The sequence below is a fragment of the Mauremys reevesii genome, linkage group 12 (genome assembly GCF_016161935.1).
Source record: "Mauremys reevesii isolate NIE-2019 linkage group 12, ASM1616193v1, whole genome shotgun sequence".
NCBI lineage: Eukaryota > Metazoa > Chordata > Testudines > Geoemydidae > Mauremys > Mauremys reevesii.
In genome coordinates this window covers 51,083,184-51,154,404 of record NC_052634.1, presented here as the reverse complement: position 1 = coordinate 51,154,404, position 71,221 = coordinate 51,083,184, and the positions used below count along the sequence as shown (strand labels likewise).

The following is a 71,221-nucleotide window of genomic DNA, read 5'->3' as shown; positions in this document are numbered from 1 at the left end:
GCACACTTGCTATCCGTAAGTGGCCAGGCCAGGCCTCGCCTCACCTGGGGCAGCTAGAGGATCTGGGTGGCTCATGGCCAGCAGCTGGGCACAGAGGGTCATAGCAATTCCAGGTGTGTCCGTCCCAGGGCCAGGCTGCTCCTGCAACCTGGGGGCTGGGGTCCCTGTGAGGTTGGGGAAGCTGGGACACCCACTGCCCAGCCTGCTAGGCCAGACTTACAGGGTGGCCGCTGGAGGATTTGGGGTGGTTCTGCGAGCCAGTAGCTGGGTACAGGGGGAGTCAGAGCAAATGGATACTGACTGTGATCACAGTTCTGCAGTGCTCCAAGTAAGATGCAGCTTTCATGCATGGAACCCCAATGGTGAGCTGGGAAGATGGGATGTGAATACTCCATGCTGAGCAAACAGGAAGGGGATTTCAAAAGTTCCTGGGCCTTAAAGGGGGAGGGGTGGAAGGTGTGCTACCTGAAGGCAGGGCAGCAGAGCTGAAACTGCTGACCAGAGGGGTCAGGACAGGCATTGAGAGATGCCTTCCAGAGGCCAACCAGAGCACTAAAATAAAGCACAGTGTCTACACTAGCACTTTGGTGACAAAACTTTTGCATAAAAACCCTTATGACTCCCATCAAAGTGGTTTTATCATGTCACTGAAACTGAGGAGTTCCATCGCCAAAAGTGGCTTTGCCCCGCTGTAGACAAGGCCTTAGGTGCAGCATGGGAGAATGACATTTGTTATCTGGCCAATAGAAGTCAGAGTTTTACTGCCTTAAAATTTCAGAAAAAAAAAGTCAGACCGAAGCCATGTGTGGGGAGACTGGTGGGGGTTTCTTTGGTTTTGTTTTTCACATTTTAAATGTCCTTGATCATTTTGATGAGGAAATTGTTTGTACAAAGCCAAGAAAAATTAAAAATGTGCACAGGACTGAGTGGGTTTCTGAGCACCAGGGTAGGGGTGGAGAGTTATATGCAGGGGGTTTCGGGGATAAACGAGAGGCTTTTTGCTGCAGCACAGAGAGATTTTGCTGTTTCATTTTTCCCAAGTGACAAGTCCCCCACATTGCCCCCTTGCTGCTGCTGCCCCGGCTCAGACCCCATGGTCACCCCAGCTGTAGTTCAGTAGGCGCTCAAACCGTATTAGACATCAGAGAATCAACATAGGGAGCGACCCGATAAATGCTGTGAATGCGGAAAAACCTTTGCTCGGCTCTGAACCCTTAGTAATCATCAGAGGATCCACACAGGGGAGAAACCCTATGGATGCTGCCAGTGTGGGAAAACCTTCACTGAGCGCTCAAACCTTATTCAACATCAGAGGACCCACACAAGGGAGAAACCCTATGGATGCCCTAGGAAACAGTTCTGTCACAGAGCTTCAGCCCTTATTTGTCATCCGAGAAGCTGCAAGGAGTTAAAGACCATAAAAATCTTGTTCAGATTTTGTTTTCCTTTGCTAATTCCCACACACTGAACTTTAAGGCACCATTTGTCACTGTGGTCTCTCAAGTCCTCATCTGCATTGTTTGCTTTTCAATTTTGCAGCTCACCTTTCCTTGGGATGAGTCCACACTCTCATTCACTCCTTTTGTGCCATGTCATGGAGGTGTGTGTCCCTCCAATAGGAATGTCCATCAGCTCCAGGGAGGGGGAACCAAGAGTAACTTCAACTAGGTACATGGAGGTTAAATTTACATGGATCTTGACTGCACTAGGATTTGCCATGGAGTTGGCTAGCTTGAGTTCACTATCCTGATATAAAAGCAGAGATAAATGGTGGCGGGGGAGATTAGCGGTGTTAGTCTGGATCTGTAAAAGCAGCAAAGAGTCCTGTGGCACCTTATAGACTAACAGACGTTTTGCAGCATGAGCTGTCAGTGAATACCCACTCTGTCGGATGCATGTAGTGGAAATTTCCAGGGCAGGTATATATTTGCAAGCAAGAAGCTAGAGATAACGAGGTTAGCTCAATCAGGGAGGATGAGGCCCTCTTTTAGCAGTTGAGGTGTGAAAACCAAGGGAGGAGAAACTGCTTTTGTAGTTGTCTAGCCAGTCACAGTCTTTCTTTAATTCTGAGCTGATGGTGTCAGATTTGCAGATGAACTGAAGCTCAGCGGTTTCTCTTTGAAGTCTGGTCCTGACGTTTTTTTGCTGTAGGATGGCCACCTTAAGATCTGCTATTGTGGCCAGGAGGTTGAAGTGTTCTCCTACAGGTTTTTGTATATTGCCATTCCTAATATCTGATTTGTGTCCATTTATCCTTTTCTGTAGAGACTGTCCAGTTTGGCCGATGTACATAGCAGAGGGGCATTGCTGGCATATAATGGCGTATATTACATTGGTGGACGTGCAGGTGAATAAACCGGTGATGGTGTGGCTGATCTGGTTAGGTCCTGTGATGGTGTCGCTGGTGTAGATACGTGGGCAGAGTTGGCATCGAGGTTTGTTGCATGGATTGGTTCCTGAGTTAGAGTTACTATGGTGCAGTGTGCGTTACTGGTGAGAATATGCTTCAGGTTGGCAGGTTGTCTGTGGGCAAGGACTGGCCTGCCACCCAAGGCCTGTGAAAGTGAGGGATCATTCTCCAGGGATGGGTTGTAGATCCCTGATGATGGGTTGGAGGGGTTTTCACTGGCCATCACATACAGCCCCAGCTGAGTCCTGTTGGTTTCTTTTTTGAGTTTGTCTTGCAGTAGGAGGCTTCTGGGTAAATGTCTGGCTCTGTTGATCTGTTTCCTTATTTCCTCATGCAGGTATCGTAGTTTTGAGAATGCTTGGTGGAGATCTTGTAGGTGTTGGTCTCTGTCTGAGGGGTTGGAGCAGATGCGTTTGTACCTCAGTGCTTGACTGTAGACAATGGATTGTGTGGTGTGCCCAGTATGGAAGCTGGAAGGCATGAAGGTAGGCAGGACTGAATCTCCATTAGACAAAGCTTAAAGAACGGAATGACCGGGAGTCATTCCCAGTTTTGCCAGGCGCCCGGCCAACCTCAGCGAGGCCAGCCAGGAGCACTCATGGCATGACGACGACGGATACCAGTCATATTGCACCGTCTGCCATTGGGAAGGGAAGGCGATGCTGCTGTGTAGCGCTGCAGCATCACATGTGCCAGCAGCATCCAGTAGACATAAGGTGACATTGAAAAAAGGCGAGAAACTATTTTTTTTCCCTTTGCTTTCACCGGGGGGTGGGGGTGGCTGACGACATATACCCTGAAACACCCATGACAATGTTTTTGACCCGTCAGTCTTTGGGAGCTCAGCCAAGAAAGCAAATGGTTTTCGGAGAGTGCAGGAACTGTGGGATAGCTAGAGTCCTCAGTCCCCCCTCCGTGAGTGTCCATTTGATTCTTTGGCTTTCCGTTACACTCGTCTCAGCTCCTTAAGTTTCACGCAGCACTGTGTTGAGTCCCTGTTGTGGCCTCTGTCTATCATAGCCTTGGAGATTTTTCCAAAATTTTGTCTTTTGGAACGGAGTTCTGATAAAACTGATTCATCTCCCCATACAGAGATCAGCTTCAGTGTCTCCCGTACGGTCCATGCTGGAGCTTTTTTTTCCATTCTGGGACTGCATGGTCACCTGTGCTGATCAGCGCTCCACGCTGGGCAAACAGGAAATGAAATTCAAAAGTTCGCGGGCCTTTTCCTGTCTACCTGGCCAGTGCATCCGAGATCAGATTGCTGTCCAGAGCAGTCACAATGGTGCACTGTGGGATAGCGCCCGGAGGCCAATACCGTTGAATTGCAGCCACACTAACCCTAATCCAAAATGGCAATATCGATTTCAGCGCTACTCCCCTCATTGGGGAGGAGTACAGATATCGAAATTAAGAGTCCTTTATATCGATACAAAGGGCTTCGTTGTGTGGACAGGTGCAAGGTTAATGCGATTTAACGCTGCTAAATTTGATAAAAACTCATAGGGTAGACCAGGCCCCCCACTCAACACACGTGTTATTTCTCTCTCCCGTGGGGATTCTCTGCTGGGCCGTGGTTTCCTTGAGAAGTCGAAGTTCTCCGATAATAAACAGAATAACCAACCTTCTGCATTGCCTGGTTTCCCTGCCACCTCTCTGGAATGTGCTGACTCTCACAGGCTTTTCCCTGATCACAACTCCTGGACACACTCCCTTTGCATATTTGCAATAATGTGCCATGTGGTTCCACTTCCTCATCATCTTCCTGTTGAGAATTCTGCTCCATGGTCTCACTCCCCAGTCCAGCACCTGCTGGGATGCAGAAAGAAAAACCATCACAAACAGGAATGGAAAGGGGAGAACAAAGTGGAATAACAGCTAGAGATGAAAAAAAAAATCATGGACTGAAGTTCCCCAAAGGAGAGAGAGGAAGAGATGAATTCTTCAGCCAGTTCCCACCCAAATACTCAGGCAGAAGGAAGTGCAGGAGGAGCTACTGCCAGGAGTTAGTCAGAATGGATAGGAAGTAGGGCTGTCAATTCATTGCAGTTAAACCAGCCTGAGAAGGGGCCAGAATTTACCAATGTACATTGCCAAAGAGCCACAGCAATACATCAGCAGCACCCCCATAAGCTTCCTCCCCCAAGCTCCCAGCACCTCCCACCAACGGATCAGTGCCCCCCCTCCCTCCCCACACCTCCCAATCAGCTTTTTTTGTGGCATGCAGGAGGCTCGGGGGGGGGGGGGGGAGGGGGAGGAGAAAGGGCATGGCAGGCTCAGGGGAGGGGGCAGGAAGGAGTGGAGTGGGTGCAGGGCCTGTAGCAGAGCCAGGGGTTGAGCAGTGAGCACCCCCAGCACATTGGAAAGTTGGCACCTGTAGCTCCAGCCCCAGAGTCGGTGCCTAGACAAGGAGCCGCATGTTAACTTCTGAAGAGCCGCATGTGGCTCCGGAGCCACAGGTTGGCCACCCCTGGTCTAGATAATACTTAGTCCTGCCATGAGTGCAGGGGACTGGACTAGGTGACCTCTCTAGGTCCCTTCCAGTCCTATGATTCTATAAACTACATTAAAGCACAGTTAAGGTTGCCTAGTGCTGCCTCTGCCCTTCCAGTATGTGGAGAGTGGTGAAAGTTAAACATCTGAGAACCAGTAAATGAAGAACTACCCACCACACCTGCAAAAGGAAGCTTAGCTCTGCCCCTATTCCTAACCTTGGGGCTAGCAAATGTCACTGGGAATAGGTCAGTAAGGGTGGAGCAACGGTTTACCAACTAACCGGGGAAAATTTGGCACTTCCATCTCTTGAAGTCTGCAACTCAACACTGGATGCCTTTCTGGAAGATATTTTCATCAAAACACAAGCTATTCAGCTCACTACAATGGTAACTGGATGAAAGTGTATGGCTCAGACTATATGGAAGGTCAGACTAGATGACCTAATAGTATCTCCTGGCCTTAAAATGTACTGATCAATGATCAATAGAAGGAAGACTAAGAACATGCCATTATTTGTGTTGCGTCAGCTGTAGTTTTACATGAACAGTGGAGGGAACAGTTGGAGCAACTTGGCAGAGCTGGGACTGTGATAAGAAGAGAGGTGCGTGTGAATCTCGAAGGAACAGGTATTCCTCATGTCAGTGCTTAGTGTTGTAGGTTGTGTCAATGAAGGTGCACAAGGGTGTGTTCGTGTCACGAGGGTTGTCAGCATTCTGGTGGCATATGTGCTAATGGCCTCCAATACTCAATAGGGGTAAGTGAAGGAATCCTGAGTGCGAGGGTAGAGGGGTGGTGACATTAGGAAAGTCTGAGATGGATAATGAGCAGCAGACTCAGTGTTTGAGTGCAGGCCAAGCGTAGGTAGCTTCTGTTTCCTGCACTGGACTTAACCAAGTTTTGCCTTAGCAAAGAGAAGGTGTTGGGCTTTGTGTTATCCTGTTCCTGAGTGTTGTGTGGCGGGGGGGGGCAAAGTGCTAGTATGTCTCATTGGCCTGTTGGAGTGTTACTGAAACAGGGCAGAGTAGAGGTCGCATTGTGGGGTCTTGTGAACCTCAACTCTTCCTTCTCCTTCTAATAACCGAGGGGACAGGAATCCTTACCCAGCGAGGTCACGTTCTCATAGTTCTCCTTCATGACAGCTCTGTGGACGGCTCTCTGAGCGGGGTCCAGCAGAGCCCACTCTTCTTCGGTGAAATACACAGCCACCTCCTCGAAGGCCATTGGCCCCTGAAAGAGCAAGAGCCCCTCACTCAGTACCTGCTGCCTACTGACAACCCCACTGCTCACAGGGAAGGGGCCAATCACTTGGAAGCTGTGGGAGGCAGGGAGGCAGCATAGTTCCACCCACACCCCATCACAGGACAGCAGCCAGGAAGCATCAAGGGAGGGACGACAAAGAGCACCCCCACTCCTCCCAGCAGAGAGAGGGGGCAGGAGTCTTCCCATTCCTCACTCACCTACTAGCCAGAGGCTGGGACAGGAGATGGAGCCCGCAGCAGGGTCCAGGGACAGCTCCCTGGTGTGAATGGCAACACCCTCCTCATTGCCAGCAGCCGGATGGGAGGGGATGGGGTGTCTCCCCTGGCCTCACTGGTGGGTGCCCCTTTAGATCTCACAGCTGCCTCTGGCTAGTAGGTTCAGGCTCCAGTACTGAAGTCTGGTAAGTTTCCCTAGCCCCATGGGGGGGGGGGTGTTTCCTGCTTGACTAATTAGGGAATTCCCACCCACAAACCATAGGGGGCTGGTGCTGGGATCTAGGCACCACAGTAAACAAATCTCGGCAGATTTATCACACCCTGTCCCCCTCCCTTCCTCCACCTTGTGGCTTTCCTACCCCCTCCCGCTTCCAGACCAGCCCCCTTCGACGTGCCCACTGTGATGTTACTGACATGAACTGTGACCAGATAGATCACCGCTGCAACCAGGGGCCTATGGCTGCACCAGGTCTTGTACAGGGGAGGCCCAGTGGGGTGTCTACGGAAAGGTTGTAGTTTGCTGGTTATGATTATGCTGCCTGTATGTGTGTATCATTTTTGTATTTGAAGTTATGAATATTGGCCATGCACTTGTATCTCAATGTGTTTCATCCTAAGTAGCCTCAGTGAAGCGTTTGGTCAGTTTCTTGAGAACGGGCACTCAGGCCTTGGCTACACTTGCGAGTCATAGTGCAATAAAGCCGCCCACAGCGCTGTAACTCACTCTCCGTCCACACTGGCAAGGCACATGCAGCGCTGCATCTCCGTGGCTACAGCGCTGCAGGTACTCCGCCTCCCCGAGAGGAATAACAGCTGCTGTGGAGTGGCTGAGATGCTGCCGCTCCAGTGTAAACAGGGAGTAACCTTATTATGCAGTGATTGACCTCCAGAAACTCCCCATAATCCTTTTAAGTGAAGGTTCCTCTCCTTGTTTTGTTGTGATGCCTCTCTTTGTTTTGTTGTGAACTCCGGGCTCCGGGAGCTGCTTGTCAAAAAACCAAACACAGCTCCTGTTTGCTGTGAATGAGTAGAGGGAGGCAGGGGGGCTCCCTTTGGAACGCCCACAGCTAATGTTTGCTTGAAGAGAGAGGCAGCACGGGGGAGGAGGGAAGGGGGTTGGAGGGAAGCTGCTTATCTGGTCTGTGAGGAAAAAAACAAACAGCTGCTGTTTGCTTTCAGTGAGAGAGGGGCGGAGGAGGGAGGGGGTCGGAACTTGCAAGGCAGGGTGCTGACACTCTCAGCAGTCCAAAACCCCACTCTCTCTCCCACCACGCTCCCTCTCACACTCCACCCACCCCCCTTTTGAAAAGCACATTGCAGCCACTTGAATGCTGGGATAGCTGCCCATAATGCACCGCTCCCAATGCCGCTGCAAATGTGGCCACACCAGTGTGCTGTCAGCTGTCCGTGTGGACAGACTGCAGCGCTTTCCCTACTCAGCTGTACGAAGGCAGGTTTAACTCCCAGCGCTGTACAGCTGCAAGTGTAGCCGTACCCCGAGTGTCTGTGTGATAAGTAACCCTGGACCAGCAGCCCTGACTCCAGCAGCCTGCCTCTCACACCCCAAGCACATTCTGGTTTGGGGGGAGTAGGCTCAGTGTTTGTAGAGAAGGGCAGGGGTAGGAACCTTCTGTTCATTATGCTGGACCTAACCCCCAGTTTCACTTGAGCAAACACGAGCTATTTGACACTGTGCAATACTGCTCCTGTGCTCTGTTCCCAAAGTGTTCTGCAGTGCGGGGGAGGGGAGGGTCCTCTGTGGCATATTGGGGTGATGCTGAAACAGGCCGGAGCAGAGGTAGCATTGTGGGGCTGGCATTAACTTTATCTCTTAATTTCCCTACCAAGAAGGGAAGAGATTGGAATCCTTACCCAGAGAGGTCACGTTCTCATAGTTCTCCTGCATGACGTCTCTGCAGAGGGCTCTCTGAGCAGGGTCCAGCAGAGCCCACTCTTCCCTGGTGAAATACACAGCCACCTCCTCATAAGTCACTGGCCTCTGAAAGAGCAAGAGTCCAATACTCAGTACCTGCTGCCCCACTCACAGCCCCACTATTTGTGGGGCAGAGGAGCAAAGGGAAGCTCTGGGTGGATCACAGTCACAGTCCAACCCCCACCCTGCTCAGAGCATCCAGGAAACAGCAGGGTGAGGGGATGAAGAGAGAGCCCCTTGTCTCTCCCAGCAGATCCATCACACACCTACTAGCCACAGACCGATACAGGAGATGGAGCCCCTAGCCGGGTCCAAGGAGAGTTCCCTGGTAGGAAGCCCAACACCCTCCCCATTGTGAGGAGCTGGATATGATGGGAGGGGAATCTCCCCTAAGCCTGACTGGTGGGTGCCCCCTTCATATCTCACAGCAGCTGCTGGTTAGTCGGGTCAGGCTCCAGCACTGGGAGTCTGGTCAGTTTTCCTAGCTCCGTGTAGGTGGGTTATTTTCTGTTTAACCAATTAGGGCATTTCCACCTCCGAACCTTATGGGTCTGTTCCTAGAATCTAGGCTCCTTATTAAACAACTCCCAGCAGGTTTGCCACACTCTGTCCTCCTCCCTTTCCCACCCTGTGCATTTCCTTGGCCCGCTCCAACCTCCAAACCAGACTGTGCAAATCTTCCCATCTCCGGTGTATTTGCTGTCCCTCTCCCCCCTGCAGGAACCCACCAGCAACCTCCCGATAATCCCTACCTGAACAGGCTCCTCTGCAGCCATTTCTCTCCCCTGTCCCATGGCAGGATGGGATGAGCTGGAATGAAACATGGACGTCATTCTGCAGCCTGGGAGGGTGAGAAGGGCATTTGTGGGTGTTTCAGAACAGGCTTTAGTTAATTTCACATCACGATTCCCCCAGGCCCTTTCCCTGCAGACAGACATCCTAGATTCTGACATGCTGGGAAATGCTCAATCTCTTTATTACAGTGTAGACCTGGCCCCTCCTGTCAGGCTAAGCCCAGAGAGAGATTTTTAACCTCCCTTCTCCCTCCCCCCATCCCATAACAAAGTCTCTGAACACAAGGCTAGAAAAGAGCAGAACCCAAGGAGTCACTGTGGGGGATTCCCTCGGACACTGACCCCATGGCAGCCACACCCCAGCAGGAGGGAGATGGAGTCAGGAACTGGATTTTCCTCTGTCTGATCCTCATCTTTTCCACAGGAAAGTGACTGTATCCAGGGTGCAGTAATACACCTGCCTGGGCAGATAACAGATCTGGAAATCTCTCTCAAAACTCCTTCGCTCCCATGGCCCCTTTCTCTCTCGTTCCCCTTCTCTCTCCTTTTCCCTGTCCCCTCTCCCTGCCCGTCTGGTAGGAAAGTCCCATTCCTGGGTAGTTTGCTCCCCCATGGCTGGATTTGCTCCTGCAATTGCTAATGGGAGGAGAAATGACCGGGGGGAGGGGCGCTATTTGTGTAGAATCATTTTAAGACCAGACCCCAGCATTTTCCCTTCGTTTCCTTCAGTTACTTGGAATGTCTGGCTCAGAACTCAGTACTAACAGGGCTACTCTAGGGAGCTAGGACCAGCTGGAGAAAGTCATCCCTGAGCCAGGCAGAGAAGAAGTTTAATTAAGGTCACTTCCCAGCACAGAACCCCCACTGGGGGAGCAGCAGCTGCTAAGCCTGGTCTCCCAGATCACAATGGAGGCTGCAGCGTCTGACCCAGGAAGCGGAACCCCAATATCCTGAGCAGAGAGGGACAGAGCGTTTGAGCAGCTTCCCTCCTTTAGCTCTCTGGGGAGGGCAGCTAATGAGAGCCCTCCTCAAAGGGAGAACTGCTGATCTAATTTGCCCCACTGTCCATCCGAGTCACTCCTTGTCTTTCCATGCAGTGATGCTGGATTAACAATGGTCTCAATGAAACCAGATTTCAGAAAGAAGGAGTCCAGAACGCTGTGGAAGAGACCATTGTGTGGCATTTCTAGCCCCCTTCCCACCTGCCTCACCCCCCATATCTAGGACAAGGACTGGGGGCACCAATTTTCCAAACGGAACTGAAGTTCCTGCAGTTTTCAAAAGAGGAAAAAAGCAAAATCTGTGATTTCACACTAACAGTGTCTGATAAGTGGACAGAAAGTTATCACAGTGATGGGGCATGTGGCTGGAGAATGCCGGGCAGTGCCTGGAGCCAGGACTCTGGCACAAGTTGATCAGAGAGAAGGATCATGGTTAGTAGCAGTTCCCAGAGCCCCCAACCAGGGGCTCCAGCCAGACCCCAAACAGGGTCCGATCTGGGATGCATCTCCACCCCCCCCCCCCCCGAGTCCCTTGCCAGGGGCCCCAGATACCCCTCAAAGCCCCACCGGGCAGGGAATCCCCACCAGACCATGGCTGCCAGGTTGGGAATCCCAAAGGGTTCCCCCCACTAACAGCCCCCAGCAGCCAGGGACACCCCCTGCCCCCCAGGGAACCCTCCACTGGGAACTCAGTCCTCACTGTCTGCCTAGGAGCAACCCCTGCCCCAAGCAGGATCTGCCATGCCATGCCATTTGTCTGGGACCCCCTGATGCTTTACAGTGGGACCCCCTGATGCTTGCCTGGCATCCCCTGACCTAGTGCCAGGGATCCCCCCCACCCCCAGCTCTGTGCCCTGAGCATGGCAACTATCCCAGGAGCCAGCGGGGGAAGCCCAGACAGAGCCCCTGGCACAGCATCAGGCTCCCTCTAACCCCCTGTCCCGCCTCCCCAAGAGACACCCACCTCTGCTGTTCTGCAGCCCAAAGACCCCCAGCCCGACCCCCCTCCCGGACCCCAAGCCTCAGGGCTGGGCCCTTCAGAACCACCCCCCGAACCCCCAAACCTCCAGAACGCACCAGCCCGACTAGGGTACCCCCGGCCCAGACACCCAGAGACCTCCCCCCACCACAATGTCCCTTCAGCTCCAGCTGCAATCGCCCCACACAGACACCCCATCCCCTACCCCAGCAACAGTTACCTCACTGTGTGTGATAAGTGGATAGAAAGTTATCACTGCCCCCTGCTGGCCAGTCACAGGGCAGAGGGATCCCTGGGCGGTGCTGCTTTAACAGGAGAACGGAAGGCCTGGAGAGCAAGAAAGGTCCATGGCCTGTCACTAGCAAATAATGGCCACCATGGATCCACCCCAGAGGTGGCTACAGCTTCGCACTGCGGGACTCGACCCCTCCCTGGGCCCCCTCCCCCAACATCTCTGAACAGGAACTCCAGATACCCTCAGCACCCCACTGGCCAGAGAACCCCCACCAGACTATCACTGGCAGGCTGGGAATCCTAAAGGGTTCCCCCCACCAAGAGCCCCCAACAGCCAGGGACACCCCCCCAGGGGACCCCTCACTGGGAATTCAGTCCCTCACTGCCTGCCCAGGATTCCCCTACTGCCTGCCTAGGACCCCACCTGTCCTCCAGCAGGACCTGCCAGGCCGTTTGCCTGGGACCCCCTGATGCTTTACAACGGGACCCCTCCCTCTGCTTGCCTGGCATCCCGACCTAGCGCCTGGCACTCCCCCACCCAGTTCTGTGCATTGGGCACGACTGAGCCCCTGGCACAGCACCAAGCTCCCTCCAGCCCCCTGCCCCGCCTCCCCAAGAGACGCCCACCCTCACTGTTCTGCACCAACGTGTCCCCAGTGATACCCACCTCCAGGACCCACAGCCTCAGGGCTGGGCACGTCAGAAACCTCCCCCTAAACCTCCAGAACCCCCTGCCCAGTCACCCAGAGGCCTCCCCCCACCACAACGCCCCTTCAGCTCCAGCTGCAATCTCCCCACACAGACACCCCATCCCCTACCCCAGCAACAGTTACCTCACTGTGTCTGCTAAGTGGATAGAAAGTTATCACTGCCCCCTGCTGGCCAGTCACACGGGCAGAGGGATCCTGGGCGGTGCTGCTTTAACAGGAGAACGGAAGGCCTGGAGGGCAAGAAAGGTCCATGCCCTGTCACTAGCTAATAGTGGCCACCATGGATCCACCCCAGAGGTGGCCACAGCTTCGCACTGCGGGAATCGACCCCTCCCAGAGACCCTTTGCCATGGGGAGCCGAGAGAGCGGATGGGGGGGGGGGGGCGAATCTCCCCGGATGTTACAGCCCGAGCGAGACCCCGAGCGAGAAACGGGCAGAACCGGAGAGACTCTGTGCCGGGGGCGAGAGGCGCCAACAGGGACAGGAGCCAATTCACTCCCCGCCCCCGCCACTTCCCCACGGGAATTTCCGGGCTGCCCAGAGACAGTTCAACCCCCCCCCCCCGCGTCCCACCGACCTTCCCCCCCCGCAACTCCGGCTTCTCCCCCATCCCAGCGGGTCCGGGCGGATCCTGCTGCGGCTCCCGGGGCCGAGGCGGCTCTGAGGCTTCTCCCAGGTTCCCGGGACAGAGTCACGTGCCTGCCCCCCCCCCGGGTCTCTCACTCACCGGCTCACACGGAGGCGGCAGCAGCAGCTTTGTTCTCCCGCCCGCAGCGGGGCTCGCACGGAGCATGCGCAGTTCCAGCTGCTGACCCCTCCCTCACCTGGGCTGGGGAGGGCGGACGCGGCCCCGGGGTAGGCTGGGAGATGTAGTTCCGGACTCTCCCTGGAGCGGAAGTGACGTCGGCCAGGGAGGGGGAGGCGGACCCGGAGCGTGGACGCGCGCTGAGGTTCTGCCTGGCTCGTGCGGGGCCTTTGGAGCCTCTCCCGGGCCGGAGAAGGGTTTGTGCCGTTGTGCTCTGGGCATGCGCAGATCGCGGCGGGGGAGACCTTCATTAACCCCCCCGCGCCCGGCCCGGGCCCCGCCCCCGCTGCAGCCTCCAGGTCCCGGCGCGAGCCCGGGGGCGGGGGGGGGAAGTGTCGGGGCAGCCCGGACATGGCCGGGGGGGCCGGTGACCCCCGAGGAGCGGGGAGAGAAAGGGGGGGGGCTGAGACCCCCTCGGATTTACCGCTGCCCCGTGGGGGCCCCGCCCCCTTTCTCCCTAGAGCCACGAGCAGCCCCAGGGTGACCCCTCCCCAACCCCTGAGAAGTTCCCTGCCCCCGATTGTGCCCCATTTTCTCTCCCTTCGCCAGTGTCCAGCTCTCCTGGGGCTGGTGGGGCTCTGGGGTGTCTGGGCCCCTGGCCAGGGGCTCTGGGGACTGGGGCCAGGAAGATCTGGCAGGACCCTGGCTGGGGCTGTGGGGTGTCTGGGGCCCCGGCTGTGGGGTCTGGGCACTGGGGGGTGTCTGGGGGCTGCTGCTAACCCTGATCCTGCTCCCGGATCAGTTTGTGCCACAATCCTGGCTCCAAGCGCGGCCAGGCAGCCCCCAGCCAGGCCCCCTCACCCTGATAACTTTCTATCCACTTACCAAACACTGTCAGGTGAAATCACAGATTTCTCTTTTCTCCCCTCTTGAAAACTGCAGGAACTTCTGGTCCCGCAGGGAATATTCATGCCCCCCACCCCCAGTCCTTGTCCTAGATCTTGGAGGTGGGAAGAGGGCTAGAAATGCCACACAATGGTCTCTTCCACCATTGTTAATCCAGAGTCACTGCATGGAAACACAAGGAGTGACTCCAGATGGACAGTGGGGCAAATGAGATCAGCAATTCTCCCTGTGAGGAGGGGCTCTCATTAGCTGCTCTCCCCAGAGAGCTAAAGGAGGGAAGCTGCTCAAACGCTCTGTCCCTCTCTGCTCAGGAAATTGGGGTTCAGCTTCCTGGGTCAGATGCTGCAGCCTCCATTGTGATCTGGGAGACCAGGCTTAGCAGCTGCTGCTCCCCCAGCAGGGGCTCTCTGCTGGGATGTGACCTTAATTAAAGCTGCTTCTCTGCCCTGCCCAGGGGATGACTTTCTCCAGCTGCTACTAACCCCTTGGGGCAGCCCTGGGCTCTGTTAATACAAATTCTACCAGACTCCAGGTAACAGACAGACCTCAGGGAAAGTGCTGGGGACTGGCAAGAAAGTAACTCTGCACAAACAGCCCCTCGTCATTTCTCTTCCCATTAGCAATTGACAGAAGCAAATCCAGCCATGGGAGAGCAAAGCCCCCAGGAATGGGACTGTCCCAGCCAGAGGAGCAGGGAGAGAGGACAGGGGAAGGAGAGACTGAAAGGGGCAGTGGGAGAAATGAGTGGGGGGAGAGATTTCCAGCTCTCTAGTCCACCCGGACACATGTATTGCAGCATCCCTGGGCAGAACCACTTTCCACTGATCAAGAAAAGGATCAGACAGAGGAAAAGCTGGTTCTTGACTCCATATTCCCCCTGCTGGGGTGTGACTGCCGGGGGGTCAGTGTCCGAGGGAATCCCCCACAGTGACTCCTTTGGTTCTGCTCTTTTCTAGCCTTGTGTTCAGAGACTTTGTTATGCGATCGGGGGAGGCAGAAGGGAGGTTAAAAACCTCTCTGTGGGCTTAGCCTGGCAGGAGGGGCCAGCTCCACACTGTAATAAAGAGATTGAGCATTTCCCAGCATGGCAGAGTCTAGGATGTCTGTCTGCAGGGAAAGGGCCTTGGAGAATCGTCCTGTGAAATTAACTAAAGCTTGTTCTGAAACCTCCACAACTGCCCTTCTCACCTTCCCAGGCTGCAGAATGACGTCCATGTTTCGCTCCAGCTCATCCCATCCTCCCATGGGACAGGGGAGAGAAATGGCTGCAGAGGAGCCTGTTCAGGTAGGGATTATCGGGGGTTGCTGGTTGGCTCCTGCAGGAGGGAGAGGGACAGCAAATACACCGGAGATGGGAAGATTTGCACAGTCTGGTTTGGAGCCGGGCAGGAAATGCACAAGGTGGGGAAGGGAGGAGGACAGCTTGTGACATTCCTGCTGGGGGGAGTTTAATAAATGGCCCAGATTCTAGGAACAGACCCATGAGATTAGGAGGTGGAAATACCCTAATTTGTGAAACAGAAAATAACCCTCCTACCTGGGGCTAGGAAAACTGACCAGAATCCCAGTGCTGGAGCCTGACCTGACTAACCAGCGGCTGCTGTGAGATATGAAGGGGGCACCCACCAGTGAGGTTTAGGGGAGATTCCCCTCCCTTCATATCCAGCTCCTCACAATGGGGAGGGTGTTGGGCTTCCTACCAGGGAGCTCTCCCTGGTTCCTGCTAGGGGCTCCATCTCCTGTATCGCTCTGTGGCTAGTAGGCGGGTGATGGATCTGCTGAGAGAGACAAGGGGCTCTTGCTTTGTCCCCTTAACTTGGTGTTTCCCGGATGCTCTGAGTGGGGTGGAGGTGGGACTCTGACTGTGATCCACCCAGAGCTTGCGTTTGATTGGCTCCTCTCCCCCACAAATAGTGGGGTTGTGAGTGGGGCAGCAGGTACTGAGTGTTGGACTCTTGCTCTTTCAGAGGCCAGTGACCTTCGAGGAGGTGGCTGTGTATTTCACCAGGGAAGAGTGGGCTCTGCTGGACCCTGCTCAGAGAGCCCTCTACAGAGACGTCATGCAGGAGAACTATGAGACTGTGACCTCGCTGGGTAAGGATTCCTGTCCCCTCAGTTCTTGGAAGGGGAAATGAAGAGATACGGTTCATGCCAGCCCCACAATGCCACCTTGCACTGTCCTGTCTCTGCATCACCCCAATATGCCAGTGACCCACACACACTGCCACAGACCCTCCCCTGCTGCAGAACAGTTTGGGAACAGAGCACAGGAGAAGTGTCACACAGTGTCAAATATCTCCTGTTTGTACAAGTAAACTTCTTTGAGATGGGGCGACCACATCTGCACGCAGTGTTATGCTCCTACAAAGCACATGGGATCTTTGTAGAGGAAGGTAAATACACAGCATTTATTGAGAATACAACAGTTAGCATATGCTTTTTAGTCACCCACCCGTGATGTTCATAGTTACCAGTCTCTTGTAGCTCGAGTCAATCTAATGGCCAGTTAGATTGAGCACGAGTGTGGGGCTGGGCTCTTGTCGGTCACGATCCAGTGCTCCGGGAGTGTGGCAAGACAAACCCAAAGTCCCATGGCCAAGCACCCTGGTTCTTATAGGCTTTTTTCCTTTGTTGAACTCTATGGTTTTTGCTGTGTCAGTTTGTGATCGGTTACTTCTTAACTGGTGTAAACATTCCAGTGCACCTCTGAGAGGGTCAGCCTGACCTTTGTTCTGATTTAATCAATTGTCCTCAGGGGTGCCAGCCTTGACCTCAGGGTCATCAATCTGCCCTTCATTATGGATGCACGTTGATGATTCTTTGATGTCCTTTAAGTCTCTTGACTCCTTCCTTGACTCTGGCTATAACAATGGCTTTTACACCTTCTCTTTTCCTGATGCATACATCCTCATTCACACAAACCCACTGAGGATACAAACAGTAGTGTTTTATATCGAGCAAAAAGGCATTGCAAATGAAACCTTGCCTTCAATGTTTCTCTAATCTACTTAACATAGACACAATAGTGAATCCTGTCTCTTACTTACTAAACCTTAAAACAAAGACATGTAGATTTAACTAGAGTGCCTAATCTGTAATACATAGAGGAAACCATAGTAGACAGTGTAACTTATCCTAAAATAAAAGGTGACCATAATCAGAAGGATTGTTCTGGTCTGTCATTCCTTTCTGCTATTCAAACAGGGTGGCTGACAGGATGAAATCAAATCATACATTAAATTCTCCCAGTACATTATAAAATCCAGCTCCTACAGCCGTATTCGAGATGTGGGCGTACCATAGATTTGTATACAGGCAATATGATATTTTCTGTCTTTTCTATCCCTTGCTTAATGATTCCCAACATTCCGTTGGCTTTTTGACTGCCGCTGCACATTGCGTGGATGTTTTCAGAGAACTATCCGTGACTCCAAGTTCTCTCTATTGAGTGGAAACAGCTAATTTAGACCTCATCATTTTGTATGTCTAGTTGGGATTATGTTTTCCAATGGGCTGCACTATGTGCTATCCTGACATCTAGTACTGCTGAGATCCTGCATTCAGTACTGTCCCTGCCCTTCCTGTTCCCTTTCTCCACTGAACCCCACCAGCCCATGGTTACTGTCCCCAGCCTCCCCAGGACTCTCTCATTGTCTCTGGACCTCTCCGTCAGCAAGAAGCAGTGGCAGGGAGACTTGCCCTCTCTCTGGAGTCTTGGATTTCTGGGACATGGATTTACTTTCTCTGTGTTTTGGGAGCCTCTTTGAAATTGAGTGTCTGTGACGTTAACCACAGTGCAATCTGGAGTGTTGAACAGCTGTGTCCCCTCAGTTCCCCAGGCTGGGGTGACTTTTACACTGTTTTACTGTGAGAGCAGCCGCTCCTGGGCAGTTATCACACAGTCTCCAGCATGTAACTCACTCCCAGCTACACAGTATTGAGTGCTGCTAGTCAGCGACTCCGGAGTTACAGTGCAGCACAGGAAAACCCCAGAAAAGTCTCTGTTCCCAGACTTCCCCCAGAAATGTGCATCTTTCCCTGTCCAGCACACTACTGAGCAAGGCAAGCTCATATGACGTCTGTCATTTCATCAGTGGAAACTGACATGCACCAGCCTTGTTATCCCATGTAGATGAGTGGACTCACCCCTGCGGCACCCCCTGCTGGTGACTTCTGGGAATTAGCTCATTCCAGCTCCCGCGCACCCTCTGCAGGCCGGTGATCCGCCTGTCCTCTGGCCCCCCGTGTCCCTCCCTGGACCTGGTGCCCCTCTTACCTGGGGTGCTGCCCTCTGGCAGTAACCCCTCAGTCTTAGGGTCTCCCCTCCCCAGGGAACTCCCACCCACTATTCCCACCTCGGCTCAGTATAAGGCCAGTCATCGTCTAGCCCCACACCCTGGGGCAGGCTGCAGTATCAGCCACTCATCACTGGTAAGGAGGGTTTGGACCTGCTGCCTTTGCCTACCGCTGGGGTGCCCTTTGCAACCCCCAGTACCTATTGCCTTCTGCTAGGCCTCAGCCTGGGGCTTTCCAGGCTGGAGCTCCCAGCTCCTCTGCCTTCCCCAGCCCTGCTTCACTCAGGTACCCTGTGTCCAGCTCCCTGCAGCCAGGCCCATCTCCCTCTACGAACAGAGAGAGACTCTATCTGCCCCTGGCTTCTCTGCCTTTATAGGGCAGCTGAGTCTGTTTGGGGCGTGGCCCCAGCTGCAGCCACTTCCCCCAATCAGCCCAGCCTAAAAGCTGCTTTCTCCAGCCACAGCCCCCTCCCAGGGCTGTTTTTAACCCTTCAGAGCAGGAGCGGGGATCCACCCCGCTACATCCCAAATGCAGTTTCCAACACACTTTAATCCAAACACGCTAGTTGGATAAAACAATAAAACAAGATTGTTAATTACCAAAAAAAAAGATTTTAAGTGACTACAGGTAACGAGGCATAAAAGTCAGAATTATTTACAAAAGAAATGCAGATAAACCACAAATAAATTTGTTAGTCTCTAAGGTGCCACAAGTACTCCTGTTCTTTTTACAAACTAACATGTAAGTCAGGGGTAGGTAAACTACAGCCCGCAGGCCACATCCGGCCCGCAGGCCCAGCTTGCTTGGCCCCTGAGCTCCCGGATGGGGAGGCTCCCCTCTCCCTCCCCTCCCCTGCTGTTCCCTCGCCCCTGCTGTCCCACTGTAGACTCAACATGCCGCGCCATCAGCGCTCTGGCCCACCACTCCTGGGCAGTGCTGCAGCGGTGGGGCTGCGAGCTCCTACTGCTCTGGGTGGCATGGTAAGGGGGCCGGTCAGCGCTCTCCTGAGGGACCTCGTATCTAGCTCCGGCGAGCCGCGTGGCTGTGGTAAGGGGGCCAGGGGGTTGGATAAGGGGCAGAGAGTCCTGGGGGGCAGTCAGGGGACAGGGAGCAGGGGACAGTTGGGCGGGCGGTCAGGGGATGGGGAACAGGGGGGTTGGATAGGCGTAGGAGTCCCGGGGTTTGTCAGGGGGCGGGGGTTTGGATATGGGTTCATATCCAGGACCCCACCCCCTACCCAACCCCGCTGCTACCTGTCCCTTGATTGCTCTGACCTCTATCCACCCCCCTGCCCACTGACAGACCCTTGGGACTCCCACACCTATCCAGCCCCCGTCCCCCCAGAACCTCCGCCCCATCCAACTGTCCCCTGACTGCCCCCTGGGACTCCCTGCCCCTTATCTAACCCCCCGGCCCCCTTACCATGCCGCTCAGAGCAGCGCGTCTGGCAGCCACGTGGGCCACGCAGAGCCAGACACACTGCCCCGCAGGAGCGCACTGCCCGCGCGGTGGCGTGGCTGTGGGGGAGGGGCTAGCCTCCCCAGCCGGGAGCTCAGGGACCGGGCAGGACGGTCCTGTCGGCTGGATGTGGCCCGTGGGCCGTAATTTGCCCATCCCTGATCAAGGGCATAAACCTATTGAGTCAGCAAGACATGCAGGGGTATGTCTGTGTGCTGAGACTTCCGAGGCTTTTCCATGCCCTGTGCTGTGAAGCTTGTGTTTGCGACACAGGAAGTACAAGCCACATGGCAAAGGGAATATAAAGGGCAGCTGCATCATCTCCATTTTGTCTTCAATCCCTCTTCCTACCTCTGGAGCAACTTCTCTACAAATTGAAGCCTGGAACAAAGGACTGAAAGACCCATCGAACTTGTGGATGTGTTCCAGACGGACTTTCAAGCCAGCAGCTCAACAATACTGCTAATAACCTGATATATAGATTTCTGAATGCATCTCACTGCTTTTCCATTTAACAACTTTTTTTGTGTCATGTCCTGTCTTGTCTTTCCATGCTAAAGGATTGGCTGGCAGTGTGGTCTTTTGGGTAAGATCCAAACCTATAGTGATCTTAATGTGGCTGACCCTTTGGGGTCAGAAAACATTTTATATATGAGCAGAGTTTTTAAATAACCTCTCACTGTACTGGACCTAGGTCCTGATTGGGAGTCGGAGAACTGGAATGCAATAAAGGGGGCCATGTGATTTCTTTTTTCAGCTTCTCGATAACCCGTGTGTGGGATCAGAAGCACAGTTTGTGACTGGTCGTTGAGTTTAACTTCAGTGTTAACCACCAGTTTTGGGAGCATCTGCTCTCCCTTTTCATCCTGCCCTGACCCTGGCATTTTCAGTGTGGACTGCCCCAGGCACACCCGTCACACTAAGCACTGAAGTTAAATTAATAGAATGTTTTTTATGACAAAGTTATGAAATCAAGTGACCTCCTTTGTTTTCTTTCATCTGAGCAGGGTTTCCAATTTCCCAACCTGATGTGATCTCCCAGCTGGAACAAGGGAAGAGCCATGGGTCCCAGACCTCCAGGGTTCAGAGGAAAGAGAGATCCTGAGAGCTCCCTGCACAGGTGAGGAAATATTAAACCAACTCAGAATCTGTAAGTGCCTGAAGGAAACATCTGGGATGCCCTACAATGCCCTGGGAAGGTCTCTCAGTTCAATATTGTCCCTAGCAGGGGTCGTATCCTTAGGGTAAATATAGCTCATGGCTTCCTGTAGACCCTAGCAGACACCAGACAGTAGCTTCCTCCTTTCCCCCTGTGATATTGAATGGGATGTGATGAATTGATCCTCCTCTCTCCTGTTTGGGGAAGAACTTGGGGAGTTCAGTTCCTGATTTTTATTTGACCTCTCTCCAGTACTTGTATTGGTTTGGCCTTCCCTTTCCATCCCTGTTTGAGGTTTCTGTCTCTATCACAGCAGGTGACGCAAGGGTATGTGAGAAAGAGGAGCAGAATTCTCAGCAGGAAAATGTTGAGCAAGTGGATAAACACAGAGCATTATCACAAAGATCGAAAAGGAATGTGTCCTGGAGTCATAAGCAGGAAAAATCCCATGACATTCAACACAGACCAGAAGGAGAGCAGGGAAACCAGCCAGGGGAGAAATTGGGTAAATGTATTTCCTGTCAGGAAACTCAGAAGGACCTCAAGGAAACCACAACACAACAGGAAATCCTCAGCAGAAGGAGAAAAAATACATGCCGTGAGTTTGGGGAAAACGTATGTGATTACTCCATCCTTATAAAGCATCACAGAATCCACACAGGGAAGAGGCCCTATGAATGCACTGAGTGTGGAAAATGCTTCCCTAGCAGCTCAGGCCTTTCTCAACATCAGAGAATTCACACAGGGGAGAGGCCCTATGAATGCAGTGAGTGCGGGAAAACCTTCAGTCGCAGTTCACACCTTATTACGCATCAGAGAATCCACACAGAGGAGAGGCCCTATGAATGCAGTGAGTGTGGGAAATGCTTCACTAGCAGCTCAGGCCTTTATCAACATCAGAGAATCCACACAGGGGAGAGGCCCTATGAATGCAGTGAGTGTGGGAAAAGCTTCACTAGCAGCTCAAACCTTCTTGCCCATCAGAGAATCCACACAGGGGAGAGGCCCTATGAATGCAGCGAGTGTGGGAAAACCTTCAATCGCAGCTCAAACCTTCTTATCCATCAGAGAATCCACACAGGGGAGAGGCCCTATGAATGCAGTGAGTGTGGAAAATGCTTCACTAGCAGCTCAGGCCTTTATCAACATCAGAGAATCCACACAGGGAAGAGGCCCTATGAATGCAGTGAGTGTGAGAAAAACTTCACTAGCAGCTCAAGCCTTTCTAAACATCAGAGAATCCACACAGGGGAGAGGCCCTATGAATGCAGTGAGTGTGAAAAATGCTTCACTGACAGCTCAGCCCTTTCTCAACATCAGAGAATCCACACAGGGGAGAGGCCCTATGAATGCAGTGAATGTGGGGGAAAATTCAATCGCAGCTCAGACCTTATTAGACATCAGAGAAACCACACAGGGAGGAGGCCCTATGAATGCAGCGAGTGTGGGAAAACCTTCAATCGCAGCTCAAACCTTCTTACCCATCAGAGAATCCACACAGGGGAGAGGCCCTATGAATGCAGTGAGTGTGGGAAAACCTTCAGTCGCAGTTCACACCTTATTAGGCATCAGAGAATCCACACAGGAAGAGGCCCTATGAATGCAGTGAGTGTGAGAAAACTTCACTAGCAGCTCAAGCCTTTCTAAACATCAGAGAATCCACACCGTGGGAGACCTTATAAATGCAGTGAGTGCAGGAAAACCTTCTGTGGGCACTTAGCCCATGTTAGTCATCAGAGAATCTGCAAGGGAGATCAACAACATAAACACCTCTAGGGCTATCAATACTTTTTTTTCTCTAATAATTTTCCTGATTCCCACATAGTAACTTTTACAGCTGTTTGAACTGTTTGCAGCGTGGTTATCCCTCAGTTTGACCAGATGAGTGGCCATTTTTGCCGTTTGCCCTGTTTTGAAGTGGACCCATTTGTCCTTTCTATCAACTCCATTATCCCATGAGTAATTCAAGTGTGCCCTTCCTATCAGGAACCAGGGAGCATCACATTTATACTATTCCTCCTATTTCAAAATTATTGTTGGTCATCAGTGATACAGATTGTATCATTGCCTGTTGTTCTCACATTGCTCTGGGTTGTGCTGAAGAGCAGATATAATGGGAATTTTTCAAATTATAGTTAAATGAAGAGGAGCAGGGGCAGGAAAAAAAGTGTAATTTCAGCCTCTGTGACACTGGAAAGAGATGGGGAGACGCAGAGATTCCCTCCTTCCCCATCACTGCAGAACTGTTACCTTTTGTCTGAGCCATGCAGAGGTTATCATCATCACATTCTATCCATCCACTTCTCAAAGTGTCCTGTGAGGAACACTTCTCAGCTGTCTGTGCTTGGAGATGATGCTTTGACTTCTTTAATCTTATATCAGAGTTGCTCTGAGATGAAAGTGTCAAAGACCTGGAAGGGGAATTCAAATGGATCCCAAACACAGTGTGATCATTGGGAGTTTAAATCCCAGGTTCCATCTATTGGTAAAGCCACTTCTGGCAAGGTGAGTGGTTTTGTCCCTAATTATAGCAATGCTCGGATACTAAAATTTTGTAAATAACATAACTGGCTATTGAGACAGTGCTGAGTGAAGTATGTTTGAATGGATCAGAGGAGAATGTGATGGGAGAATCTCTTGTCCTGATTCTGAATAATCAGATGTAACCTGCTCTGGAATTTCACTTCACACTTTCATTGCCATGTATTCTAGCTCTCTGTGATGTCCCCATCCCTGCACGATGTCATGGAGAAGGTTGAAGTGCAGTTCTGTCAGCATTAGAGAACTCTCCAATTTATTGGACAGGCTAACAAAGAAACAGCAGTGATTTAAAGTCTGTACTCAGAAATGGTCAACAACAGCAGAACCCGAACTAACTGAAGGAAGTGCATATGATCACGGTGTAGTTCAATTGTTTAAGTCAATATTGTCCCAGATGTTCTGGGGAGAAAATTCCATGCTAAGTGATTTTTGAACTAGGCACAATGCCCATGTATTTGGTTCCAAAGCCTTTGTAACCCAGGCCCTACAGAAGATCTTTCCTAGCTAATCTTATTGTATCGGAGATGCTGCCCTTCATGATGCAGATGTTGAGGAAATAGAAGCAGAGTTTTGTTGAATTTGTCCTTTGTAGGTGCTAAAAATGTATATCGATCAAATCAGTTCTGGAAATCTAATAGCTGCAGAAAAATAGCGATTTTTTAATAGAAACTCCAACTCTGGTCACTAATGAAGATTGTGATCCAGCCCTGTATCCAGTCCCTTGCCTGGAACTGTGCCACCAAATTAAAGAAAAGCTGGGCATGTTTTGGTAAGCCTCACTAACACTACTGAGATTTGGAGAGGTTTTGTAAAGGATTCTACTTTGGAGAAGTGTAAATTTATCCTGGCCAAGGATTTGGAAAGAGCTGGGGCTGAAAGAGTCCACATCCAGTTCTTGGTTTCCACCCCAGTAAAGGAAGCTATGGTGACCAGTGACCCAAGGAAAATTGTTTGTACAACTCCATTTCCTAGTTCAGTGTCACTGATTACAGTTCCAAAGGATGCCAGGTTACATTGAGAACAATCATCCTTCACCATTTGGATCCAAAGAGAGAGAGCTTCAAAGGACATTCCTTCCCCGTGGATCCCAAACTGGCTGCCTGATTGGGTAACAAGGACTTCAAGGCTGTAGAAATGATGGTAACCAATGAGGCAATGAATGTATCAGGCTCCAATTTCAGACTTCTGGATACTCGCATGTTGAGTTCTGATTCTATGGTTTTGTGTCTGATGCTATGGCTACACAATAAAGCTGATGTTGGTGCAGCTGCACCAATGTAGCTGCGCTGCTGTAGCGCTGCTATTACAGACGCTTTCAGCCAATGGGAGAGATTTCTCCCATTGGACTTGATTAGTCCAACCCTCGCAAGCGGCAGTGGCTCTTTTGGCAGGAGAAGTTCTGCTGCTGATGTATCGCTATCTACACAGGGGGTTAGGGCTGTGTAACTACATTGCTCGGTGGTGTGGATTTTTCACACATCTGAGTAATATAGTTATACTGATAAATGTCTTTAGTGTAGACCAGACAGTTCTCTCTTGTTTTATGCATTTAAATCACTTCTCTATCTTCTCCCACTTTGAAAGATTAAAAGTGTGACACGAGAGGCATTTTTCCTCATGATGTAAAGATTCCCACATAGGAGATCCCTTACACCAACACATACTGCAGAAGATCCTGAGATATCTGAACTCACAGAAGTGGTTGGGACAAACCACAGCTTGAGCCAAGGTTCAGTTGTTGGCAATGGGCATTAGAAGAAAACTAACATATATGATAAGAATTTGTGATCTTTGAATATGTTTTTGTTACCTATTAAAATGAGATTATTGGTGAAGTTATTAGTTAAAGAAGAAGAGACTAAATGTGTGATAATCTGAAGTATTTTGGAAAACTGAAAGTTGTCTTTTTTTGTTTTGTTTTGTTAGTCATACAGGAAATGATGGCTAATCTTGAAAAGTTAATTTGATTTAATTTACCCCCTGTAGTGTAAGGAGTTCTGGTCAAAAAGGTTGGGGTGGGAGAATGTGTGTAAGAGAGTGTGTATAAGAGAATATTGGCCAAGTATCGATTTTAATATTTTGTGTTTTCAAATAGAATTTTTTTGCTTAGTTTCAAAGTCAATTTCTATTCAAAGGAAAGCTACTTGAGGAGATAAGTTGTATAAGTTTTTACCCACTTAGACTGTAAGGGTCACTGTCTTCCCCACTTCTCTAATTTGCAAAGGAAAGGCCTGACATCTGTCACAGGATGTGTCCAGCAGGTAGGACAGCTGCACTCATCAACCATCAATATAAAGAACAAGACCGAAATCCATTGCCTTTCAGGTCAATAAGCCATCTAAAGCCTGGTCGATGTAGAAAAGCTGTGTTGGCATAGCCACATCTCTCAGGGGTGTGAAAAGTCCTCTCCACTGAGAGAAGTAGTTAATGTGACCTGAGCCCCAGTGTAGACAATGTTAGGTTGTCAGAAGAATATTTCCAGTGTTTGAAGTGTAGACACAGCCTTAACTTCAATTCCAATTTTGACCCATCTCCCTATGTGTGAGAAAGTTACTCGTATGGAGGGCTGAGCCAGCTGTCCGCTCACCTGGTTCCTCAACTGTAGCTACAGCTCTTAGTGCCCATGAATGCAAAGACTGAGAGAAATGGAGAGTTCCAGCCATTGTCATTTTAGTATCTTATTGTTCCTCTCTCTGTTTTTTGTGCTGGCCTTTCTGTTCTATCAGGGGGTGACTGTATAGCTCAGTGCATCTGTGACAAAAGCTCATTGGTGCCAATTGGCAAAGGGGTCACTATTCTTCACAAGCAACTCCTGTGTCAGACCTGACAAACTCCCCACAGCTAATACACTGCTTTTATGATAGTTATCCAGGAAGCATAGCAGTGGGATCTCTACTGAAAGCTTGTAAATTATTGATACTCCGAATCACTGCGAGAGGTGTGTCCGAGGCATGGTTAAGGGGTAATGTAAGTACATGGAAAATTATGCCCATGTGGTATTGTTGTGAAAGTGAGTCACCCCAATCATAGGTCTTGTTGGGAACGGCCCATTCCAGTGGGAGGGAATTGGCACCTGTCCCTTGCTAGCCAGTTATGTGATGTATTGCTCCATTGTCAGCCTTTGCACCAACCCAGAAAAGCCAATGGAAAACCATCAAAGACAAATTATAGACATCGAACCCCTGTGGAAGTGACAAGGACAATATGAGAATGAGGAGATCGTCCTTTCTGTGAATAAAGACAAAAGACTGATTCAGTTCATAACAGGGTGGAGAAAAACACTCTGTGTCCATTCACCAAGGAGATTCCTAATGACCAGTGGCGCTTCATGAAAGGCAGGGCCGTGGCGCCTAGGGACTAGCAATCAGTGAAATTGACTGAAGTGTGAGGTGAGAATCTACTTAGATTGGAAAGGTAACTATTAAAAAGTGTAGGTTGCATTTTCTGATTTTGTTTAGTTGGTAACAGTTGGTTTCCATCACTCACATTTGTTTGTTTACATCTCTATCGGTTGTTAAATAAATTTCTGCTTGTTTGATAACTATACTCAAGTGCTGTGTGAGATACAGTAGCAGTGGTCCACAGTAAAACTAGTAACCTGGGATATACCATTGCTTTGGGCAGAGAGAATCTGGGATTTCTCTGAGTATCTGGTGATCCGGGCTGGACCCCAGAGGGGGACACATTGAAGGAACTCAGGGGTTAGGGAGGCTGCTGTAGCTCAGAGGAGGGTCCTTGAGTGCCTGACGGGCTGGGTGAGTTTGGTCACTAACATTCAGCTGCCAAATGCAAAACTCCCTCTTCCTAGTGGAAGGTGGCAACAAGGAAACTCGCAGCCCTCAGCTCCCTGAGAAGGGTCACAATATGTCTCTGTTGATTCACCTGTCAAATTCACACAGGGAAAGCTCCCTATAGCATAAAACTCTGCCACATGAAATCATGGAACATGTGCTCTTCACTCTGTGAAAGCATGTAAAGAATCCAAGCGCTGGAGGACAGGGTTTGGGTCCAGAGTGACCTAGACAAATTGGAGGATTGGGCCAAAAGAAATCTGAGGAGGTTCAACAAGGAGAAGTGCAGAGTCCTGCACTTAGGAAGGAAGAATCCCCTGCACTGCTACAGCCTGGGGACCGACTGGCTAAGCAGCAGTTCTTCAGAAAAGGACCTGGGGATTACAGTGGATGAGAAGCTGGATATGAGTCAACGGTCCCCTTGTTGCCAAGAAGGCTAACAGCAGATTGGGCTGCGTTACTAGAAGCATTGCCAGCAGCTTGAGGGAAGTGTGTTCATTTCAAACCTGCAGCTTATTCATTTCATGTGGTGACCCCTCCTAGTTCTTGTGTTATGAGAAGGAGTAAATAATACTCCCTTCCTTGGTCCTTTAGAAGATATTATGTGACCCCCTCCCCCTTGTTGTATCCATGTTGGTCCCAGGACATGAGAGACAACACCGCAAACAGCAAGGTTCCAAGTCAATGCACATGGGAGAAGCATCTTGTGTTTCATTCCTTATGTCCTAGTCCCAGCGTGTGGCCATTTCCTTTTCTTCCTTTCTGTCAACAGCTTTGGTGTTTTGCACAGAAACATTATTTCCCCAGGAGAGCCCCAGGAGTGAGGGCTGCATTCCTGTACCAACCAGTCACTAGAAGGGGGCAGACAAAGGCCTTTAGGACGAGGCGTCCGTCACTGTCAAAAAATCATCTCCCTCCTGTGGTTCCGCGGGCGGCAGGAGCAGCCACAGCTCGGTGGCCCCTGGCAGCAGCACTCCTGGGGTGGCCGGAGCAGCAGCAGGCCCCCTGGGGCTCCCCCCGCCCCCCGCCGGGGCAGCAGCTGGAGTGGCCGCAGGTTGGCAGGGCTTCTCCCCTGGTAGCTGGTGCTCATTATCCATCAAGTAAATCAAAACACTTCCACCTGCAAGTGGATTTAGCCCAGGACCCTCAGAGTCAGCAGCTCTTACACCCCCCACTGCGCTCTCTGGTCAGGTGTCCTTGCGCCGGAAGCCTCCTGTTTAGATCCTAAAATAGCATTTTTGCACCAGGGTGGGGCTGAAATTTTGGACTGGACATTGTAGCTCCACCGTTATTTTATTGAATTGCTTCAAAACAGCAAGTGTAGAAAGTCTCCTAAGGGCCAGGCTCTCTGCCATGGAAACAGCTGCCCCTGCTCTCCAGGAGTCTGTGCATTCCACCCAACAAAGTACAAACCTCTGAACTGAAGGGGGGTCAGACAGTGACGGTAACACAAATCTTCCGACTGTTAACCCAAGTCCCTTCCTTTCTTTAACCCAGGACGTGCCAGTCACCTGTTAGCCATGGTGTTATCTTCATCTTAAAATACCTCTCAGGACATTGAACAGAGGAAGTGAAACCCCCTCCCTGAATGGCTCCCTGTTGAGGCGTTGTACCGTACCTGCCCCTGGAGCCTGGTTTTATATCCTTAGAGCTTTTTCTCTTCAAACCCCTTATCCCAATCTATGGGCCACCGCCCCATTTCAGAGTTTAGAATTTACTCTCATCACCCTTATATGGCACTTTCCATGTGAATTAGACCAAGTGAGTGGGGGAAGCTCCATAGCTAATGAAAACCGATGCTTTGGGTGAGGCCTGAACTCATAACCCCAGCAGTGCGCCTCCCTCACTAGCCAGGTGTGCCCCTGTAGGTGCTTCATAGACAAACTTGGGAAGTAGGGTAGTTACCTGTGTCTGTGATTAACCACTTTGGTGACCTAATTGAGAGGCTGATGGTCCAAACCCAGGTGAAGATAGAGGTAGGTTTTTTTTTTTAGTGATGAGACTCCAGTACATTTTAACAGGCAGTAAAATGCCTCAATTCTGGTCTAGCCTCATTGGGCAAGCATAAGTGGTGTTTTTGCCAGATGCATTGGTGGTACAGTGGTGAGCGTAGCTGCTTTTCAAGCAGTTGACCTGGCTTCAATTCCCAGCGAATGCAGGAATGTGATGTTTTCTCTGCTGGGAAGTGATTTAATTTCAGTCACATTGTATCAGTTTAGCAATGGAAGGAGAGAATCAATGTCCTGCAGATCATTAAACACCCAGTGGAGGAAGAAAGGGGCGGGACTATACAATGAGCAGATGGAGTCATCCTGGTATTACAATGTTTGGTTTATTTTTTATTTTTTTCCCTTTACTTCCCTCTCCCTTTTAGACTCAGAGCCCTTAAGGTCAGAAGGGACCAATGTGATCATCTAGTCCGACCTGCTGCACCTTGCAGGCCAAAAGACCCCACCCACCAACTCCTGTAATAGACCCAGGAGGGGAGGCAGCTCTGTGCACTGCCCCTACCCCAGGCAGCACATGGGGCCCTCTGCTCCCCTCCCCCCATGGGTGTGCAGAGATGTGCCAGCAGCACTAAGGTGGCTCCCTGTCCACTCTGCCTCCGTCCCTCCGTGCCACTCCCAGAAATGTCCGGCATGTCCCAGCATCCCCTGGGGCGGGGGGAGTGTCTCCATGCACTGCCCCTGCCCCGAGTACCAACTCCGCAGCACCCATTGGCCAGGAACTTCAGCCAATGGGAGCTCTGGGGGCAGCACCTGCAGCAGTGGCACACGGAGACCCCCTGGCCCCGCCCACCTAGGAGCTGCTGCCAGAGGGTTGTGTGTACCGGTCACTTTGGGAGCTGCACTGCCCGGGGGAAGCGCCACCCCTCCTGCACCCCAACCCCCTCCCCCAGCGCAGAGCCAGCACCCCGCACCCAAACTTCCTCCCAGAGCTTTGCTTGTCTTCCTTTCACCCAGAACCATCCTTCTCCTGGGTTGCAAGTAGCCATCCCTGGGAAGCCAAGAGGCAGGCACAGGATTCTGCCTCCCAGCAGCCAACCGCACCTCCCCAGGCTTTGCAGAACGACTGGTGACGCTCTACTAACCCCACTTAGCCGCACTGAGGCACTTAGCTTCTGCCCTGCCTTCCTCAGCTCGACTTTCCTCTTTTGCCCCATTCCTGCCTCACTTCCTCCTTTGGCAAGTCACACAGAAGAGCCGGCCGCCATAGGCCAATCTCCAAGGGCAGAGGAGACCAAGCCACAAGGCTTCAAAAGGTGACTGGCCCAGATCCTCTAGCTTTCCCCTGCTGATGCTAAGGCTTTTTCCTCAGCTCATTTCACTACCCTCTGTCATGCAGGGGTTGGGGTTATCGCAGGTGTTACCTGAAATTGGGCCAGCTAGTCAGCATAGGGAGCACTAATGACCCACCAGAGTTTGGCAGAAAGCAGCACATTTATTATATTGATAGCTAAGCTCAAACGAAGGGGGGCAGGGTGACACACTCACGCTCCCAGGACAGGCACGGCACTGGAGATGTCAGGATTCTGCAAGGTAAGTTTCCCAGCGCAGCTATGGATGGTGTGACAAAGGTAAGTCTCCCTGAGGCACAATGAAATGCAACGCAGAGAACCACTGGCCAGGCAGTCCGGGCAACGGGCATTCACTGGAGGTACAAGCTTGTGAGTGCTCTCCTGAGCACAGGGCCCCTCCCCTTTTAAGGGCCTGCACCTCATGGCCTGCGACTAGAGATGACTTGGCTGCATCTGGTTGGTCACACTCCACCTTGGGCAGTGTCCATGCTCTGGGTGTGTGAGCGCTGCCTAATTAGCGTCCCAGACACCTTGTCTACCTGGGAGCTCTTCTGCTCTTCAACCAGCCCATTCATCCCACCAGCATTCCAGGAGGGAGCGGGAGGGGGAAAGCCACTTCACAGGCATTCAGAGAGGGAGAGGAGACAAAAGTGGGAGCAGGGGGAAGTATAATAGACCTTTTGAGCATAGAAATCACTGCTGCTCCTACAACCGCAGGGAATAGGCCAGTAGGAGCTGGGAAAATTAAGCCAGCATGTTTCTGCCTGGTTTTGAACCAGGGACCTTTTGCATGTTAGGTAAACGTGATAACCACTACACTACAGAAACTCTGTCCCAGTACCTTGCTCCTCCCTTCATAAGACCATAAGAATGGCCATATTGGGTCAGACCAAAGGTCCATCCAACCCCGCATCCTATCTGCCAACAGTGGCCAATGCCAGCTGCCCCAGAGGGACTGAACCTAACAGGTAATGAGCAAGTGATTTCTCTCCTGACATCCATCTCCACCCTCTAACAAACAGAGGTTAGGGACACCATTCCTTACCCATCCTGGCTAATAGCCATTCATGGACTTAACCTCCATTCATTTATCTGCAAAAAGAACAAGGAGTACTTGTGGCACCTTAGAAACTAACAAATTTATTTGAGCATAAGCTTTCCTGGGCTAAAACCAACTTCATTGGATGCATGCAGCGGAAAATACAGCCAGAAGATATAGATTATCTATCTATCTATATACATACACACACACACACACAGAAGATGCAAAATTGGGTGTTGCCATACACACTATAACGAGAGTGATCAGTTAAGGTGAGCTATTATCAGCAGGAGAAAAAAAACCTTTTGTAGTGGCTTTCATGGCCTTTGAGAAAGCAAGACAGAGCCTTGGAAGGCCCCGCAGGATTTGTGGCACAGGAATTGTTCTCAGATTCCACTGAGACTTCAACTCAGAGTGCAGGATTCAAAGTCCTGAGTGCTGGCCCTTACACCATGGGACCAGCAGAGCACCTGTTGATTACTGTAGACTTCCAGAAGGGAGGACTCTGGGGGAAGGGGCGGCTCTAGGCATTTTGCCGCCCCAAGCACGGCAGGCAGGTTGCCTTCGGCGGCTTGCCTGCAGGAGGTCCGCCGAAGTCGCAGGACCAGCGGACCCTTTGCAGGCATGCCGCCGAAGGCAGCCTGCCTGCCGCCCTCGCGGCGACCGGTAGAGCGCCCCCTGTGGCTTGCTGTCCCAAGCACGCGCTTGGTGTGCTGGGGCCTGGAGCCACCCCTGTCTGTGGGGACAATTTTTTCTGGCAGGGAGGACTCAGTGGGAAGATGCCTCTCTGGCCAGCCCTGCATTTGCTCAGAAAGTCAGCACCCAGCACTTTGCTGCAGGCCCAGAGGCCTTTCTTCCTCCAGACTGTGAGGCCAGTGGACAGGTGAGGCAGTAGCACCTTCAGTCCCAGGCAGTAAAGGGCCCTTACTAGGAAAGGCCATGTCCTGAAAAGGAAAAACTAAAGTGAAGGAGAGTCCTTCTAAAAATCCTTGGGGATGTCACAGGGGGGAAAGTGTTTCTTTGCCTGACTAGGGACTTGAACCCTGGACCCTCAGATTAAAAGTCTGATGCTCTGCCAACTGAGCTAGCCAGGCTCACATTTTAAAGAGGCAAATTTCATGCAGAAGAGAAACTAGTCAAGAAAAATGAGGGCAGGAAACAATACAGAAAACCTGCTACTCTTGTTCTCTTAGCAGTCCTAGCCCCAGCCTGCTCCTCCATCTCGTGCCTTGAGGCCTTATTCTTTTTTCCGTTAAATATCAAATCCAGGAGAAAACACAGTTCTACAAAGCAAAACGAAATCACAAACAGAAATGTCATTGGAAATACAGAAATAAAAAAGGAAAATGCAGTTCCCATCACTTTATCATATCTGGGCCATTCCTGTATCGAGAGCACCCCGAAGGTCCCTGTGTGCTTACGAGAAACCTGGAGGAACTCATACCACAGCCTGAACATGAAACTCAACTGCTCCCAGGTGCTGCAGTAAAACCCTTTCCCTGCTGTGACGTTGCACTCCATAGGATTTTATGAAAATATGCTAATGAGTGTGAATATAAAGTGACTGGACAATGCTTCATGCAAAAGGTCTCTTGAGGTATCATTACACAGCTTATAATCTACTGTGTGTGTTCATCCTATTTGTATGACTCGATCATTCTTGGATCTGAAACTAGAAATATGAACTATAACTCTGAGGTCCTGTTGTAATGATGCAAAGTGTGGGCCATTAACAGTGGTTTGGACTCTTGATGGCTCCCATTAACCAGGACAATTGACTGGAGATGGCTCTGTCCTGCACCATCTGTGAGTCAGGCCAGGAAGAATGAAGGCTTGGGGGTCTCACAGGATATGTGACCATGTCACCTGGTACAGGAATCCATCTTAAACCTGGGGCTTTTCCCCAGGTGAGAAACAAAAGATTCCTGCCTTGTACCAAAGCTGTATAAGGGGGTGGAACTGAACAAACATGGCTGCAGTCATGAGACATCCCCTAGCTACCACCTGAGCTGGAACAAGGGCTATACCAGGTGAAAAGATTGGGCCCAGACAAGAAATAAGTTTAGTCTTTGCCTCTCAGTCTGAGCAGATGGGACCTTTCCCTCCAGTGCTGGAGGATTCGCCCTTCTCATCTACCCTTGTCCCAAGCAGCACAGCTGGTGGGAATCTTAAATGTACCGAGGTGACTTGGGAGCAGAAACCCCCTGACCTTCCATGCAATTGGCACTTGCTCTCACTGAGCAGGATTAAAATTCCTGCAGGGAGACAGGGCCCCATCCTCTGGGGATGAGCAAACCAGCAGGGTGAAAAAGAATTGGAGATGCTGGGGATTGAACCCAGGGCCTCATACATGCAAAGCATGTGCTCTACCACTGAGCTACATCCCCATATGGGCCATGTGTGCTATAGGTTACACTCAGAGCCCTCCTGTTTTAAAAGCACCTAGTGACCTAAAAGCAGGATGAGGGACACATTCCCTGCTCTGAGGCCAAAATAATACACTGATGATAATAAGAAGTATATAGAAAGATTTTGCAGTCACTATGGGCATAACTATGATGATTGTTTCGTGTTTCACTCTTAATATCTGGCACCACCACTGCCTTTCCCTTTAGTCTTGCAGTTAACAAAGGGTAAAACTAAACATCACTTCAGATACAAGGGAGTGTGTGTTCATTCCTGTTAGCTACACAGGGGTTTGATGTAGCTGCTTTCAATTCTCTGGTTCTGCCGGGATAAGTAACATTTCAGAGTGTCACTGAACTGAAGAGAGGAGATCATTTTTTGACAGGTTACGCCTACTCTTAAGGGTGTTTGTCTGGCTGGCAGCCCTGGTTCCCAGGTCTCTCCTGAGGGAAGAAAGTTTCTGTGCAAAATACTAAAACTTTTAACAGAGAGGAGGTAAAGGCCATGGCAACATGATGGGGCCAGTATGTACCACAACATGGTTCTTCTATGTGGGATGACTCTGAACACTGACTGATCTCCACTCCCTTGGATTTGAAGAGATGTTTAGTTGTGCACCTGGGAACATATAAGGCTGAAGCAATTTTATGGATGGTGACAGTACGATTGAAGGGTTATTTAATGTTGTAAAAATTGTAAAAACACTGAGCTTAAACTGGAACTGCCTGTTATTAAAGGCTGGTTTCCCCACGTCAGTTCCATAAGCTCTGCTAGAAACACCCTGGCTTCTCTCCTGCCTCGGTGGGAACTGCAGGGAATCGTCCCCTGCTGCCCTTGGCTCCAGGCTGGTTTTTCTGGGGAGAGGATGTGGAATTGGTTTTTTTGCTGTTGAGAAGGGAGCCAGGCCAGTTCTCAGGGAACGTGAACTCCCAGCATCTTTCCAGCCCAACCCAGGCTGCTGCCCTGTCCCAGCCTCTGTTCCCCTTGGGGCCCTGCGTGTTTGACTCTAGAGCAGGCCGGGAGCAGCAGCTGAGGCAGAGGACAGCCTGGGCCGGGCAGATAAAAAGGAATTTAGCCAGCAAAAAAGGTAAAATGGCAGTGGAGTATTACCGTGGACTCAATGGCATTTCTCCATTAGTCTGTCTGCTTTGGGGCAGGGACAATAACACGTCCTGCTGCATTCGTTATTTCAAAGGGCAGTTTAGGATTTTCATTCTCACACACGGTGCACAAAGCAGGACTCAACCTTTGGCGTAAACTAAACAAGCTGCTCACAGATTCTGGCAGCCACAATGAGCATTTGGGTGAGAGCTCAGACCTGCCCCTGTCCCAGAGGAAGGGGGTCATCTGTGTGGGGACTGGACCACTGACCTACCCGCTCGTAACTCCCAAACGTTCAGTAACTCTGTTATCAGTGCCTGTGAGTGTTATTTAAACCATAAGAAAAACCACACTGGGCCAGACCAAAGGCCCATCTAGCTCTGAACCTTGTTTTCTGACAGTAGCCAATACCAGGTGCCCCAACAACCAGTCAACAAGGCACCACTGGGAGTTGAACCCAGGATCTCTTGTTTACAAAACAGATGCTTTAGCCAGCTAAGCCATGGTACCTGTGGGTAGCTATAACACTCTGTCTGCCCACACCTGACTCCCTGCCATTGCCACCAGGGCCTGACAAGCTTTGCTTGTGTTTGGATTCTGCAAAGCAGAGGAGCAGGTGAGGTTTTCCTTGCAAGTTGTGTGTGAGTGAATCTTTGGCCAGGTCTGCACTACAAAGTTGTTTCAGCAGAATTATATTGCTCAGGTGTGTGAAAAACACACAACGCTACCTCGGTCGGTAGCTTGTGGCTGGTGTACACACTGCAATGCCATGTCTGGCGACAAAAGTGCCCTGTTTTGCTGACAAAATAAAACGACTTTGATGAGAGGTCTAGAGCTTTTTGCAGCAAACTTAAAGTAACAGAGTAGACACTGCTGTTCATTATATCACCATAACTGGCCTTCCCCAGTATCCCACAATGCCTGCTGTGAACTAGTCTGCCCTGCATTCCTGCTACAGAGCCATGGGCCCCTCCCCTTTCATCACCGCGGGAAGTTCTGACAGCTGAGCCTGCTGCTCTGCTCCGGCTGCCAGGAGCAAATCACTGCCATGGATGCTGCTCTCCCGCACTGCAAACACAGAGCAGGTGGCGGAGTTTCCTTACAGTGTAGGGGGGCCACTGGCATCCGAACTGTGACACGCCCATGACACCCCTTCCCTTGAGGAGGCTCTTACCTTCTAAACAGGGACTTCTGTTTTCTAGTAAAATCACGAAAAGGGAAGGAGAAAACTCAAAAGAGGTTCCCCCTGGTGCTCACGTACGTGAACCCGAATACTCTCTCAGTCATCAAAGAGAGACCTGGAGAAGGAGACTTGCTGAAGCAAAGCCACAGGGGTCTCTGAGGTTTCCCTGGCCCCTCGCCCCTGTCCTGCCTGGCTGATGTCAGCATCTCTCTGTGAGGTCACCACCTCCCCACCTCCTTTGACCAATAGTCTGAGGTCCTGCAAAAAGCCTTTGTGATGTCACTGCCACACCCCTCCCTTGCTGTGCTAATGTCCTGCCCCTGGCCAGGCACTTTGGAGGTTTGAGCTACTCCCTGTGGATCACCCCACTCAAGGAGCGTTCGTTCTAGGCAGCAAGCCGGCTAGACAGGAAAACATCAGACACTGCTCCCAATGCTACACTCAGTTTTTCAGAAATGAGTCGACTTTATGGCCAGAAGAGACCATTAGAGCATCTAATCCGACCCCCTGCATATCACAGGCCTCCTGTATGACACAAGAGCTACTTTGGGGCAAACACATTCCAGAAAGGCATCTAGTCTTCATTAAATGACATCAGGAGATGGCAAATCGACCTCTTTCCTTGGTAACTTGTTCCTGTGGTGAATCATCCTCGCTGTTGAATATTTGCATCTTATTTGTAATATGAATTTGTCTTTTTTCACCGTCCAGCCACTGGGTCTTGTTATGCCTTTCTCTGCTAGATTCAAGAGCCCTTTCATACCCAACCTTTTCTCTCCATTAAGGCCCCTCAACACTTCAATGAAGTCACCTTTCAATCTTCTTTTGATAAGCTAAACAGGTTGAGCTTGTTCAATAGCTCACTAGAAGGCATTTTTCTCCAGCCCTCAGAACATTTATTGGCTCTGTTGGTGTCACTAGGCCTAAGTAAACCAAAATTGTGACTGCAGGCCTGAGTGAACCAGAGGTCTTCCATGCTGTGAACTTTAACCAGCCTAAGATGCTAAGAGACAGCAAGCAAAATGTGTCTCAGCTTGCAAATGCAGGAGTTTAAAACAGCAGAAGCGGGGGGGAGGAGGGGGAGAGGGGGGAGGAAAATCTGTATGCGTTTGTGCTGTGAAGGCCATAGATAAGCATGCGAATGAGAACTTTTCTAACACGCTGAAATGTAATGTTTAAAGTAACTGCTGTTGGGAAGGGAGGGGTGAGGGGGAAAACCGAACAAAAGGCTTACACAAACAAGAGGGGTATAAATGCTGGGACCCCGCCTGCACGCGGGTGTGCAGGATTTGAGAATGCTTTTTCTCCCTGGCACCTTATTTGGGCTCAAATAAACCTGATTTTGCTTCTCCACCCTGGTGTGTCAATTAGTGCTACGCACACCGGGCAATGAACCCTGCTGTTGCTCCGCCTCAGGCTCTTTAAGCTGGCAACAGCTCTTTGGTTATCAGACTCCTGAACTGCAGCTGGATGTGACTCTTGTTCTTCTGCACAGCACAGCTCCTGGAGAAGAGGGATCTGCAAATGTACATTCATATGATACCTTTGTTTAATTGATGAAAACATAAATTGACACTTTGAGGACTGAAACTGATTTCAGCTGATAGACAGCTTTGCTAGGTATTTATGCATTTGGACAGTGAAATGTTGAGTGTTTACATCCATATCAAGCACCCCTGTACAGTGGAGCTCCTGAACAGAATGGAGAATGAAAATGAAAATGTTTTCCTTTTTTTTAAAAAAAGAAAGAAGGTTATAAGAAAACACTGGGGTTTGAATCAAGGACCACTTGATCTGCAATCAAGCACTTTACCACTCAGCTATACTCCCATGATGGCAAAAGCATGGACTCATGATCTCCAGGACTTTAAAGGACAGACCCTCCTTCATCGAGGTCCTTTGCCATTCCCAGGCTACAGATGGTTTAAAAAATGGGGTTTGATTAAACTTGTTAAATGTGGCAAACACCACAGCTTGCACACCCACTGATATAGCTCCTCCCACTGACATAGCTGCCATCTCTTGGGGAAGTGGATTAACTACACCCACAGGAAAACTCTCTCCCTTTAGCATAGAGCAGTGGTTCTCAAACTGTGAGTCAGGACCCCAAAGTGGGTCATAACCCTGTTTTAATGGGGTCACCCGGGCTGGCATTAGACTTCTTAGGGCCTGGGGCTGAAGCCAAAAGTCTAAGCCCCACCACCCAGGGCTGAATCCCTCAAGCTCTGGTTTTGCCCTCCCCCAACTGGATAAGAGGGCACAGTGTGAAATGTTTGGGGACCACTGGTTTAGGGTGATGTTCTCAATCACTTCTATGAAGTCCAATAAAGCTATTCCTCACCCACCTACCCCTCCATCAGGACCGACTAGGTATGTTCTGCTGCCCTTCACTCATGCAGGAAGGATAATAACATTTCATTCCACTCAATCCTAAAGTGATTTGTAACCCGCCACCAGCCAAAACTGGCCATTTTTGGGAAAGTGGCCCCATCATGCTGCATATCTAGGCAGAGTAGGTTTGTCTATGCAAACATCGTCTGTTCCTGAAGTCTTTCCCCCAGCTCCTCACTAGATGTGAGGAGGGAGCTCATTCAGCCCCTGCTTCCGCTTAGTATTTAAAAATGCCTTATTGCTCCTGTCTCTGCTGACCTTAGATTTCTCCTCCTGTCCTTTTTTTCACACTTTTGATGAGGTGGCCGAGTGGTTAAGGTGATGGACTGCTAATCCATTGTGCTCTGCACGCGTGGGTTCAAATCCCATCCTCATTGGATGCATTTAGTCTTCACCCATCCTTTATAGACAACCATCTCCCCCTTTGGTACAATGACAGATCAAACAATGGTACTTCTTGCAAACAGATACTCAGAACTCCCTTACTTTAAATAAAATGTCTAAATCCCAGATTTCTAAAAAAGAAAAAAATATTCTCTAGTTCTGTATTTCTTAGTTTTTATCTCAAAAGGGAACATCCTCCTCATCTCCCTCAACCACCCTGGCACCTCCCCAAATTATTAAAATATCCTCAACCCGAGCAAGGCCAGAGCAGTGAACCAGAGCTAGTGCCTAGACCAAGCTGTTCTGAAGGAGGCAACTCAAACATTTTCTCCCTGCTTCCCTTGGCAAGGTCTGACTGAGAAAACAAAATTCCCCAGACTGAAAATTTTCTGCTGAAACACCCATACTAGTCTGTTTGGGGACGTTGATTTGAATCTATTATTATTATTCTCTTATGATTCATCTCAGTTCAGTGTTTGTCCTCCAGATGTGTTTACAGGTATTGAGGTGTGGGGGAGAGAGGCCAAGTCATGATGTCTCTTCCTCCCTTTCATAGTTTCTTCCAACTTGCTAGGAAGCTCCTTTGCTACAATGTGAGTCAAGCAGCGTCCATTGTCGCTGTGCTATCTCGGAGAAGCCTGCATTGTACATGGTTCCTGGGATAGTCCTTGGGAGTGTGGATACCTTCAATGGGCCAGCAGCGAGTCTGGCTCCTCCATTGTCGCACCTGAAAGGCTGGTGGGGGGCATTTCCCCACCTCATAACATATCTCAGTAACGCACACAGAGCAAAACTTCATAACTTCCCAACCAATGTGAGCACACACAATCCAACACGATTTTAATGTTCAACAGATCAAGACTTTTGAAATGACACCTCACGAGGCAGACTTTGTACAAACCATGTCATCGTTATATGAGAGTGGTGAATATGGGGCTTCAGGTGCTGCTTTGAGCACAGCGTGCCACACCTGGGCTTACATTGCAATGGAGACGTACCCTTAGAGTCCATCTCTCCTGGGATAAAGATGGCAGCAGGGCTGGCCTGGGTCATCTGACTTGGGCTCCTGGAGCTAAAGCTGAGGGGCTAAAAACTGTGGTGCAGATATTTGTGTTCATGCTGAAGCCTGGGTTCAGAAACCCTCACCCCTCGTGGGGCCTCAGAGGTTGGGCTCAAGCCCATATGTCTGCACTGTAATTTTATAGAGGTTGGGAGGGAGTTTAGCAAGTGGAAATGGTAAAACCACATTGAGGGAACTGGACCACTGACCTATCAGCTCTTAACACCCAAACTTTCAGTAACTCTATTATCAGTGCCTGTGAGTGTAATTTAAGCCATAAGTCCATCTAGCTCTGAATCTTGTCTTCTGACAATAGCCAATACCAGGTGCCCCAAAAGCCACTCCTCAAGGTACCACTGGGAGTTGAACCCAGAATCTTTTGTTTACAGGACAGGTGCTTTAATCAGCTAAACTATGACACCTGTGGTTATTTAAGCCATTGTGTCTGCCCACACCTGAATCTCTGCCAATCCCCACTGGGCCCTGACAAGCTTTGCTCATGTTTGGATTCTGTAAAGCAGAGGAGTAGGTGAAGTTTTGGTCCCAAGGTGTGTGTGTGATTCTTTGGACAGGTCTACACTACAAAATTAGGTTGGAGTAATTACATTACTTAGGCTGACAATGCAGTTATATTAACCTAATTCCAGTGTAAATAGCAGCTCAGCTGTCAGAACTTTCTGGAGCTATGAAAGGGGAGGGACCCAACCTCTGTAACAGGAATGCAAGGCAGGTGATTTCACGGCAGGCATGGTGGGATACTTGTGGAGGCCAGTTATGGTGATATAATGACCAGCAATCCAGCAGCATTTAGACTGACAATTTGTCACTTTGAGTTTGCTGCAAAAAGCTCTAGACCTCTTGTCAAGGTGGTTTTATTTTGTCACCAAAAGAGGGCAGTTTTGTCACCAGACATGGCATTGCAGTGTGTGCACCAGCCACAAGCTGCTGACCGAGGGACTGTTGTGTGTTTTTCACACACCTGAGCAATATAATGATGCTGAAATAACTTTGCAGTGCAGACCTGGCCAAAGATATTCACACACACACACACACACACACACAGCTTGCAAGGAAACCTCACCTGCTCCTCTGCTTTGCAGAATCCAAACACAAGCAAAGCTTGTCAGGCCCTGGTAGCGATGGCAGGGAGTCCGGTGTGGGCAGACACGGTAGTTTAGCCATAGGTAGGCACCATGGCTTAGCTGCCTAAAGTGCCTGTCTTGTAAACAGGAAATCCTGGGTTCAACTCCCAGTGGTGACTTGTTGTGTAACTCTTGGGGCACCTGGTATTGGCTACTGTCAGAGGACAAAACACAGAGCTAGATGGGCCTTTGGTCCAGCCCAGTATGGCTGTTTAGATTATACTCACAGGCACTGATAACAGAATTACTGAAAGTTTGGGAGTTAAGAGCTGATAGGTCAGTGGTCCAGCCTGTCACAGATGACCCCCCTCCCTCTGGGACAGGGGCAGGTCTGGGCTCTCACAGCAAATGCTCATTGTGGCTGCCAGAATCTGTGAGCGGCTCATTTACTTTACACCAAGGATTGAGTCCTGCTTCGTGCACCGTGTGTGAGAAAGAAAATCCTAAACCGCCCTTTGAAATAACGAATGCAGCAGGACGTGTTATTGTCCCTGCCCCAAAGCAGACAGACCAATGGAGAACTGCCATTGAGTCCAGGGTAATACTCCACTGACATTTTACCTTTTTTGCTTGCTAAACTCCCTCCCAACCTCGTGGGGTCCCAGAGCCCGATATTGAGCTTGATCTGAGATGTCTACAGTGCAAATTTACCACCCCACGGCCCTAGCCTGGGAGCCTGCACTGGCACGGTGCAGCCATGGGTGTTTCATTGTAGTGTGGACATAGCCTAGCATTATGTCTACACTGCCATTAACACACCCACGTCACTATTCTCAAGCCCTGGGTCAGTTGATTCAGGCTTGTGGGGCTTGTGCTGCAGGGTTATAAAATTACAGTGTAGACACTTGGGCTTGAGCCCAGCCTCCGAGACCCCACGAGGGGTGAGGGTCTCTGAGCCTGGGCTCCAGTCTGAGCCCCAGGAGCCCAAATCAGACCATCCAGGCCAGCCGGGCCAGTGGGATTTTATCACAGTATAGATGCCCTCTCAGGGTATGTCTACACTGCAATGTAAGCCCAGGGTTAGCAGAAGTTATGTCAGCAGCCCCAACACATAAACATAAACCACGAGGGAAAGACCCACCCCCCAGATAAGCTGGGCAGTGTCCTTTTCCCTACGATTTGTAAGTCCAGCAAACAAAAGTCCTCTAACATGAGCCATCCCCTCTCTGCACCCCACTCACAGCTGTTGTCCTTAGTCAGTGCAAGCCCAGAGGTATCTCTGTAGAGTTCACCTGCCATCCTGGGTGGAAAAGGGGGGAAATAAGAAGGCTCCGTACTCACTATGTTGTCTAGGGACTCACTCATCTCTTCACAACCACCCTGTCCTAACGTTGGTCTGACACCTCAATTTTAGTATTGAGACCCAGAGCTTGGCCCACTTGGCTTTGGAACCCCTGTCCCCTGCCTAGCAAGTGCTATTGAATTGAGGGTGAGTCCCTCTATCAGGGTCTGCCAAGCACAGTTGTGCTGCCCTCGATTCACACAACAAGGATAAAAACCCTTTATTTCTCCTGCCCCTATAACATGGAGACTGGGAATCCAACACCAGCCACAAGTGATCATTTCGGCAAGCAACCCAACAGATTTCCAACATATTGTAAAATCCACATGCAGACTCCTACACGAAACCTTGCAAGAAAATCTTCCTGAGGGGGTCTGAAGCACCTGCTGCTGGAGGGAAGGAGGGAACCGTGGGTTGGGATTGAGGAGCAGCATGAGGAGGAGGGGGCCTGTGGATGGGGATTGAGGGGCACTGGGAATAGGAGGGGGCTGTGGGTTGGGACAGAGGGGAAGGGTGAAGAGGAGCAGGCTCCGGTTGGGAGTGAGGAGCAGTGAGCATAGGAGGGACTGAGGGCTGGGATTGAGGGGCACTGGGAAAAGAGGGGACATGGGTTTAGGCTGAAGAGCATCCTTGTTTGGGGATCCAACAGGAAAGGGGAAGGCAGCAGGTGATTCTAATTCCTTAGGGATTTTCAGGTGTGTGTGTGTGTGTGTGTCTGTGTGTGCGCGCGCGCGTGCAGGGGAGGAACATGCTCTATGCCCAGAGACCTTTATTCCTCCAGGCTGCAAGGACAGAGGGGCTGTCAGGAAGTTGCCCTTCAAACCCACACACAAAAAGGCCCTTCTGAGGAAAGGGAAAATCCTGAAGAGAAAAAGTAACAAAGAGAACATGAGAAAGACAGTTTAAGATCTTTGTGAGCAGTTTATCACCTGAACATAGACTTGAACTCTGGACCCTCAGATTAAAAGTCTGATGCGCTACCAACTGAGCTAGCCAGGCTGAGAAAGAAACCAAATAAGTTGGTGTAGAGGAGAAAGTAATCAAGAAAACAAGAGCAGGAAACAATAGGGGAAACCTGCTGCTCTCTCTGGCCCGGTCAATACTACGATTTTATATCAAATTTAGCAGCGTTAAATCGCATTAACCCTGCACCCGTCCACACAATGAAGCCCTTTAGATCGATCTAAAGGGCTCTTAATACCGGTATCTGTACTCCTCCCCGACGAGGGGAGTAGCACTGAAATCGGTATTGCCATGTCGGATTAGGGTTAGTGTGGCCGCAATTCAATGGTATTGGCCTCCAGGCGCCATCCCACAGTGCACCATTGTGACCACTCAGGACAGCAATCTGAACTCGGATGCACTGGCCAGGTTGACAGGAAAAGCCTCGTGAACTTTTGAATTTCATTTCCTGTTTGTCCAGCATGGAGTGCCGATCAGCACAGGTGACCATGCAGTCCCAGAATCAAAAAAGAGCTCCAGCATGGACCGTACGGGAGATACTGAAGCTGATCTCTGTATGGGGAGATGAATCTGTTCTATCAGAACTCCGTTCCAAAAGACAAAATGCCAAAGCATTTGAAAAAATCTCCAAGGCCATGATAGACAGAGGCCACAACAGGGACTCGACACAGTGCTGAAACTTAAGAGCTGAGACAAGCGTACCAGAAAGCCAAAGAATGAAATGGATGCTCATGGAGGGAGGGGCAACTGACGTCTGTAGCTATCCCACAGTTCCTGCACTCTCCAAAAACAATTTGAATTATTGGCTGAGTTCCCAAAGCCTAAAGGGTCAAAAATATTGTCGCAGGTGGTTCAGGGTATATGTTGTCCCCCTCCCTCCCCCCCCATGAAAGCAAAGGGAAAAAATCATTTCTCGCCTTTTTTTTCAATGTCGCTGTTGGTCGTCTGGCTTGTGCTGCCTGCTGTGGTACTGCCTCACTACACAGACGTGTCCCCTTCACTTCTCTAGATGTGATGTTAGGGCTGATATCCCTCATCGTTGTCCCATGAGTGCTCCTGGCAGGTCTTGGTGAGGTCAGGTGGGGGTGCCTGGGCAAAAATGGGAATGATTATCAGGTAATTCTCTTCTTTAAGCTTTGTCTAATGGAGATTCAGTCCTGCCTGGAATATCATAGCAGCTGGAGGCTTCTCTCCCCTCCCCACTTTGAACTCTACTTGCAGAGGCAATAAAGTCAGTGTTGTTTCAAATTCCTGCATTCTTTATTACTTCATCACACAAATGGGGGGATAACTGCCACGGTAGCCCAGGAGGGGTGGGGGAGGAGGGAAGCAATGGATGGGGTTGTTGCAGGGGCACCCCCTAGAATGGCATGCAGCCCATCATTTCTGCAGGATGTCTGGGGCTCTGAGCTGGAACGACCGTTTGTCTCTCTGGTTCTTTAGGAGGCTTGCCTGATAGTCTAGGCAGGACTGACTCTCCCTTCAGACAAAACTTAAAGAAGGGAATGACCTGGGGAGTCATTCCCATTTTTGTCCATATACCCCTGGCCAACCTCACCTAGGCCGGCCAGGAGCATCCAGGACAGCAGCAGACAGTACAGTATAACTGGTAACTGTCATTGTAAACTTGCAAAGCAGCACATGGTACAGTATGGCTGGTAGCCATCTTTGCTAACTTGCAAAAAGCAAGGGAATGCTGCTGTGTAGTGTTACAGTACCGCGTCTGTCAGCGCCATCCAGTAGACATAAAGTGATGGTGACAAAAGGCTGAATGGGTTCCATGATTGCCGTGCTATGGTGTCTGCTCAGGCAATCCAGGGAAAAGGGCGCAAAATGATTGTCTGCCGTTGATTTCACAGAGGGAGGATTGACTGATGACATTTACTCAGAATCACCCGCGATGCTGATTTTGCCCCATCATGCACTGGTATCTCAACCCAGAATTCCAATGGGTGGGGGAGACTGTGGGAACTATGGGATAGCTACCCATGGTGCAATGCTCCAGAAATCGATGCTAACCTCGGTACATGGATGCACACGGCCGAATTAATGTGCTTAGTGTGGCCGCATGCACTTGACTTTATATAATCTGTTTCCAAAAACTGGTTTCTGTAAAATCAGAATAATCCCATAGTGTAGACATACCCTGAGACAGCTTTAGAACCCTCTACCCACTATACAGCCAGGAGACAGCAACTCTCAGATCCTGTGTGGATTGTCTGATGTGCTTGGGGCCAAGAGCAAACTGTGTACCCCCTGCCAGAGCAGGAGAAGTAAAAATAGGGGCTTCCCAAAAAATGGGACAGGAAGAAGAGAGAAGTGGAGAGGCAAATGGAAAAGGAAAAGAACATGCAGACACAGGACCCTACCTAAATTCTGAAATAGATTACAAGAAAAAAAAGAGAGAGCAGCATAAAGAAATCTTTAAAATCTTTCAGTAAGTACTAAACTAGAAACTTCTAAAACACCATTTTCACACTACCTTTACTATTTTTTAAAGAGAACTGAAGAAAAGCTTTAAACAAGTTCAGATAATACAAAAAAAAAGCCAAAACATTTATTTTTAAACTTGTTTTATAAGGACTAACCACTCAGTCTGTGCTCTTTTCCTCTCAGCTTCCCAAAAGGAAAACAAGAACACTCATCAATAGCAGACAGCAGATGCATTAAAGCACCACTATCCACTCACTTCATGCTCAGAAAAGAACACTTTAACTCATCCCCATAGTTAGCGAGATCATACACTTTCAACCACACTTCTCTAGTTACAAACTATAGAAATGATCCCTGAAAGTACAGTCTTAACAAAACTGTCCTCGGCTACACATCCAGGCTAATATGCACAAGCTTTCTTCCCACGGTGAATGTTTTCATACAAGGGGTTTCACCCCCAGCGAATTAAAGAACAAAAATCTAAAACCAGGTCCCCATTTCATTAAGCACAATTGAGACAGCTTTAGCACACTGGCCATTAGAAGATGTTTATGTCGCTATTTACAGAAACACACCTCCTGATTAGCATGTGGAGCTCCTAGCAACTAATCAAACCCTCTTGCTTTGCCATACCTCTCACAGGCTCCTCTGTAGCACATGACAGCTTGTCAGGCACAGACAATCCAGACGGGTCAGCCTTATCTAGCATGCTCCGCAGCTGTTTCTCTCTGGCTTGCTCTCAAATTCATCTGCACTAGAAGTTTTTGCAGGGTTCTATGTTACCGGTGGTACCTGCACTAAATCAGTGGGTCTCAACCTTTAGAGACACCTGTACCCCTTTCAGGAGTCTGATTTCTCTTGCATACCCCCATTTTTTACCTCACTTAAAAACTACTTGCTTACAAAATCAGATGCAATATTTATAAAAATAAATCCCTTGAATATAAGTATTGTACTTACATTTCAGTGTATATAGAGAACAGTATAAACAGATCAACGTATGAATTTTAATTTGTTACAAATTTGCTGGTGCTTTCTATGTAGCCTGTTGTAAAACTAGGCAAATATCTAGATGAGTTGCTGTACCCCCTGGAAGACCATTGGATACCCCTGTTTGAAAACCACAGCACTAAATCACCCTTACTTTTAGAACTGGTGCCACTTGACCCAAGGCATTCTGAACCATTTCAGTGCTAGTAGACAGTGGCAACACAGCTGCACTAGGTCTGTTGTTCCTCCCTGCACAATTCCCACTTGGAAAGAAGATCTCTTCTGGTCTGCCCCTATTTACTATTGTGAGCTGCATAGGCAACTTTCTCTGTGTTATGTGAGCACCATTCACACAATATATATACTACCTCTGCAGCCATGGGTGGCGGGGGAGCCCCCACAGCCCCACACCACTGTATATGGACCCTGCAGCTCCCAGCTCCTACAAGTAGACCCCAGAGCTCCCAGCTGCTGTGAGCGGACCCAGGATTTCCCAGCAGGCATTGATGGCGTGAGGACCCTGCAGCCCCACGTCATTGCTAATAGACTCTGCAGCTCCTTGGAGCTCCCAGCTGACACAGGCAAGCGAGGAGCCCCAGCTCTCAGACACCGCAGGCAGAGCCTGGAGTGCGCAGTCACCATGGGGGGTGAGGAGAAGCCTCAGCCAAATGCCATTGCAGATGGCCCCATAGCTCCCAGCCACTGCAGGTGGATGCCAGAGCCCCCAGCTGCCATCGGGACCCCACGGACCATTGCCACCACGGGCAGCGAGGGGACCCCATGGCCCCAGCCACCACGGGAAGCGAGGACCCCATGGACCCCGGGCGCCATAGGCAGTGAGGGGACCCCACAGCCCCCGGCCGCCACAGGCAGCGAGGGGACCCCATGGACCCTGGGTGCCATGGGCAGCGAGGGGACCCCACCGCTCCCAGCCCCCATGGGCGGCGAGGGGACCCCACGGCCCCCGGCCGCCACGGGCAGCGAGAGGACCCCACGGACCATGGCCACCACGGGCAGTGAGGGGACCCCATGGCCCCCGGCCACCACGGGCAGCGAGGGGACCCCCCAGCTTCCGGCCGCCACGGGCAGAGAGGGGACCCCATGGACCCCGGGTGCCATGGGCAGCAAGGGGACCCCATGGACCACGGGTGCCACGGGCAGCGAGGGGACCCCCCAGCTCCCGGCCGCCATGGGCAGCGAGGGGACCCCATGGACCCAGGGGGCCATGGGCAGCGAGGGGACCCCGGATCCTGGCCGCCACAGGCAGCGAGGACCCCGCAGCCCCAGCTGCCACAGGCAGGAACTGTCACCCAGCGACCAGCAGAAAACAGCAGCGGGCAAAGGCATCAAGCAAACTCTCAGCTTCTGCTGCTGCCACTCCTTCAAGTGGCTCTCAGTCTGCCCTGTTCACTCTGCGTCGCTGCCGCTCCACGGCATTGTCCTTCACCCTGCTGCTGAGAGCTCCTGTGTCACCACTTCCCCTGCTGCCACCTGCCTGTCTCCTGCAGCCCCTGCGCCGCCACCTAGTGGGGGAACCTCGCTACAAGTGCAGCCTGGGCAGCCTCTGTCATTGCAACACCATGGGCAGGGCGAGAACCGCCAGCTGGGGGAGCCTAACGCCCTGCCCCGCCCCTTCCACCTGAGGCCCCGCCCCTTCTGCGAACACCCCTGTGCCCAGCGTACACCAGCCCTTAGATCCCTCTTGGTATTTCAATGCAGGCACTGACCTGTGAGAGGAAAACATCAGCTCACAAACACAGAGACTGAATTCCCCACATTTAATCTCGCTGCACTTTCCAGAAAATCACAACATTCATTTAATTCTTGTTAGGACAGAGAAAAAAATAAGTGACACTAAGTTTTTGGCTTAGTTAAATAAAATTACGTGTTTAATTAACATAGTAAAAATATGTCCTGATTCCGCTAAATAACACCGCAACCGGAAATAAGAAGAGACATATATTGTCAGTGACGACTAATTTCGCAAACGATCTTCCCATTATTAATTTCCACGCTGCCCCCATTGGAGGTCTGGGCACCTCCAGTGTCACTGCTCTGCATTCACCTTCCCCTTAGAATTGTTCTCGGACATTCCCAAATTTGGAAAATTGTGCAGTTCACAATGTGAATAGTGACCCTGGCTCCTTCCTGCACCTACTCTACATTGCTCCACAGCAGCTTCTCCCCCTGCAGAGTCACCCCAGCACTGCAGTGCAGCCGCCCAGGGCTTTGCAAAAATTAATAATACAGAGTTTGGAGGAAAGTAAACATTTGGGAGTTGTGGAAATAGCAAAAGGCAACAGTTGTGGTGTTACAAGAAGGCAGTTTTTGGTTTAATAATAAAACCCAGTTATATAAATGTAACTGTATGTGCAGCTCTGTGCACTCCTGTTGGATGGAAGCTTAGTAATTAAATTATACAAGAGGGTCAGGTAAAGTTTTGTCCCGAGAAGCCTTCACAGCCATTCTGAGGGGAAATGGGCCCTTTGTCCACAGAAATGGTCTATAGGGGACGGCTGCAGGCAGCAGGCGGAGAGATAATCTCATCAAAATGATTTGACTCCTGGGTAATGTTAGCAAAATCACTAAAGGAATGTCCGGGGTTTCTATTGGCACTTAACGTGCCTGCCCCTGGCTGTCTCTGGTTGTACAAGATGGACGTGTAATCAGGGTACAGTTGTGTAAAAAAAAATTATTGCAGTGCAAGGGATGTTAGACAAAACAAAATGTTGTGTGTAATTGTGTCAGGTTTTAAAAACCTAAAGTGAGACTTATGTTTTGTAACATAATGTTATGAAGGTTAAACTATGGAAGGAATGTGCATTTTCCCAGGACGTGTGCAGTGTATATTGGAGAAGGGGTAAAAGAAATGCAAACAAAACATGGTACTTAATTCAAACCCTATTAGGGCTCCAAAGGGAGCCACAATAGGTTGTGGTTTCTTTTTCAGATCTGTATGTTTTGAAGCAGAAGATGAAAGTGGAAAGTAATCAGAACTCCGTGGAAGTTGATTGTGTCCCTTTAAGACAGTCTCTGAGCTGCTGATGGCTTTGGATCCAAAAGCCAAGCCCGAAAGCCGGGGTGAATGCAAATGACCTAGCTGATGGGGGAAGGAGAGAACTGCCCATCAGTGGCTGCACAAAGGAGCTGCAAATAATAAATACATCTGGTCAGCAAACAAGCTACTGGAAGACTCAGATTGTGGCCCTCCAGGAAAGGGAGGTGAAAAAACAAGTCAAGCCTGAAAATAAGGGGGACAGGTTAACCCTAAGGAGTGTGTGTGTGTATGTACAGTGCTAAAGCTAAATCTAAAGCTGTCTCTCAGCTATTACCTGAGGATAAACTTAAAGCTTGGTGCAGCAGAGAAACTATTGCAAACTGGGTCTGTTGTACAAGAGGGGAAACTGAGGCACACCACCTCATGAATTTCATAAATGACCAGTGAGTGGGGTAATTCACTATCTAACTATAGAACAAAATAAGGACAGCCTGGAGGTAATTCTTCTGTTTTTCCTGCAATTAGCAAGGAAATTTGTAAAAGGAAGTGGTATTATTATTATTAAGCACTAATCTGTCCCCACTGGGGGTGTGTGTGGAAATTGTTTCTTTTGTTTTTCAGACACTCTACAAGCAAGCTGGTGCCAGCAAAAGACTAACCCAGAATACCATGAATCTATGTTTTGTGTTGTTTGTCTGTGGTGTTTGTCTTGTTGTTAGCATTGTTGTGTTTCAATGAACAGAAAACCTCATGACATGGATGGGGATGGCTTCAAAAGGCTGACCTGGGGGAAGATGTGTGTGGACATTCAAAATGCTCGACTAGGAGGCCAGCACCTGTGTAATAGCTACCGTGGTATCTGGAAGTGAATCGGCAGCTGAGGTGGGCCCCACAAGCCCTATGGGAATAATGAGAAGGGGATTTGCTCACTGGGAATCAATGGAGGGGTGTGTAAAATGGTGTAAATCCAGAGAAGATGTTTGAATGTGCCCCTCCCTGATGGCCGTGGAGGAGCACACCCAATGCCCCATGGCAAGGGGTGGACAATTGGGTGTACTGTGTATGAGGTGTTTTGCTGGAAATGTACATATTACTGGGGGCACAATTACACCAGCCCCTAACCAAATTCCACACTACACACTGCTCTCTGGGCTTTGGCGCACAGATAGATCTGTGAATCTTACTGCTGTGAATAATCGAACCAGCGCATACAGCCTGATTCCACACCATGTGGTTAAGTTCGTTTGGACAATAACCCATTTCTCTGAGGACATTCAATGGACTTATGCTATGGACAAAAGCACGAAAACCTGCAGCGGCAGCGTATTGCAACTGCCAGCAACTGGACATGTTAAGGGCTTGACCCCGTCGAAGGAGGAGAGGAGGTGTTTCGGTGGTGGCCAGGATGTTGGACCATGCGGCAGTGCTCAGGTCTCTCGGTGTTGCTGTGGATTGTTACAGCGGCTGGTGTATTGCTAAGTATACTTGTGATACGTTGCCTACGGAAATAACCTAGAAGTAATGGAGTAAGCCCCTCCCCCCTGTACTAGACAACCTGGATCCAACCTTCCCGGGCCCACTATAGTGGGAAGTCTGGAACACTAATTGGAACAGGTGTGGCACGTCCGTACGAGAGAAGGTGCAGGGCACTGTACTACGCACGGGGCAGTGGGACAATGGAATATCAACACCTTCCACCTTGATGCCTGGCCCGATCAGGAAATGTGTCACCACGTGTCCTATGTTTTGCTAAGGGGGAGAATGGGAACAGGGACACAGGCAAGGGTCTGTGGCGTCAGGGCTGGGATGGGGACACCGAGGAAGGAAACTGGAATCGTTGCTTGCTACAAGTTTAATCCAATAAAAATCTCATTGTTTGCACCTTGGGACTTTGGGTATTGCTGCTCTGTGTGTACGCAAGAAGGACCCGGTAATGGGAGGGTGAAGGGATAAACCCTCTAACACTAACTAACATCTAACACCCATTTGAACCTCTTCTTTTCACACCGTTGCTCATTCTCAGGGGCTGCTTTGTCTCCAGACAGATCCATTCTCTTTCAGGGCGGCCTTGCTCTTTCCCTCTGTTTCACTCACTGAGGTGTGGGAGTAAACACTCCCCTTCCCTCTAGTCTCAGACAAACACTAGTATTAACTGTTTGCTACTGAGGGGTTTAGAAAGCATTTGTCAAAATGTCATTTCTGGGGGATTTTTCCCAAGATCCAGTATTTTGTATTCAGACATCTCCCAGCTTCCTTGGTGAAAATAAGGCCAAGATTTCCTTGCAATATACAGGAAAAGGCAGTTTTTCACCCCAGATGGGACTTGAACCCACAATCTCTGACTTAGAAAGCCATTGCCTTGTCCATTAGGCCACTGGGGCTCTGTGAAAGAATGAAAATGCTACCTCCTAAATGCATATTTCTCATAAGTTGGAAGCCTCTGTCTTACCCCCCATGAGGGATCCGGTGGCTGTGGGTGTTCTCCACGCTATGGGGGTGTCTGGTGCCCCTGTCCCTCCTGGTTAATGGAGTGTGTGGGTGTCCCCCGGCCCGTTAAGGATCCGTGTTGTGCGGATGCCCTGTTCTTCTCATTAAGAATGGTGCAACGGAGCATATGGGTGTGTCCCCACCCCATGAACTAGCTCCCGTGTGTGGTTCCCTGCCCCCATCCAGGCTCTGTGGTGTGTGGGTGTCGCTGTTCCTCTTTTCAAGATCCGTGTGGCAGGGGGGCGTCCCTCCCCCACAAGTCAGAATCCCCAGCGTGTGGGTGCTCCCATCCCCCCAGCCAGGCTCTGCGGGGGGTGTCTGTATAAAAAGAGACTGTGTCTCACTGTCTTGTCCAGGCTATGCTGCAGGGTCTATTCACAGGTGCAATCCCACTACTGATCAGCACAGAAGTTTTGACCTGCTCCATTTCCAACCTGGGCCGGTTCACCCCTCTTTAGGCAACCAGGGGACCCCAAGCTTCCCTGGGATCACCATATTGATGCTGAACTTAGTGAGGACACCTGATTGGCACAGCCCCCTGCAGCCCAAAACTCCTGAGCTCAAGCAATCCACTGGCCTCAGCCTCCCCAGGAGCTGGGATCACAGGCACCAGCCACAGAGCCCGGCTTGTTTCACAGCCTGGCAGCTGCAGCTTTAAACTCTGCTTGTGAGCTCTGTGCCTGTGCCAGACGGGACAGCCTGGAACTGGGAAATGCTCCTGCTCCCCCCGCCCCCATCTCATGTCGAGCTGCAGGCGTCGCTGTCCTGCCAGGTAAGATCCCGGATGTTTCGGTGCCCCCTTCCCCCGCCCAGGTGTCCGGGTACCTCTGCCCCCCATACAGAATCCTGGGTGTGTGGGTGTCCGTCCCTCTGCAGAGGATCCCGGAGTGTGGATGCCCTTGTCCCCCCCTACAACATCCTGGGTGTGTGGGTGCCACTCTCCCCCCCCTACAACATCCTGGGTGGGTGGGTCCCCAGGGTGTGAGTGCTCCCATCCCCCGATACAGGCTGGAGGGGGTATAACTGGCTCTCCCTGTCCTGCCCAGGCGCTGCTACAGCAGCTGTTCACAGGGGCAGCAACCCCACTGTCAACCTGCAGCTTTACCCTGCTCCAGGGGTGACCTGCTTCACCCTCCTGTGGGAGCCCGGGGACCCCGAACTTCCCAGAATCACCTGATTGATGCCGAGCTTAGCACAGACACCGGCTCAGCCTGGCAGGGAGCTGCCCTGAGCCCTGACAATCAGCTTCCCTCCGCCTCCTGCTGCACAGCGAGGATCCCAGGCGAAAGGCTTTGTGCCCAGTTTGTTCAGGAGCGTCCCAGGCCCCAGCTGTAAACTCTGCTGGTCAGTTCTAGTCTTTGGCCACACGGGGGCGGCACTAACGGTCCCATCTAAACGCTGTTTGCGTTCGGCCCTTCGGATCGCAGATTGTAACCCGCGGGCAGATCTCTGAGTGCAGCCAAATCCCTCCCCAAACTGAACATTGAAGCAGCAGCTCCCGTTGGAAAGATCAGGATTTTTGCCTTTAAAAACAAGGGAAATGTCTGCAGTGAGAGACTGAAGACGCTCAACTGGTTTCATTGACTGGAGGCTAAGAGGCGATTTAATCACTGGTTTAAATACGTTTTACAAATTCCCAGAGGGGGGAATGTGTGATTTGAAGGGTTCTTTAATTCACCAGACAAAGATTGAACAAGACCCCATTGGCTTTCAGTCGATGTCCGAAAATCCCAACTGAAAATGACCATTTTTTAACCGTGAGGCTAATTATCTAGTGGAACAAGCTCCACAAGGGAGGTGGTAAATTCCCCATCACTTGCAGTTTGTAAATCAAGACTGCAGCTCTTGCTGCAAGACACGTGGTGTGTGGGTGTCCCTGTTCTGCGTTTTGGGATCCCTGGTACATGGTGCCTCCCTCCCACCAGTTCAGGATCCCCACAATGGATGCTCCCATCCCGCCATACAGTCTCTGCGGGGGAGGGGGTGTATAAAAGAGACCGTGTCTCACTGTCTTGCCCAGGCTACGCTGCAGGGGCTACTCACAGGTGTGATCCCACTACTGATCGGCACGGGAGTTCTGACCTGCTCCGTTTCCGACCTGGGCCGGTTCACCCCTCCTTAGGCACCATGGGGACCCAAAGCTTCCCCAGGATCACCATATTGATGCTGAACTTAGTGCGGACACCCGATCGGCACAGCCCCCCGTGGCTGGGAGCTCTGGGATCCACCCACAGTAGCTGAGAGCTGTGGGGTCCATCCGTGGTGGCATGGGCCCGTGGGAGCCCTTCCGACACTTGTGGCTGATAGCTGTGAGGCCCCCACCGGCCGACAGCTCCAGTCTTGCTGCCCCAGGGCTGAGGTGGAAAATGTCATTGAGATCTCTGAAAGTCACAGATTCTGGGACCCCCTTTATATAATCTTAGCCTTAATAGTTGTTGACTGTCTCTCTCAATCTAGTGGTCTGCTCTAGCGCAGATGGGACAGGGAAGACAGACGCTCACCCCCCAGCACAGGTTTGGGCAGAAATGGCTCTGGGCTATTTGCTGTGCATGCAGAGGACTTGTCCAGGCCGGTGGAGCAGCTCAGCCAGATGAGGAGCTGGAAGAAGGAGACCTGAGCAGCCTGGACATCCCACTTTTTCTCCACAGCCACTGCCTGTCAGCAGGGTTCCCCCTCCTCCTCCTCAGTGAGACCAAATCTAAGCACCTAGACAGCTGGTCCATCCACTGCACCCCAATCCCTCATGCCAGAGCCTCCCTGCCAAAGTCCTGTACCTGGCTGCAGAGAATTGTCTCACATCTCGCTGGGAACTCGACTTCTTGTGTCCAGAGAGTCTCGGCCCCCATCAGTAGAGGACCTGAGAAACACAGTGTCTGCCTTTTCCAAATAAGTGCTTGGAAAGGTTTTGTTTCTGTGACCACGTGGCCTAATGGATAAGGCATCTGACTTCGGATCAGGCGATTGAGGGTTCGAGTCCCTTCGTGGTTGTGTTTCTGCAGTTTTACCGTCAGGTGGGCCAACTAGGGGCAGAAGCCCATTCTGTGTTTTCCTACTGCAGAGCCCAAGATCAGGGACTCACCTTGGGTGCAGGCACCACTGTGCTCCCAGAAAACAAGCCACCCCTGCACAAAGAGGGATAAAAGGGACTACCAACACCTGGAATTGAACCAGGGACCTTTAGAACGTCAGTCTAACGCTCTCCCAACTGAGCTACTTTGGCATACGCATGGTAGTATTTGGGCCTGTTGCTTCTCTGTCTGGGATGTTTTTGTCAGACGCACAGAAAAAGGACAGGAAAACGAACGGCTGCTCCACACTCCCACCGGAGGAACCCGACGCCCTTAGCTGTGGGGAGTAAGAAGTGGCTGTTGGCTGACAGGGCCTGTCCCCGGGGAGCTGGAACAGCAGCTGCCACCTCCCCCTCGGCTCCAGGCTGTGGGAAATGCTCATTGCCTGGCTGCATGGGCGGCTGCTGCTCCGTGCTCTGGAGAGCGTCTGTATTGCTCTGTCAATCCCCCGTCTTCACTGAGCCAGTCTGGTAAGGTCCCAAGTGCCCCCTCCGGCCTGGCAGCTGAGAGTCTGTGCAGACATCAGCCCCCCTGCCAGCCCCACAGGCAGCAGCAGCGCCAGCCCCCCAGCACCACAGGGGCACTCAATGCACTTCCTGTGGGGAAATGGCTCCTTGGCGTCCAGCTGCTAGAGTGAGAGCCAGGAGAGAGCAGTGTCTGGCTCACCGTGGGGGAGAGAAGAGACCTGGTGAGTGCGGATCTCCCTCAGCCTCCCCCGCAAGGCTGGTCAGTTTTATTGTCACTGTGATAGTCGGTGCTTCCCTTCAGGGCCGGCCCTAGAGGGGTCTGGGACAAATCCCCCCCTTTCCTCCCCAGGCCCTGCCCCCACTCCACCCCTTCCCCCAAGCCCCCACCCCTGTCCCATCTCTTCCCGCCCTGCACCTTCCTGCCCCAGTCCTCGCCCTCCCCCACCTCTTCCTGTCTCTACTCCTCCCCCTCCCCACCCAGCACCTCCTGCACCCCAATGAACAGCTGATCACTGGCAAGTGGAAGTCACTGAAGGGGAAGAGGAGGAGCTTGTCAGCAAGGCCTGTAGTGGGGGGGAGGGGGGAGCTGGCTGCCAGTGGGTGCTGAGCACCTATTTTTTCTCTGTTGGTTGTGCTGACTTGGTTCCTTTCACACTCTAGAGAGAGGAGCAGAACCAGGGCTATGGCTGATCTATGAGGTGAGTGGCAGAGGCTTCAGGCACTGAGAGTTTTGCCTGACCCCTCAGGGACACAGTGTGAGGGGGTGTCCCAGGGATCTCTATGAAAGGAGCAGAACAGGATTTCCTTGGGGTGGGGAGAGAATTGAGAGTGTCTCAGGGGGTTGTACAGAGGTGTTGCCCAGGTTAGAGACTGGCTAAAACACAGGCCTCACTGTGAGCGAGATTCAAATGTGCGCTGGGGAACCCTATTGGATTTCAACTCCAGCGCCTTAACCACTCGGCCATCACAACTGTGAACATAAAATTGCCCCAATGCCAGAGAAACTGGTAAATAATCACAATGGCCAGGCTTGAAGTCATCTGAACTACAGAATTCCCACCGCAAACCTGGCTCCCAAAGCACAGGGGGGGATTTGGGGGTTCGTTCTCTTTGCTTAGCCCTGTGCAGTAGCTCATGCGCCAATACGTCTGTTAGTCTATAAGGTGCCACAGGAGTCTTTGCTGCTTTTACAGATCCAGACTAACATGGCCCCTCTGATACTCCTAGTGACACTCTCCAATGGATCCCCATCCTCCACTCACCGTGAGGTAGGTAGGAGCGGATCATTATTATTCCTACTTGAAAGAGGGAGAAGCTAAGGCTGAGAAAGGAGAATTGACTTGTCTTAGGTCACACAGCCAGTCAGTGGCAGCGTTGGGAGTAGGATCCAAGAGCCCTGATTTTGAAACTAACCATCAGATCTTGAATTTCAGACATTGAATGACCTGAATAAGGTGCTCTCACATGAGCTCCAGACCAACAACAGTGCACAGGAATTATTCAGCAAGTATTTGAGGATAACTGCAAGGTTAGAGAGAATCATGAACTGCTCAGAGACCATTAATGCAGAGAAGCAGCAAAATTTGTCAAACATAGAAGTGGTTCTGACTTATTTACTTGGTCTTAAAAGAGAACAACAAGGACCTGAGTCTCCTCCCTGTCAATAACCTCCTGCTCAGCCAATCAGGATAGAAACTGAGGACGGGAGGCTGAGGGTTCTCGCCCAAAGGATGGCCCAGGTTACCGGTGGGGATCACTGCCCGAGCACTATTTCAGCCCCACATTTTTGGGTGGACCTCCCACAGTGGGAGCTGCAGAGCACTCCCCCGCAACACACACACACACTGCTCCTGGTGTTGGGAGGGGAACAGGTGAAAGGACAAAAGAAGCAAGAGACAAAGAGAAAGGAGGGAGGGATGGATGGAGGAAAAGGTGAAACAAAAATGACAAACCCTAATGTCCCCAGTGATTTTAAGAGACAAAATCCCAGGTGCGGAATAAAATTCTGCCTCCTTAAGTTCGTGTTTTCCATGCCTAGAATTCAACTGTCACCAGATGGATCAGACTGAACAGGTTTCAAACCTCGAGGAGGCTTCAACCTTCTAAACAGGGACGGCTGTTTTCTAGTAAAATCAGGAAAAGGGGAGGAGAAAACTCGAAAGAGGTTCCTCCTGGCGCTCACATCCGCGAACCCGAATACTCTCCAGTCCTCAAAGAGAGACCTGGAGAAGGAGACTTGCTGAAGCAAAGCCACAGGGGTCTCTGAGGTTTCCCTGGCCCCTCACCCCTCTTCTGCCTGGCTGATGTCAGCCTCTCTCTGTGAGGTCACCACCTCCCCACCACCTTTGGCCAATAGTCTGAGGTCCTGCAAAAGGCCTTTGTGATGTCACTGCCACACCCCTCCCTTGCTGTGCTAATGTCCTGCCACTGGCCAGGCACTTTGGAGGTTTGAGCTACTCCCTGTGGATCACCCCACTCAAGGAGCGTTCGTTCTAGGCAGCAAGCCGGCTAGACAGGTAAATATCAGACGCTGATCCCAATGCTACACTCCGTTTTTCAGAAATTAGTCGACTTTATGGTCAGAAGAGACCATTAGAGCAGCTAATTTGACCCCCTGCATATCACAGGCCTCCTGTTTGACACAATAGATACTTTTTGAGCAAACACATTCCAGAAAGGCATCTAGTCTTTATTGAATGACATCAGGAGATGGAGAATCCACCACTTTCCTTGGTAGCTTGTTCCTGTGGTGAATCATCCTCGCTGTTGAATATTTGTGCCTTAGTTGTAATATGAATTTGTCTCTTTTCACCGTCCAGCCATTGGGTCTTGTTATGCCTTTCTCTGCGAGATTAAAGAGCCCTTTCATACCCAATCTTTTCTCTCCATTAAGGCCCTTCAACACTTCAATGAAGTCACTTTTCATTCATGAAGGACCCCCCGCCGCCGAATTGCCGCCGAAGACCCAGAGTGGAAGAATTTCCGGAGGCCCGGACCCCACGAGAGTTTTCCAGAGCTCCCGGAGTTAGTGAAGGACCCCACTCCAAGAGCCCCAAAAAACTCTTGTTGGGGCCCCTGCGGGGACCAGGGCAAATTGCCCCACTTACTCCACCATCTGGGCAGCCCTGATGGGACCTGGAGCTACTGTTATTTCAGAGCTTGCCAAGAGACCTGCTGGATAAAAAGCAGATCCAGCATCCAGTGCTGTCTTGCTGAACGTGCCTCCTCTTGTCCCCTTTTGGTCGATCTTTTTTGTTAATGGAGAAGCCCGACTCTGGCTAGCCATACAAATGCTTGCAAAAGAAACGGGTCTTTTTGCTGACAAGTGTAGAAAAGAGGCATCGGATAAACATGGAAACAAGATCAAGGTCGCTGTAACTCATCTTGCATCTGCAGCTCTTGGAGCTACAAGGCACTAAGCACAATATTACCACGGCTGGTCATAGGAGAGTCTCTGTGTGGTGGGATCTGTGGGGTACAAACCCAAACTGTGGAACTGCTCTGTCCTCTTATCTCTCCAGCCTGGGCTGTGTCTTACAATGCTGCACTAGTGACAAGCAGCAAAACCCCCTCCATGTGCTGTGATCACTCAGCCAACAACATGCAGCAATGCACCCAACTAAGTTGCATGAATGCTCTATAAGCCACTCCTCAATTATACATAGAGAGACACCAGCATATCTCCCCGGCCCTCAGCCTTGCACCTCAGAAATGTACCATCTTACACTGCTCAAAACCTCTTAAAAAGTGCAAGCTTATTAATTAATTCGCCACTTTCTCAAAAAGAAAGTGAACATGCACCAGCCTTTTAAATCTGAGCAGCTTTCCCAAGCACTTTGGACAATTTCACAAGTCAGTGTAAAACATTAAAATAAGTTTATTAACTACAGAAAGATAGATTGTAAGTGATTATAAGTGTTAGGCAGAGAGGTCAAAGTTGGTTACATAAGAAATGAAAATCGAATCTTAGTGTGACATTCTAGACCTTTGGGGGGCGTGCTGTAACCAACATATTCCTCATTTTCATATAATCGTGATCTTACATATAAAGCATGACTTGTAAGTTATCAGGGGAAAGGATATGATCTGCTGCAAGTCATTTCTCTACCCATCTATGTAGACCATTCATGCATATGACATTATGAGAATTGTGTAGTGTGGTTGTCACTAGGCTGTAAGTTGGGGGATGTTGCCTGATTTGGGAAGGGTTAGTAGGGACAGTGGAATTTATCCACTTAATTTAGTTTTATTTAATAATTAATTTTCTAATTAATTAAGAATGTTAGTAATAATTAATAGATATTAATAATATGGGTATGGCTCGCCAATATGTGTGATCAGAAGATAAAAGTTCGTCTTGAATCAGGCTTCACAGAATTTAATACCAAGGAGATTGGGGTATAACAGGAATTACACTGAGACAAAGTTTAGTCAAACAAGACCTTTTATTTAAAATCAATGAAACAAGAAGTAAATGTAAAATGTTAAAAGCAGTATGAGATTACAAAGTATCACAATTCTTTAAGAGATATAATATGATATTATACAGTCCTAAATGCACTTTGCAGCAAAGAGTACTAAAGTGAATTTCACACCTCTGCTAGAGGAAGTATAGTTATAAAGAAACTGGTTGTAAATTAAACCCTTCTTAGCATAGATGCTTAGAGGTGAAGTAGAAATTAAGAATTATTTCATACTCACAAAGAATTAATACTACGACTAGCATTGACAGCTTTCGTAGGAGAAGGAGGCTTCGAAGCAGGTTGAGACGACCAGGAAACAGAGAGATGTATCGCCTGCCCTAGTGGTGGATTATCACACCTTTTATAGGTAACAATCCTTCCCTTTATGCCCAAATTTGTCTTTCCCCCATGGAAAGGTGAGGGTACTTGTTTTCATAGGCTGACCTTTGTGTACGTACTAATGACAACTATCTACGTATTTTGTGGTAGACTTGTTATATTTTGTGGGCAGAAATACCTACTTTTCACCTAACTAGGTGAAAGGTTAGCAGATATTCAGAAAGTCCCTAGACAATTTATGAGGTTTGTTTCCTAGTATCACTTTTCTGAGTAAGGGTCTTAAAGGTTGCTTTCAGCGTCACAGAGGAAATAGGCCAGAATGTCTGGTCTAGAAGTTTCTAGGTATCTTGCATTAAAGCTATTGCAAATTCTATTAATCTATGCAGCCTACACACTTTTATCAAAAAGACATTTTATACAGACCAACAGATTAATCCTCAGGGCTACACGCCCCCCTTTGACGGGGTGGTTTACATAAAGAAACCCCGTCACCTAGGACTTAATATCTGTGGGGCCCTTTTTAGTTTCATACCTGGGCAAATTTTGGTATGTATCAGGAATGGGCACCATGTATATATATTCATTTTTATCCCCAGATGGTGCTCGTCTGTGCATTTGTTTAGGGGATTGTCTGGGTGTCTGTCCAGGTCTCTGCCTAGTTTTTGGCTTGGGTTTGTTGCGTTTATACAGCATATAACCTAACATAAGGAAATTAATCACAATCCCAATTCCTTGGATAATTATCCATACTTCTAATCCGAAATTTTCTCTGGAAGTTGTTACAGACTCATTCCCTTCATTCATTAATTGGGTAATAACTTGTTGGGCTTCATCCATATTGTTAGTAATTTGAATGAGGTGAGTTTCTTTACGAGTCATTAAGGATTTCAGTTGCAACCCTAACGGTGGAATATAAGCCAGAAAAGTAGGTGTACTTTGAATAGTTAAATTCTGGTAATCAGGGTTAGACTGAATAATGGTAATGTTCTCAAAAATAGGAATAGGGGAAATAACTTGATTTCCTATTACCGTGGGTTGCTCTGGGGTAAAACAGAAATTTGGCTCTGTGACAGGACACTCCAAGGGACCATACTGGTACCTCTTTTGGTTGGTAACCACGCAAAATTGGTTCCTTCCAGCATAGGTCACCCTCTCCATCGGAGTCTTCCATGTGGTCAGCCTCACCAGGCATGACGATGATGAACTCTGTGCTTTCTCTCCCTGTAGTCCACACAAAACAGTGTCTGTTTCAAACACATTACACCTACAGATATACTGGGGTCCCTTTTTAGAACAACAGGCCATCTGTGGTACCTTCCAAGTCTGAGTTGGAGTGTGATAGACTACCAGGGGAGGTGCATTAACGCGTTCCCTGTAGATGTCATCTTCGAGGTGACCTATAGAATGGATAGCAGCCAATTGCCTGTACACATCTCTGTCTGGGTCAAACACCGGTAACGAGACCGTGAATGAGACATACAAAGACGTGCCATCATACAATCTTTTATAAGAGAACAACTGTCTCGGTTGGGGTGAGGTGTCACAGATCCTATCTCTCTCATAGCACCCACTGACAAATGCTGGCATGCATCCAAACAAGTGGATCTTTCCTTTTCCAGCTTTTGAAAACATTTAGGACAATACCAACTCATTAGTTGTTCATCCTTAATTAAGTCAGGGACTTCTCCTAATTTTAAGGATCGCAATGCATCAGTAATTGTGCTTACAACATATTCCCCATATGCAGAACATATAATTTCTTTCCCCAAATGCTGATCTCTTTTCTGATTATTGTTTAAAGCAATTAACTTTAAAAGCAATTACCACATCTTTTTCCAACCACTAGAGGGTAGTGCAGTTACTTCTACTAATTGATATTCAAAAGTAACATCCCCCCCGAATTCCCTTAACCTGTTGAATCGGGTTGTTGACCAGTTCTGGATTAAGTATACTAGTCCGTTCCTTCTTTGTTGGTATGTTCTGTTGCTTGGGCTCAGACAACGGAGTACGATCCGGTCGTCTGGTTTCTTGGGGTTGCAATAGTTCGGTTTCAGACTTAATATTTTGGCATAGTCCTACCCTTAGAGCAACAATAAGGGTGTAATAAGTCAAAAATGTCAATGTCAATTTCATGGTTGCAAACTGCTGGGCTCCAATTGTTGCGATTTCGTCTGATCCCTTAAGTCCTGAGGAGGAAGTTGCTCCTGCGACCTGGACGATCGATACAGCTTTAATTGGTTAGCATGATAAATCTTGTCTCTATTATGCTTTCCTCCTGTTATTCTGATCTTATATACTGCTGAACTGAGTTTATCAATGATTTGGAAAGGTCCAATCCATTGATTACATAACCCATGTTCTGGTGACTTATATGACAATAACATTACTTGATCTCCTACCTCCCAAGTATTCTCTCTCTGGTTTTTGTCAAAGTAAGCCTTTGCCTTACGTCTGGATTTTCCCAATTTAGCAGCTACCTGCAAGTGAATGTGATTTAAATGTTTTTGCAGATTTTGCAGGTAGGTATCCATTTTTATTCCCTCTAATTGAGTGCCACTAGCTTGCCAAATTAAATGTTCTGGTAATCTCATTGTTCGGCCTGTCATCACTTCAAAAGGTGTTTTATCAGTAGATGCAGCCGGTGTCGCCCTCAATGCCATTAGAATTAAAGGCATGAGGGTGTCCCAGTTACGTCCATTGGCATCAACCAGTTTCCTTAACATCACTTTTATAGTCCGATTGGTTCGTTCCACCATCCCAGATGACTGTGGTCTGTATGGGATGTGTAGCCTCTGTGGACTCCCATCAATTTAAGACAATCCCTAAAGAACTGTCCTGTAAAATGTGATCCCTGGTCTGATTCTACCTTCGCAGGGATCCCCCAGCGAGAGAAGACTTGTTCTACCAAGACCCTGGCAGTGGCTTTTGCAGTATTGGCTTTAAGAGGAAATGCCTCTATCCACTTTGAGAAAGGATCGATAATCACCAACAAATATTGGTTACCTCTTTGGGTCCTTGGCAAAGGACCTACAAAGTCAATCTGCAAAGCCATCCACGGACCTTCATACACCTGGGATCTTAGTGGTGCATTTCTTTTGGATGGAGTAGGATTAGCTTGGGCACATGCCAGACAATTTTCACAATATTGTTGCACATCCATCCTAAGAAGTGGCCACCACCCTACAGATGCAAGACGTTGGACAGTTTTGTCCACTCCCTGATGTCCTCCTGTAGGAGTGTCATGGACCATGTACATCATTTCCCTTCGTAGGTGAGCTGGAACTACCCACACAGGGAAAGGACCTCCTGTATACATGAGAACTCCATCTACGACTTGTAACTGCTGTTCATGTCGTTTGTACAAAGGGTCTATTGTTAGTGATCCCTCTTTGTTTATTTTGGAAAGCTCTAGAATTACTTTTATTATGTCCTTATCCAATTTTTGCATGTCTTTTAGATCTGGTATATTGGGTTGTACCAATTTAGTTGCAGCTATAGGACATTTAGGATTAGGGGTAATAACAGAATACTCCTGATCCTTACTTTCCCAAAATTCTCCTGATCGGGCTCCTTCACGGGCCAATTTATCAGCTTTCTCATTTTCTATAGCATAAGGGTCTAATTTCCAGTGAGCTTTTACTTTTTTTATTTTGATTGGCCGCTTTGAAACAGTAACTATTACTGTTAACCAATGGATGTATCTCATCAGTGATGCATACCTAATAGGTGTGCCATCAGAAGATGTAAAACCATTTATTTCCCAATATGGTAGGAACTCTGTGAGAGAATTGCATACCCATGCAGAGTCTGAAAACAGACAGATATCTTGGTATGTGGTGGTGATGGAGAACTGCACACAGTACTCCAACACACAAGCCACTGCAGCTAATTCTGCATATTGAGCCGAATGTGGAGTGCATGAATATGCCTTTTCCCAAGGCTCTCCTTTCCCCTCAGGGGGAACTGCATAGATTCCGAACCCAGTATAGGGTTTGCCTTGATGGTAATAACTAGAACCATCAACAAAGAATTTATACCTATTAATGGGATCTGTCTCCTGGATTAAAGGTTGAAAGAGCTTTTGTTTTTCCTCCCCCCTTAGATCCAATTGATCAAAGTTGGGACACTTGTGTGGCTCTCCCTGGTACAATAGAGCTGTCGGTAACAAGGATGGTGTCCTAATAGGTTTGACTGCAATATCTTTCCCTTGCAGTAATAATGCCCAGTGAGCAAGGCGAGCATTTGAAACTTGCCCATCTTTTACCCTGTTGGACAGTAAAGACTTAATAGTCTTTTCTATGTATGGATTTGCTTGTTCTGGGTAAGGATACTGTTTTTGGGCTGAAATTTCTCCTCCTTCCACCACAATAGTGACGGCCCTGCATCCACAGTCATGTTTATGTTTAGCAAAGGCATCTGCATGTTTGTACAGTAATGCCTGTAACTCAGGTTGGTCTGCATGTGTAGCCACTATTTTGTCCCAATCATACCCTTTAGGTTCAGAGTTCTCCACTGGAGATACCATGCCACACTCAGGTATGACTACTGGAGAGTCATCCTTTTCCTGTTCTACTGAAAGACACAATAATTGGTTACACAAATCAAGAACACATTCCTGTTTGTATAAGAAATCAGTTCCCAATAAGGAATTCTTTGGGTCTACTAACTTCATTAATGCAAAAGTATGATTCTTTCTTAGATGACCTATCTGTACTTCAAGGGGTGTAGAAAGTGTGGTAGTAACCTGATTACTTGCAAAGGTTGCAAGTGTCTTGGTACATCCTGATGATAGAGGAGAGGATCTAGGATCCTCGACATGGAAAATACTGATTGCTGCTTTAGTATCTATAATGAGATTTCTGTCTAGTCCCTCTATCACTGCAGATATTGTGGGTCTTCCACTTGTATCTCTGCCTAACGGGGTTATGACTACACTCGGGGTTGTTTGTAGTCATGCAGCATATGCTGTCAGATAATCAAGGGGTTCCTCCTCTATCTCCTCAGAGGCAGCCAATTCTGGAGGAGTGGCTGTCCACTGGGGAAAAGGGGATGGATCGACGGAGGCCACTGGACGGTTCAAGGTTGCTGAGCCTTGGCCTTCCATCATCATCAGCTCATTCACACGGGCATGAAGTTTTCGGATAGCCCGTCGTTGAGCCTCAAGCGTCTGTTGCACTGTTTTAAACATTTTCACAACTGAGTCCTCAGTTTTGTGCAAAGGCGGTGATTTGGGTCTCTGCAGACGTGAACTGTTCTGTGCAGCATCTGAAAAGAAAGGAACACGATCCCGGGCTCCTGCATAGGATCCAAACGCATAACCCTGTCGAGGGGCCTGGCCACTCGAAGGTCCAGGGTTATTACGTGGGTTAGGGTCATTTTGCCAACGTTGATACTTAGGGAATTTAGGAACTCCTCGTCCCAATCCTGGCTGAGGTTGAGGTCCCTTAATCCTCACCGTAGGATTAGTTTGTGGTTCCTGAAGTACTGCAACCGGGGCTTCACGCCGACCTAATTTAGAGCCTCCCTGTGCATGTGCTTTAGCCAGTAAGGCTAATGTTCTTTTTAAAGAAATATCATCAGTGATATGCATATTAACCATTTCTCTTAACTGAGGAAGAGAATTATTAACTAGCAAACTGATGTATGGCAGTTCGTCTGTTTCCTCTTTGATATGACTCCGCCAAGCTGCACTTAACCGCAAATGAAACTGATGTGGAGTTTCATTAGGTTTCTGCTTTAGGTTAGACAGAATTGCTACTCCAGCTTGCCCTGGGTGCTGGTTATGTTTCAATAGGGCTACTGTCTCTTGAAAACTTTTCTCTCCTACCCTAAACTTAAGTGGCAAAGTACTCCACAATGCTCGATTCACTGTGAGCTGTAAGATTTTAACCCAATCTTCCCTTGGTAAGCCAAACACTTTTGCTGTCTCCTGCACACGTTGTGCATGCATAGCAACTGAAGAATCCTCCATCATTCCTACTTGCTTAGCTACCAGGTCTAAGGTTTTAATATCTGTAACAACTGCTACAGGACAATCAGAATTGGAACCTGCAGTTCCTTCTTCTGGATCTGAATCTGAGCTTTCATTTGAGCTTTCATTTGAGCTTAAATCTACAATTTCTATTCCTTGCCTCCTTCTACCTGGATTTACATTTTCCTCATTTGAACCATCAAAACTTTCCACTGGAGAGAATCCTGGGTATCTAGGATAACTTTCCATGAAATATCTATGGCTTACATCCAAAGTGTCTTCACACAGACGCAGGACATCCCTTAGTCCACTAAAGTCTGGCGTGGTAGGGCGTTCTACCGATACACTAGGTGATACCAGCATATACCACGGGGGTGTAGAGGACCCACGAAATTCCTGGGGTCTAGGCAATGTTGATTGCCCGAATGCCAATAAATGTCCACCCAAAGGGACTGGATTTTCTACTCTATATGGTGCTAATGTAATATTGGGTGGAGGAGCAGGAATTCTATTCCCTGCTTGTTGTTGTAGCTCTCTTTGTAACTTAGAGATCACTACATCACATGCATTAGCTACCTGTGTTACCTGTGATACAGCCTCTTCTAACCCTTGAACAATGACCGATTGTAAAGGTATCGCTTCTTCACTCACAGAAGCTGTCTCTACAGAAGTAGAGATCTTTTCCTCTTTCTCTGCTTCTCTGTTTGTGTCACTAACTGCTTTACTGACTGTGACACTTGTCTCCGCCTCCTGAACTGTCACTTCAGAACTTCCGTCTCTTATTGGCAGACTGTCAGTTTTTTCTGCACTGCCAATTTCCTCTTCTGACTCTACAGATTCAAGATTCGCTTCTGAAGGTACTGTGTCTGCTTCAGCTAATTCTCTTGTTTTACTTCTAGTCACTGGTCCAATAAGATTTTCTACCTCTGTTGGTTCCACCATACCAATAGGAATGGGAATCAATTCTTCAACTTCCTCTGCTCTATTTTCTCCCTTTTCTAGTTCTTTAATCTTTTCCAACAGCCGACCACGGTCCACTCTATAGGCTACCAGCATCTGCTGAACTTCCCTGAGTAACTCCATCTTTTTATCCAATTTCTTTCCCAATGAACTACAAGCTACAAGCAAGCATTCAACAGCTATTCCCTTCACCACCTTAGCTCTTTTCTTTTTCTGCTCTGTTTCATCCTCAAATACATTACTCACAAAACCCCATGGGTTTCTCTGCTCAGAAATCATTCTACTATTTCTCAGCTGCTCCAAACCTCCACCATGTTCCTGAATATATTTCCTAGCAAAGTTTTCCAAAGCTAAACTACTAGAAATTCCAACACACTCCACTCCTGTCCTATCTTCACTTTTAACACTCTTACTACGAAATAGAGAATTCATCTCTTTCTTTTCCTATACTCACTAGAATCTAGTATTGTCTAGTATATTCACTAGAATCAATCTTCTGTTGATTTACTCTGATATAGAAGGCGTCCCTTCACAGAAACAACAGGATAATACCCCTTGTACACCGGTTTAAACACTGTATCATAAAAGTCCCAAGTAAATAGAGGGAGTGGGGATACTCTCTTCTCTCTTCTCTCGATGGCTTATAGCAGATCGAGAGGTCTTTCCCCTCTGTCGGGACCTGCCAAATATCGGGGAATACTGAGGCAGACGGATCAGAGGTGCAGTCCGGAAGAGTTAATGGGACTAAGATAAGGTATCTTTGAACTATTCAAGTTCTGACTGATTGCGGCCTTTTTGGCGGCTATGAATACCTTGCTTTATTAACTCCCCGCCACCACTAGTGTGGGTCATCGGATCCAATGCTACTGCGAATTATTTATGTGGTACCATTCATTAACTTCTTCAACATATAAAAACCCCTTTCTGTGCACATATATCACTTTTAAACTTTATTACTTTAATATTCAGTTATCAATACAGTTAAAATCCTTTAGGCAAAAGTGAAAGTAAAAACCTTAAGATTGCTTAACCACAATACAAAACGGAAATACTGGGCGTACTGCCAGCAACAATAATCACAGGAAGTTGTCTCTGGTTTAAGAATAAGATTTCAGAATTGTACTGAAATTAACTATTTACTTACGGTTCAAAGAAAAAGTCTCTAAAGGGTCCAGAAATTCCTGTCACACACTCCTTAAATTTCCTCCTGGCTGGCTCGCCAGTCTGTTGCCTGATTTGGGAAGGGTTAGTAGGGACAGTGGAATTTATCCACTTAATTTAGTTTTATTTAATAATTAATTTTCTAATTAATTAAGAATGTTAGTAATAATTAATAGATATTAATAATATGGGTATGGCTCGCCAATATGTGTGATCAGAAGATAAAAGTTCGTCTTGAATCAGGCTTCACAGAATTTAATACCAAGGAGATTGGGGTATAACAGGAATTACACTGAGACAAAGTTTAGTCAAACAAGACCTTTTATTTAAAATCAATGAAACAAGAAGTAAATGTAAAATGTTAAAAGCAGTATGAGATTACAAAGTATCACAATTCTTTAAGAGATATAATATGATATTATACAGTCCTAAATGCACTTTGCAGCAAAGAGTACTAAAGTGAATTTCACACCTCTGCTAGAGGAAGTATAGTTATAAAGAAACTGGTTGTAAATTAAACCCTTCTTAGCATAGATGCTTAGAGGTGAAGTAGAAATTAAGAATTATTTCATACTCACAAAGAATTAATACTACGACTAGCATTAACAGCTTTCGTAGGAGAAGGAGGCTTCGAAGCAGGTTGAGACGACCAGGAAACAGAGAGATGTATCGCCTGCCCTAGTGGTGGATTATCACACCTTTTATAGGTAACAATCCTTCCCTTTATGCCCAAATTTGTCTTTCCCCCATGGAAAGGTGAGGGTACTTGTTTTCATAGGCTGACCTTTGTGTACGTACTAATGACAACTATCTACGTATTTTGTGGTAGACTTGTTATATTTTGTGGGCAGAAATACCCTACTTTTTCACCTAACTAGGTGAAAGGTTAGCAGATATTCAGAAAGTCCCTAGACAATTTGCGTAGGTTTGTTTCCTAGTATCACTTTTCTGAGTAAGGGTCTTAAAGGTTGCTTTCAGCGTCACAGAGGAAATAGGCCAGAATGTCTGGTCTAGAAGTTTCTAGGTATCTTGCATTAAAGCTATTGCAAATTCTATTAATCTATGCAGCCTACACACTTTTATCAAAAAGACATTTTATACAGACCAACAGATTAATCCTCAGGGCTACAGGGAATCAGCCAGATATTAGCTCCCCAGTGGCAACAGCAAGGAAAGTAACCAATGCCCGGACAGGGTGTCAAACAACCCATCAATAGCCATTGCCCAGCAAGGGAGCTACAACGCAATGACTCACCTGCACGAGGTCACACGAGGGGAATTGCTCAGCCTTGCTTGGAGAGACGCAGTGATGCTCACCTGACTCTGAAGGGGTGGGGGGCAAAGCCAAGAGGGAAGAAAGGACATGATAAAAGGAGAGACATTCACCAGGCTTTTCCTCTCTCTCCAGCTCCACCTACAGACATCACCACACCAAGCAACTGACGCGCTGATCAAAGGGGAGAGCCCGGCTGAAATCTGAGCAGCTTTCCCAAGCACTTTGGACAATTTCACAAGTCAGTGTAAAACAAGCAACCAGGCAGCCTGTGGTGAGAAGCATCTAAGTTTGTAAGGGCACTGAAAGGGTTAAGATCAGCTTAGAATGCGTTTTGCTTTTATTTCACAAAAACAGCGAGGAGTCCGGTGGCACCTTAAGGACTAACGGATTTATTTGGGCAAAAGCGTTCGTGGGTAAAAAGCCCACTTCTTCAGCTGCCTTGGGTGAAAATTGCAAATACAGGCATAAATATTTGTGGAACATGACATGAAGGAAGTTACCTTACAAGGGGAGAACCAGTGTTGAAGGCCAATTCAGTCAGGGTGGATATGGTTCACTGCCAATAATTGATGGGGAGGTGTCAATACCAAGAGAGGGAAAATTGCTTTTATAGTGAGCAAGTCACTCCCAGTCCCTATTCAAGCTCAAATTAATAGTGTTATGTTTGTAAATAAATTGTAACTCTGCAATTTCTCTTTGAAGTCTGTTTTTGAAGTTTTTTGAATGGCCACTTTTAAATGTTAATGAATGTGAATGTGTAAATATGTTCTTAATTATGCAAGTTCCATATAGTCTAGTGGTTATGAGTCCTGGTTTTCACCCAAACAGCCTGGGTTCAATTTCCAGTGAGGAAAAAGTGCACATCCTTTGCTCAGAGGGAAGAAAGGAATAGAAAGGGATCCTGCCAGCAGGGGAGTTGGACAGTGTTAGGAGAGGATCCCACAGTCCTTCACTCACTCCCTTCAACACACACACACAGTCCTTCACTCACTCCCTTCAACATACACACACTCCTTCATATCCTCCCCTCAACACACACCAGGGCTCCCTGCATCCAGGTCACTTCCCCACCTGGGCTGAGCTAAGACATCAGGAGCAGCTGCTCTCCTGCCCTCCCCTTACACAGCCTGCAGGGAAAGTGACCTGGGTGCAGGAAGCCCTGACGTCGCTCCTTGCTCCCCTCTCCCAGCCCCCCAGGTCTGCGTGGGGCGGGGGAGCAGCAGTCCAGTGGGGGGGCGAGCAGCAATGCCAGCTGCTTTGTGAGTCTAGGTCAGGTTCCCCACTTGGGTGCAGGAGGATGCAGGGGTTAGGGGCAAATGGGGCACGGGGCTGGGGGCTCAGGAGGGGGCAGGGGTTGGGAGCGAAGGGGGCACAGTGCAGGGGCTGGGAGGAGGGAGGGGGAGGAGCCTGGGGAGCCCATGGGGGAC

At 49.3% G+C, this 71,221-nt stretch overlaps 8 non-coding genes across 8 annotated transcripts; 2 read left to right on the top strand and 6 right to left on the bottom strand.

Annotated features, from left to right (window-relative positions):
• Positions 1–30,982: 30,982 nt before the first annotated feature.
• TRNAV-AAC lies at positions 30,983–31,055 on the bottom strand. Its single transcript has one exon. It is a non-coding gene; the product is annotated as a tRNA-Val (tRNA).
• Positions 31,056–32,290: 1,235 nt separating this feature from the next.
• On the bottom strand, positions 32,291–32,363 carry TRNAK-UUU. Its single transcript has one exon. It is a non-coding gene; the product is annotated as a tRNA-Lys (tRNA).
• Positions 32,364–33,584: 1,221 nt separating this feature from the next.
• Positions 33,585–33,656, bottom strand: TRNAA-UGC. Its single transcript has one exon. It is a non-coding gene; the product is annotated as a tRNA-Ala (tRNA).
• Positions 33,657–38,645: 4,989 nt separating this feature from the next.
• On the top strand, positions 38,646–38,727 carry TRNAS-GCU. Its single transcript has one exon. It is a non-coding gene; the product is annotated as a tRNA-Ser (tRNA).
• Positions 38,728–45,767: 7,040 nt separating this feature from the next.
• On the bottom strand, positions 45,768–45,984 carry LOC120376574. Its single transcript, XR_005587432.1, has one exon. It is a non-coding gene; the product is annotated as a small nucleolar RNA U3 (small nucleolar RNA).
• A 5,926-nt stretch (positions 45,985–51,910) lies between these two features.
• On the bottom strand, positions 51,911–51,983 carry TRNAR-UCU. The gene has a single exon. It is a non-coding gene; the product is annotated as a tRNA-Arg (tRNA).
• Positions 51,984–55,004: 3,021 nt separating this feature from the next.
• TRNAR-UCG lies at positions 55,005–55,077 on the top strand. Its single transcript has one exon. It is a non-coding gene; the product is annotated as a tRNA-Arg (tRNA).
• Positions 55,078–55,236: 159 nt separating this feature from the next.
• Positions 55,237–55,309, bottom strand: TRNAV-GAC. The gene has a single exon. It is a non-coding gene; the product is annotated as a tRNA-Val (tRNA).
• Between the last annotated feature and the right edge of the window lie 15,912 nt (positions 55,310–71,221).